Source organism: Protopterus annectens, chromosome 10.part0 (genome assembly GCF_019279795.1).
Source record: "Protopterus annectens isolate FY-2018-M chromosome 10.part0, PAN1.0, whole genome shotgun sequence".
Lineage (NCBI taxonomy): Eukaryota > Metazoa > Chordata > Ceratodontiformes > Protopteridae > Protopterus > Protopterus annectens.
Window position 1 is genome coordinate 290,691,111 of NC_056744.1, and position 72,089 is coordinate 290,763,199.

Genomic DNA, 72,089 nt, shown 5'->3' on the forward strand with positions numbered 1-72,089 from the left:
TGTGCATGCAGTCTATAGCATCCACTACCCCACGGTATTCAGCTATTTGGTAGAAGAGACGCATATTGCTGGTCAACACCTCACATGTGTTGAGGGAAATATATGTGCTCACTGGCATGTGCTGACATGGCATCCAGGAACTGGTGGAATACTCGGGATGCTGATGCCTGTGAGATCCCCATGATATCTCCAGTTGTACTTTGGGAGGTACCTGTGGCTAGTATACCTAGGCCTACACAAACCTTGGTATCTACTGGGATGGGTTCCCCTCAGTCAGTTTGGTGCATCAGGTGTGGCTGGCATAGCTCAACAATCTGCTGTAGGAGGTCTCTGTCCACCCTATAGTGCTCCATTATCTACTGCTCATGTAGCCCCTGGTAGGTTACCCTGGGTCTGTACACTCTTCTCCATCTCCTCATTGTGGGTTGTTTGGCCGTATTGACATCCTCACCACCCTCAGCCTTTTGCACATGTTGTTCTATGTTGCCTGCTGCAGTCCTTCTCATTTTGTAGGTTTGTTTGTTAAAATTTCCCCAGTTGTATACACCGGTGGTGTAGAGTGTGAGAAAAAACAGAGGGGAAGGTGTTTGCTTAGTTTATAGTAGCGTTCTGGGCTGGGCTGGTCTACTGCCTGTGTAATTGGCTGATTCTAATACATTTCACCTGCCAACTATGCTAGTTCTCCTTGATTACCTTCCCACTGCTGTTTTCCCTTCCCATTGCCTTCCTGTTTAAGGCCAGTGGCACGCTGCACAAACAGAGTGCTTAAATTTGCAATGAGCTGCTATTTCCTGGTTTACTTTTTTTTTCTTTACAACCTGGTGCGTGGCACGCACACCCGCTTCGCTTTGTGAAGAGTGCTAGGCAGGTTTAGACACACACCCTGGCTTAGCTATGCTAAGCTAAGAGCAATCCCAAGCCACAGGGCTCCAATCCGCTTACAATATGTCTGACACACACACCCATGATGTTACCTATATTTCAGTCTTGCACCCAGCTATTCATACTCTTACACTGTTGGGATTTGATTCACATGCTGGGGAAAACTGGGATTCACTATCCTTCCCCTCATTTGCATAGGATTGCCTGCTAATGTATAGTTACATGTCTCACACTGAGCCACCCCTCTTGGCAACCATTACTCACTGGCCAGGTTGTCTTCTGCCTGCCATCGACTTGCATGGCAGAATACTGATTTTAGTTAGAATGTTTATTTTAGGTTTATTTTATTATTTTCCCCTGATCTCATTTGCTCGCCGCTGCCCTATGCTTAAACAGCCGAGATTGGCGAAAAAAAATAAAAGTTTTTTTTTTTATTTATTTTATTGTTTGCGATGCCAATGGCCATATACTTGGCCATTGGCATGCTTCCTCAATGATATGCAGCCTTTATTTCTAGCTGTCATAGCTCCGTTTTGGATCTTGCACAGACTATTGTAAGCTTCCTGGATTGCAAAATCACCTCATTTGCATGAATTTCTACTGCAAATGAGGTGATTTGCATACCAGGGCTTAGTCCATGCATGATTAGTGCAGGGGCTCAAGTGCACGCCCCTGCAGGCTGTTCCTGAATCGCACATATTGCCTGCTAGGGGCTCCTGCACTAATCAAGCACACCGTGCAGGGCATTGAGAATCTGGGGGTGTATATTTCTTTTTTAAATAATTTATTTTTTTAAGTGTTATGTCACATTAATTAAGAGGTACCAAATGATGTTGAAAACTTGGAGCAAAAGATATTGCATGGAAATGTAGCAATTTAATCCCTTTCCTTAGAAATGGGATATATTATATGGGTACAGGGGTATATGATAAGGGTGTATAAAGTAATGTACAAGCAGTCTAAGTGAGTAAACCCAAAGAAAAAGAACAGAGGCAGGAAGGAGGGTTCAACCATATTAAAGGCACCTTATTAATGTGGTACTTTACATATGAAAGTAGTATGCCCATGGGTCAGATAGAATGGTAGATTATCAATTTTATATTGTAACTTTAACTTTCTTTGTTATTATTCTTAGCCAAAAGTACGTATATACCCTTTTCTTACCAATGAGAATCCTTTACTGGTGACATTTAGATAAAGGCATCATAGTCCTTTGGTAAATGTATTAAGGAACCTGATATAATTGACATATAAATACTGCATACAGTCTGTTGGTAAATTAATTTTAAATGTACAGAATAGATCTAGTACCTCATATAGTGTTATCTTATTTTGAATAATTGGGGCAAAAAAGGTAAGAGCTTTTTTCTAAGATGTACACACATACACACACACACACACACACACACACACACACACACACACACACACACAATTAAAGGAAGTACCATGCTCTGAGCCCTTCTACTGTGATATTCAGCACTGTAGTGCATAGTGTGAGCATCTAGCTTTACACATATGGTTAGGTCAGTTCCACATACAACAACAGATAATACCTTGCTATTTGACTGTGTAAATAATCAATCAAACAATTATGTCTTTGCATATAATTCTGCTAGTGTGTGTATGTGATGTGTGTGTGTGTGTGTGTGTGTGTGTGTGTGTGTGTGTGTGTGTGTGTGTGTGTGTGTGTGTGTGTGTGTGTGTGCGTGTGTGCGTGTGCGTGTGTGTGCGTGTGTGTGTATGTGTGTTTACTTGCACCTCACATCAAAAGAAGCGTGTGCTTGAATGAACAAACTCCATACACATCACTGCTTCAAACAATGAACTCCACAAATCCATAAGCATTAGAAGTCCTATGAACTCCTAAATCATTGTTACTAAGGATTACATTGAGTCATGCATGCCAGTCAATAGAATTTTGTAATTCTTAATATTCAGGAAATGTACATTGTCATCTATATATTAACTAGCCAGTTTACTTATGTTTTTTAAACATACTTTTCTTGAGCAAACCAGGAGCATCATCTGCTTAAGTGACACGCTCAGAGTCACATAGTAGGCCAATGGAGATAAAGCAGGATTACTTTCTGATTAAATGACTTGCTTAGAGTTACACAGTTGACAAATGAAGGTAGAAAAAGTCAAACACTGTACCCTTGACTACTGTTAACAATTCATAGGTTCATAGGTTGGTACTAGGCTATCATCCCTAGGGCCTATACAAGCCTAGCCACAACAATTCTTTGACTATTTCTTCCCACACTATTTACTTCCTGGACCCCTGTCTAGCAGGGTGACTGACGTGATCCCCGGGGTGAATTTCCTTTCTACCATCCAGTCATCAAGATTCCTTTTGAAGAGGGCCAAAGATATGCTCTGCTTGACATGTATGGGCAGTCTATTCCAGAGTCTGGGGAGTCTCTGGGTCAAGAACCTATATCCCTCCAGCATGTTTTGTTTACTGTGATGACAAGGTTTAGATCCCTGGAGCATGTGCTTTTGAGGGATTTGGATTTATTTAAGTGTAGCATGTCCAACAGCTCTGGGTTTGACATGACCTTGTATGTTAAGCAGAGATCGCCTCTGAGTAGACAATATGTGACAGAGTATAGCTGGAGTTTTTTAAGGTGGTCAGCATACGGCATCTGCTTTAGGCCTGTGATTCTTTTAGTGAGGTATTTCTGCGGCCTTTCCAGTTGTTGAAGGTGTCTTGAGAGGTACATATCAAATGGGGCACTGTATTCTATAATGAGTCTAATGAGGGATGAGTTTAGTGGGACAATGACCTCCTTTTTTCCTAGATGAAAAGCCCTTAGTGATGAGGTGTGCCACATAGAAGGATTTCCTGACTGTTGTGGCAATGTGGTTATTGAAGGTGAGACCACTGTCCACCTGTGTCCCTATGTCTCTTATCACACTTTCGGTGTTTAGTATACTGCCACCTATGTGGTAATTTACGAGTACATGTTTTTTCCCAAATGGGATAAGTATCCATTTCTTGGCATTGAGCTTGAGCCCATGGCCCTGGTACCAAGCATTTGTTTCTGTAAGGTCCTTTTGTAGAGTATACACATCATTTGGAGAATCAATAATGGCTCCCAGTTTGCAGTTATCTGTGAACTTTGTTAGCCAGAGTCCCTTAGTAATGGCCTGTACTTCAGAGAAGTAGATGTCAAACTAGAGTGGTCCCAGGACTGAACCCTGAGGTACTCCACTTGTCACTTGTCTGGAGCTGGATTTGGAGTCAGCTACTTTTACAGTGTGGATTCCATCAGTAAGCAATTTGGCAACCCATTGAGTGACGTAGGGATTAATGCCCAGCTTAGTAAGTTTATCTATGATTCCAGAGTGGGGGATAGTGTCAAAGACCGTGGCGAGGTCCAGATAGGCTTTGTGCATTGCCATACCCTCGTCCATGGCTCTGGATTCGAAGAAGTCAGTCAGGTTCAGGAGACAAGATCGGCCCTTCACAAACCCAAACTGGGTGGGGTCCAGTATTTGAAGGTTGCCAATGTCTTTGTTTATAAGTTCTATGATAATATGTTCCATGGCCTTGCAGATCAGGCTCGTCAGACTGATGGGGCGATAGTTCCTGGGATCCAAGGTGGATCCCCCCTTGTGGAGTGGGATAACTGTAGCTGTGCACAACTCAGTGGGCATGATGTCTGGGGTGAGGGTATGATTAAACATGGCACATATGTGAGGTGCCAGTTCATTTTGTAGTTCATGTAATACACAGCCCGGGATGTCATCTGGTCCCATGGAAGCTGTATTCTTAGCTTTGGAGAGTGCGTTTTTTACCTGTGTTGCCGTTATTACCGGAATTTGGCAATCTTCCGGTATTGAGATGGGCCATTTAGGGGGTAGGAGGAGGGGGTGAAGTTGGCACTGAATCGATCTGCCAGGATATTGGCAATATCCTTGGGATCAGTATAGTTAATGTCATTCTGTTGTAGCTCGAGCAAATCTGAGCATTGCCATTTAGATTCTTAACATAGTTATAGAATGCCTTGTGGGTGTCTTTGGAATCTTTGGCAATTTTATTTTCGTAACTAGCTTTGGAGGATTTTATGAAGGATCTCAGCTTCTTACTGAGGCTGGTAAGGGAGTTTTTTTGCATCCTGGGATTTTCTTCTTTTCTGCAACAGTTTGTTCCTTTTGTTTTAAAGTTTGTTTATGGCAGGGGACTACTAGATTGGCTTCATTTTTTGGGAGGAGAGCATCTTGTTTCTTTTTGGGATGGCACAATTCATGCATGAGTGGATGTGCTCATACAGTACCTTAGTGTAGACCTCAGCAGTTGAAATGTCAGTTCCCATCTGCATGGGTGTCATGAAGTTTGTCACTTCTGACTTGAGTAGCATGGAGTTGGCTTTGGAGAAGTTTTTTATGGAGGTATCCTTACTGGGGGGGGGGGGCTGGGATGTGGATGTTAAGGGTGATTAGCTTATGATCTGACCTAACCAATGAGGGGGTGACCATAGGTGTGGAGCATCGATTTCCCATGTTGGTAATGACCAGGTCTAGGATATTGGAACCCCTGGTGGGACAATGGATTAGTTGATCCAGGGCATTGGAATTTATGAATTCCAAGAACCGGTTGGCAAAGGTGTTGGTACATGATTAGTTTTCCCAGTTAATGGCAGGGTAGTTGAAATCTAGGGTGTTTGGTTATATCTTAATATTTTCCAGTATGTTTAGAAAGGTGTAGTGAGAAGCTTGGGCATGGTGGGGCATCTGTAGCAAGCTACAATTTGGAGTGCAGTCTTATCTAGTGTTAGTTGCACCTGGAGAATTTCAGATGCATTGTGTTGGGCAACTTTCCTGGTGGTATGAATATCCTTGGTGAATATGGACACTCCTCCATCTTTAGTGTTTCGATCCTGTTTGGTTGCCGAAAAGTGTGGTAAGAGTTGTAGCCTGGTATTGCAGGTGTGCTCTGTGGAGCTTTGAACCAGGTCTCAGTTACTGCACAGATATCAATGTTCTCCATTTTTAGGAGTGCCTGAAGAGATGCATTTTGAGGTTTATTCTTCTAGCATTGAGTAGCATTACCTTCAGATTTTGCATGCTTGTACCTGTTATGGTGGTAGTTTTGTCCTTTGAACTTTGCCTAAAAAAGGCACTATAGGGGTGGCAAGAGCCTTAGCCAGTAACCTGAATCCCAGGGGTGAGAGGTGCAGACCATCTCTGGCAAAGCATCATGATCTGTCGATCATGTCGTCCCAGGCAGACAGATACTGGATCCCCTTTGAATGACACCAGAAGCTTAGCCAATTGTTGAAGTCAATCATTTTGTCCTTATACTGTGTTATAATTCTGGGTGAAGGCAGGATGTTACTCAGGGCTAGGGTTATACCTGCCTGGGCCACATGATCCGAGAGCTCTTTCATGTCTCTTTTCATGTAGTCCAGGGAGGTACGTCTCAAGTCATTCACTCCAACATGGACAATGACAGAGTCATATTTGTACTTGTTGTTGAGTGACTTGAGTGCATGTGTTATGTGGTGAATCCTGGCACCCGACAGGCAGCTGACTGTAATTTTCTCCTTGTTCAGCCTGGTGAGTGGGACATCAGTGTGCCTGACTATAGAGTCACCTATGACTAAAGTGTTTGGTGCATTGTCTTGCCTTAGGGGTGGTTGCTGGGTGGCACACTGGTGTTGTGAGCTATGTGACACTTTGGTTGTGATTTGTATTTGTTTGCATTTCAGCTTTGGAGGTCCTTGTTGCTTGGGCAGGTTACAGTTAAGGGCCTCTGCATATGTGGATTTAGTGTTGCTATGTGTGGGTGTTGGTGGTGTGGGTTTAGAAGGGCTATGTGTTGCTTGAGGTGTGGTGCAGGTGTTAACCTTCTCCTCTTGACTGTCTAGCACAATCTTGGGTGGAAAGAGCTTTGCTTCCACTTTGGCTATGTAAGTGCATCTCTCACAGGTTGTATTGCTGGGTGGTAGGAGGAGAGGATTGTCTGTGTACATGAGACAATTGCTGCATTGCCCCAGTATGCCCAGATTCACCAGGTGGACAGGAGAAATCAGCGGAAACTGACCTTTGGACATGCCTGGTTTGGTGCTTTTTTTGTAAAGTACAGGAGCTGTTTTCCCTTACCTTAACAAGCTACTTTGCAATTGTAGGCTGTTTAGTGCCTATAATTAATTTCTCCTTATTAACAATGAGAGTTGAGTGCTTGTATCAGTTTAAGGCTTCCTAGTGCTTTCCAGCAGGTATTAGAGCAAGTGCTAGTCACAAGGATGCTTAAAGGTAAGATGAAAAAAATCTTTATCCTAAGCACTGCAGTGTGCACTAGAGAAGTTAGATGTAAAAGTGAGTAACTTAAGTTTTACCTGTCTAAAAAGTTAAGTTTTAGTGGGGAGTCACTATTTTTACAACAACAAGATAGACTGAAAGGGGGTAGTCACTTTTGTATTCTGGTACTATGGAATACAGCAGGATGGCCAATAAATGTAAATAGTTGAAGGGGAGTGATTTCACAAAATAATAATTTTGTGCTTACTCTCACAAGCCAGTGAAAGCAGAGAGGAAATGAGATATATGGTCAAATTAACATAAGAGGCAGTCAACTAGAAACACAGTGGTATTTAAGAACAGAATAGTAACAGGCTGGGTGGGTGGGAATTTCTGCCTGACTCACAAGAGACAGAGCTGTGGTCTCTTTTGAAGTTTTAATATGCAGTTAAAAGCAGACTACAAGTAGAACACAAGGTAAAGAAAACAAATCACAGTATTCAAAATATAAAAAGGCAATAAAGTAATACAAAATACAACAAATAAAAAGCAAACAAACCTTTCCTTCACAGAAAAGTGTAGCAGAGTCTGGGTGAGCCTTTCCTAGTAAAGCTTTGAAATGTTTTATTTTACCCCTTAAATAGAAGGTTTATTACTAGCTCCACCCCCTGAGTTCACAAATTATTAACCTTAAGTGACCTCTTCTATCTTATGCGTGAGTCTTTAATTGATCAGTTCTAATTTTCTACCTGATTCACAAGAAGTAAAGCTGTAGTCTCTTTTGAAGTTTTAATATGCAGTTAAAAGCAAATTACAAGTAGAACACAAGGTAAAGAAAACAAATCACAGTATTCAAGATATAAAAAGGCAATAAAGTAATGCAAAATACATCAAATAAAAAGCAAACAAACCTTTCCTTCACAGCAAAGTGTAGCAGAGTCTGGGTGAGCCTTTCCTAGTCAGTAAGAGCTTGGGGCCTTAATCCTCTCCACCAGCTGCTAGACCATCATTAGCAGATACCTTTTATAAGTCACTGAAGATTATAGTCAGAAAATGATTGTTGCTAGAATGTTGCACAGTTGTGTTTACTTTTTATGTGAATTAGAATAGACTACATTTTACCTTTCTCTTATCTTTATATTTCTCTGACTTTAGAAAACATCTCTGATAATGTTTCATGTTTCTAAATCATCCCTCATTAACTTCTTTTTCTCTGTTAAATAGCTAAAGGGTTCAGTGAGTAAATAATGTAGTCATTAGTGATTCATGGATTTTACTGTTCAAAAAATGCATGCCCATGCAAAGCATATTATTCTGGTATCTATTTAAATTAATTAATGTTGTCTGGCAGATAGAGCTCTGAGATGTTAACAAATTGTTTCTTGTAACCAAAAGTACAGGGTATGAATCTTTCACCTCCACTTGCCTAATGTGTGACTTTGAGCAAGTCATCTATCCAGGCAGTGCTTCCAAGTCACCCTTGAAAAAAAAGAATTTAGCCAAGTTAGTTTACCTGGTTAACAGATAGATAAAATAAAAAAAGTGTTTAAATTGTGTCGTGTTTTAGACCATTACCCCCCTCCCCCGACCATCACTATTTTTGGCTTTGTCCATAATTCTTGAGCAAAGAAGCTGAGAATTATTTTTGTTCCTTCCTGGCAAAATTTGTGGTTTTCTAATTGCTGAATAACAGGCGTGTGATTTTAAGACTTTGTATCCTTAAGAAACAAACTTGGTCAAATATACTTCAGAAAATGCTTGGTGAAGAAACAAAAATACGCGCACACACACACACACACACACACACACACACACACACACACACACACACACACACACGCAAGTCAAACAAGCCCTCTGCTCAAGCTTTGCTAGTATCACTGAAGTGAAAGTAAAATATTAGCTCTCATTTGAGATTCAAATCCAAGATTTCCAGCCATGTGGGTGATGGCATCCCAGCTGAATGGAAAAAGCTTTTACGAAAAAACTCAATATTCTTGGACTAAAGGCTCTGTTGGTACAGCAGCAGTGATCGTCTCTGGTTGAGTCACAAATAAGAGCTAATATTTTCCTTTTACTTTTGTGATTTCAGAAAATGCTTACTAATGCAAAGTTTGCTACCTGTGCAGCAGTATACTTATAGAAGAGAAATGTTTACAATATATTCCTGATTTTGTATCTTTGTTTCTTATTCTTCAAATAGATGAGAAGGAAGTTAGAAAATATTACAATTATAATTTCAGCTCAGAGCTGTGATATACTTCTTGTTCATTATTTATGAATGTAGTTATTCACTTGATCTCAAGCAGATATCTGAGGTGCACTGTCAAACATCTGGCTGTAACTGATGTATGCGTGTGTGTGTGTGTGTGTGTGTGTGTGTGTGTGTGTGTGTGTGTGTGTGTGTGTGTGTGGGTGTGTATTGCTCTCAACCATCCCTGTTTTTTCAGATTTGTTATATAGTCCTTATCACATCTATGACTTTCTGGTAAATTGTTGGGGACTGCAGTCACTAAATAATGACAAATGTAAGTTTCAGACTTTGTATTCTTCAGAAAATACAGGCTAACATAAAACCTGCTATGCTAACAACAGTATAAGCATGTAAAAGCAATACCTAACATTTGTTCCTGATGTTGGGTCTCAGTTCTCATTTCTTGAGCTAAGAGGCTATGAAGGCATAGGAGGTGTAATGGATTACACTATAGGATTCTTACAGCAGCAAGCTAAAACACACTTCCATGTCATTACTTATGAGCAATGACTTATGATTAATGACTTATGAGTATTGACCTCTCCAAAGCTTTCAATACCATTTCCCACACTATCCTCCTCTCTAAACTATCTAACCCCACATTTCCCCACCTACCTTACAATGGTTCAATAGCTCTCTCTTCAATAGGCAGCAGTCCACCAAATGGCAACAGTCTTACTCTCCCTTCCTCAATACTTCCACAGCGGTACCCAAAGTCTCAATACTTGGTCCTGTCTTATTTAGCAACTTTATTAACAATTTTCACACCACTCACCCACAATGTTCAGTAATCCAGTATGCTGATAACTCTACAGTAATATGCACTACAAATTCCAGCTCTGAACTCCAGCAGATTACCCAGAATGCCCTCATCTCTATTGAATCTTGGATGCTTAACAATCATCTTGCCCTAAATCCAAAAAAAAAAAACTAAACTAACAATTTTTACCCATAAGAAAACCACTCCCCAAGATAAAAAACTCTTCAGTATACAAGCCCAAGACAATACCACTATAGAAGTTGTCCCACACACTAAATTACTAGGCATTATTATAGATGACAACCTAAACTTTGACCTACACATAAACAGTAACATCAAAAAACACAGCAAAAGCTTGGTATACTGTACAGGCACCAACACTTTTTAGCCCCTCTACTAGACAAACCCTTGCAACTATATTTTTATTACCCTCTCTCCTTTATAGTGACCCTCTCCTCATTAATATCCAAAATTCTACAATATTTAAACTTAATATCTGTTACAACAGAATAGCCAAATTTGCCACCAAGGCCAAATTCTCATCCCACCACTTTAACTCACTGAAACAATTAGGCTGGTTGGAACTCCCTCATCATCTCTCATTCATCCAGTTAACTACAGCACACAAAATAATCTACAGACCCACAGACTGGCCTGCTCTCTCAACTCTACTTGCCAAATACCAACCCAGCAGGCAACTAAGATCTGAAAATCATCTACTTCTAAAAGTAGAAAAGCCCACCTGGGGGCGGAGCCTAGATGGCCAACTGGTAACACCTTTTTTCTTGAGCTCCACATCAGTTATTAAGAAACAGGAAAATTATTATTTAAAATTCTATTACTTACTCTTTAAAAGTTGTACAAATTGTTTGAGAACTTTTAATCTACTAGATATCCAACTTTGGAGCATTTTCTTTAAAAAATCCTGTCAAAATTGATGATTATTTAGCTGAACAGAGATGAGCAATTCGAAATCTTCACATTCTGACTCCTCACTAAAAAAAGAGATCCAGTCTATAGCTACCACTCTCCAGGAATTATCCTTAAAGATGGATAGATTCACTGACAACCTGGAAAATTTAAAGTTAAACTGTCAACAATAAACTAATGTTTTGAAGGAGATCCTCCAGCAACAACAATCTAAAATCCTGCATATTGAAACTTCACTGAGTGATATAGATGGAAGACTTAAGGAAGATGAATCTCACTGTGAACTCATTCTGCAACAAAATAACTGGCTGATAAACAAAGTGGATGATGATGAAAATAGAGAAAGAAGAACAAATATTAGAATTTTTGGTCTCCCTGAAAGAAGAGAAGGAGAAGATATTACCTCTTTCTTAAATTCCTGGTAACCTGATTTTTTGGGCTTGAAGGAAGGTCTGTCCTATGGTATTTAAAGAGTGCATAGATCCATTGGGAAACCTATTCCTTCTTCTCCAAATGCTTCACCAAGATCCATAGTTGTGAAGTTCCTTTCCTTCCTCGATAAAGAACTTATACTAAAAACAGGTTGGAAAAAATGTCCCTTATCATTCAAAGGAAATCAAATAAGGTTTGACAATGACTACTCCACGCGAGTCCTGGATTTGAGAAAAACCTCTTGGCCACTGGTAAAACTGTTAAAACAAAATAAAATTAAGGCGCAGCTTGTCTACCCAGCCAAAATCAAAAATTTCCATCAGAATGAAATGAGACTTTTCAATACTATTGGAGAAGCTGTCTCTTTCATCCAAAATAAAAACATTATTTCAATCCCAGAATGTATGGACTGGTCACCATCTACAATCCTTAAAAGATCATCTGAGAAAAATAATTGGATGGAAGTGAATAAGAAGAAGTTAAGACTGGTTTTAAAAGTGTTGGACTTTCTAGTTCTCTCAAAGATCATACTAAATGATAAAATATTCATGGGCAACTAAAAAAGTATGCATCACTATTTATTAGTCTATGAATTCTCTCTCAGTCATTTTACAAATGAAAAATATAGCTTAAACTCATTTGTATTTCTTTCTAATTAGAACATAATTATTAGGAATGCTTAATATATGTAGTTATTTAGTTCCTGCACACATATGCTTATTTTCCCTTCATAGAACTTAATATCTTTTAACATGATAAAATAGTTATTATTCTGTGAATTTATAATATCTAGTAACAGATCTTGGTTCTGTGTATATCTAACAGAACATATATTTGTCTGAGTATTCCAAAATGCTTTAGTGAAATACAGTAGTTAAACACAGCACAGATGCCACTCTCTAACAATTTTTTTTGTTTTGTTTTGTTTCATAGTTCTTAATATCTTTAAACAAAGGCAAAATGGTTATCTTTTTTTTGTGAAATTATAATATCTATTAACAGATTAACATGAGTTAAACAAAGCACAGATTCCTTTTCTCTAGCAAACTTTTTTTTTTTTTACTTTGTTTCAGCCTAGCGTTTAAGCATTCCAAGCTGACAGTTTACTGTTTCACTACATGAAACAGCAGTCTCGAGCATTACCTAGATGCGAGAAGAAATTTCTCTTCCCTTAAATACACTTGCAGTTCCTTTATACATAAAGTTAAATCCAATACAAGTGAGGCTTGCTTTAATCGCAAACCGAGAGATAAAGTGGGTTACGTGTATTTTTTTTTTTTTTGCTTCCACGCTTGGTGAGGAAGTTGAGCAATATCAGTCCTTGGAAACAGCAATAAGGCAGAACACTCCACGTCAAGTCAATAAAACATTTATTTGATAAATGTACAGTTAAAATAAGCGCTTTCAGGCATATGCCCTTCATCAGATAATAAAACAGACTAAAAAGACCATTTTTAAATTACCAAACATCCTATCACATTTCAGTATTTTACCCTCCTTTTCTTGAGGATGGGTTTTAAAGGTACAAAGGCATTAATACCTGGCGGTTTATCCGCTCCTAGCCTCACTATCCACCTGGTCTCTGCACATTCTGTCTCATTGAATATGTTACCCCCCCCCCCCCGGTGTTGGGCGTAATAACCTGAATTACATTGAACCTAAATGAGTGACTTTCATTCATTTTTATATGTTGTGCCAGTGCATTATGTTCATTACTATTCCTGACTTCCTCAAGAAAAGGAGGATAAAATACTGAAATGTGATAGGATGTTTGGTAATTTAAAAATGGTCTTTTTAGTCTGTTTTATTATCTGATGAAGGGCATATGGCCTGAAAGCACTTATTTTAACTGTACATTTTACCGAATAAATGTTTTATTGACTTGACGTGGAGTGTTCTGCCTTATTGCTGTTTCCAAGGACTGATATTGTTTTTGGCAAGAACACCTTAGTGCAAAGAGATTTTTCTTCTTTTTTACAAAGTTGAGCAATGTGCATGGTTTGCCTGTGTTTCTGCATAAACATTCAATGACTGCCTTCTTGGATAGAAGAGAAGAGAAACTATATATAATTTATCTGAAAGATGCGTATTTGGGTTTGTAGCAGATAAGAGGTGAAAGGAGACGGCACTAAATTAAACTTTTCCTTGACAGCTGAAACCATAGAAAACGAGGATGGGGTTATGCAAAGTAATGACCTCATTGTATGGTCTTCGTAACTGTAGGCTATTGACAGAAGAGACAAAATAAGCAAACAGATAATTTGGCTTCACAAATTATTATAACAAGTAATCACTCATGTTACTACCTTCTATGAAATGGATATCTGACAAAACACGTACTGTTTAAGTTGCTTTTGAAATATTGGTATTTAAATACATGGCTTAAAGAAAAAATGCTTCAGCATTTTAAAATGACAGTTTAATGATTCTTTTCATGGAGCATTAGGCTCGAGCGTTGATTTGAAAAGGAAAATGTTTTCATTCCACTTATATGCACTTATAGTTACTTATTTGAAAGGTTACATTTGAATAAGTGAGACTTGTTATGGCTGCAAACTGAAAGTTGAAATGAGTTTATATATAGTTCCCTTTTTTGCAGGGCAGTTGAACAGAATATATTGTTATGTTTGTCTAATTGACTTAATGCACAAAAGTTGTTGGCACTTTGCAAAACTTTAATTGACATTAGGTTTCCATAAAACCTAAAGCAGAGCACCATTAATCAATAATGACCGCACTGCATCACCATTGAAGCTTTGCAGACATCTGAAAGAATAGTTAAAATAGATATATAAATAGTTGGGTTCCCCATATCCTTATTATAATTAATCACACATACTAATACCATGTTTCTTTGCCTATGATAGATACATTGCTCAGTTAATGAAAATTTCTGAGTTCATGAAGTGGATTCAATTAATAAATAGCTGATTTTACAATCATCTTCAACTGCAAACATTTGATTATTAGAAGCAAACAAATCCTCAGAATAATAACATAATCCAAATAATATAGATGAATGACATATTGTCATAATAAAATTTAGCAGGAAGTTGCTTTAAAGGCGTTTTCTCTCTCTCTCTCTTTCTCTCTCTTTTTCTCTCACATAAACAAATGTCTTGTATCATAAAGTAACAACCACTCTACACATGATATCTCCATTTTTATATCAGGAAAGTGAAGTCAGAGTGCTTCATTAGAGGTCTGGCCCTAAATATTAGATTATTATGCCTTTAATGATCTAAATCAAATTCTTGTTACTATAGCATGGGAAATAGCTTTGGGTTGCAGCTGTGTAAGGACCATATTGTCACCGAATGCTTCTTTATTACCCTCCACTGTAGACTTAAGACATAACTACAACTTAGGTCTACAAAACGGCAAAAAGCCTCTAAACTATTACACATTTTTTATGACATACCTTAAAGTATATAATAGTAAAATCGCACAACAATTAAATGTTGAACTACAGCCACAGGAAGGAAAACTATATGAATTTTACTTTTGCTTGCAGTTTCTCCTTATGATAAGAGAGGTATAATGTTTTTGTTATATTTAATCTTAGCATTATAACTCTAAGGTTGGTAATGAAGACGCATCTTCATTTCTGTTACCATGGATGTACTTAATGAAATAGTAATTATTAGAAAATGCAATGAATTGCTGTCAAAACTGTGTTACTTCATAAAAAATGAATGTGGAATAATGAGTCAACAACTGAGTTTAAAAGAGTTTAAAAGAAGAAGTTTAAAAGAAGAGTTTAAAAATTATGCTTAAGGTGTTTGAAGTGTTATAACAATTGCCTAAAGACAAATGTTAAAGTTGTTCCACATCACTAAAAGAGATCTGAAGAAGAGTAAGGAACAGGGGGGAAAAAAGGACGAGAAAGAAGATAAGAGGAAAAAGGGGAAAGAGAAATTAAGAAGAGGAAAGTGAAATACAAGGTTTTATATAAGTAATCATAATTCGACTTACAACACTTCCAGATTAGAATTGGCTTGATACAGTTTTCCTTATTCATTGTAAATCATGTAACTAATATTAGTTTAGTGACGAGTGAAATATATTTAAGTAATTCTTAATTCATCAGCATGTTTAAACTTACTGTTATTACTATAAACTGTTTTAAATGTTGACCTATTAATTTTAATGATTATCCTAACTAATGCAAAAATAGTTTATTTCTCTATCTAGTCAAATAAAAATGCTTAAACCGATAGTTATTGTTTGAATACTTCTTTTTTTGATAAATATTCTCATACATATTCACTGTCAAGTTATACAATTCTTGACTTGGTAAGAATACTTAAGGTAATGAGAATTTTTTTTTTCTCAATCAAACAATGTTTTACCAATAAGACTTAAAATACACTTATTAAAATTAAAATCTTCTGTTACATCAATATATTGCTGTTCTCTCATACAAATACAATTACAGAATTTTCCATAGAATACATATTCTGGAGCCTCAAGTTGGCCAAATTTGTTCAAGTCTTTGGAAAGATGATTAATTGACTGGATATTCTTATTTTGTCAGATTAGGAATGGATTTCATTCCATGTCAGTTAAAGGATTTACTGAAATTTAATTACGTTTTTAAAAACATTTTTTTTCCTTTTACAGTCCTCAATCTAAATTCAAAACATATCACTCAATGGGAATTAGTAATTTGTCAACAAAATATAACTTCTCCAAAAAGGGTTTACAAGACTTAAATACTATAAACACTTGCTATTATATCCTTTTATCACTCTTAACCTTTGAGTAAATAAGATGGATTTGACCTTTCTTTCTTTGAATGTTAATGGTTTAAACAACCCAAGGAAAAGGTTTAATTTGCTAAAATATTTGAAATTAAATAAAGCACAAGTAGTTTTTTACAAGAAACTCATTTTAAAGCAAATGATAACTTTATTTGGAATCCAAATGAATACTTAAAATTACCCAATTCTTCATACACTAAAAAAGCTAGAGGAGTCTTAACATTATGGAAAAAAATACTATTTTCCCCCAAATCATTTACAATTATGAAGATAAAGAGGGTCTTCTATCAATTATAATAATAAAATTCAGTAACAGAATTTGGACATTAGTGAATGCCTATTGGTTTCCTGGAATTGGAATTAAAACAATAAAAAAGCATTTAGAACTTATCATTAAAAAACATTAAGGGTAGTTTGATTCTAGGAGCAGACTTTAACTGTTTACTAAGTGATTCAGAAACCTCTAATAAAATACCTTTACATATTACCTCTATAGGAAAATATCTTTAAAAATGGATAGATAATTTACAGTTGTATGATTTATTTTATCTCAAAAATGATAATTCACTAGAATTTCTCGCTGTGACTTTAGGTATAAGACCCAGACTATTTGATAAAATTTTTATATCTCAAGAGCTAAAAACAAAAATATCATACTTTATAATAACCCTGTGTCCTATATCTGATCACAATACACTCATTTTTAATCTTCAAATGGATTTTAAGAAATTGTCCTTCACTAAAAGAATTCCAGCTTATATTACTAAATTAAAGCAGTTTAAACCTTGGCTAGACTCAGAAATATTTTTTTTCTAGACACCAACCTAACTAGTAAGGTAAATGTAGTAATCCTATGGGATTCCTTAAAAGCCTATCTATACGGCAAAATTATTATATGGTTTAATAATAAAACAAAAGAGTGGGAGTCTGAACTATCTAACATACAAAAACAAATTGTATTAATAAACAATGATAATACAAACATTTTAGCTAATAAGAAAAAAGAAATTGAATCTTTAAATAAAAAAATATAATGACATTTTTAACTCACAAAACTGATTTAGCCCTAGAAAAATTAAAATTAAACTCGTATTCTGTTTCTCCATAGTATATGCCCAATCTAGCATTGACAGTAAAAAGACGCTCCATTGAACATAATATTATAAGTGTAGCTCATGAAGGTAACAATAATAAAAATGTTTCTGACATAAGTGATATTCTAGATGCCTTCAAATATCACTTCAAAGAACAATACAAAAATAAAGATCTTCAACAGAGTATTTCAGATCATGATCTAGACTTTCTAAATTAAAAAAAACTTACCAGAGAACTTAATTAATGTAATTCAAAAACAAATGACCCTAAAGGAAATTAATGAAAAGATTAAAGAAAACAAAAATAACAAATCACAAGGTATAGACAGTATTACCAATGAAATATATAAGCTTTTACCATCCTCAGCTTATATCAGTTTTACATGAGGTTTTAAATGAAGTGTACTTACAAGGCACAATTCCACCTTCATGGAGGTATTCATTAATTACTCCTATACTAAAAGAAAATAAAGATTCTCACTTATGTAATTCATATAGACCAATCTCTTTGATTAATAATGATTATAAATGTTTAATGTCCATTTTAGTTAATGGATTCAAGAAATCACTAACACACCTCATCACTGAAGATCAAACAGAGTTTATTTATAATAGGCATACTCAAGATAACATTCAAAGAATTCTGACAATCATAGACATATTAAATAGGGATAATCAAGAAGCTTTTATAATTACCCTTGACATTGAGAAGGCCTGTGACTCCCTGAACTGTAATTTTCTTTTTAAAATTCTTGAATCATACAAATTCCCTACCCAATTTATTAATTTTATAAAAAATATTTATAACGATAATTTAGCCTATGTAAAATTAGGACCATCTACATCTGAATCTATTGTCTCCAGTCTTATTTGCATTAGCAATAGAACCTTTTTCCTTGGAAATTCATTCTAACCCCAAAATTAAAGCCTTTAATATATATATAATCAATTTGAATCTAAAATAATGCTATTTGCAGATGATATCTTACTTACTTTAATGAACTCAGAAGAATCTGTACAAGAATTAGAATTACTAGTTAAAAATTCTATGATATCTCAGGGCTTAAAATCATTAGTTCAAAATCCAATCACATATTGTTAAAATAAAAAAAACTTAATGATAACATTAAATCTACTAAGAGTGGAATAGCTGGGAAACAGGTATCTTCTTTAAAATATTTAGGGATTGTACTATGTGATAATATAGAATTTACTTTAATTATGAATTATAACAACATAGTGAACATAGTAAAAACTCCTACAGAGAAATGGAACAAATTACATTTAAATTTTGAAGATGGGTTACAGCTAATTAAAATGATTTTGTTACCCAAAATAAATTATATTTCTTTATCTATTCCTATATTACCAAGTAAAAATATTTTAAGAGAAATAAATAGAATTCTTTTAAAATTCTTATGGTACCCAAAGAAAAATAGAATAGCTTTATCAAACCATATTAAACCATGTGAACTGGCAGGAATACATTTTCTTGGCTAAGAATCCTGCATTAAAGCTTCAAATCTCAGAACAATATTAAATTGGATTAATCCTAAATTTTCTTCAGCATGGAAATCCCTACCTGCAACCCTTATCCTAAATAGGTTCATAGGTAGGTACTAGGCTATCTGCCCGAAGGCATTTATAAGCCTAGCCAGAATGTGTTGGCTTTAGCTGCCTCCTTAGATTAGTTCCCTGTGCCTCTGTCCAGCAGAGCCACTGAAGTGATCCCTGGGGTAAACTTTCTGTTTCCCATCCACTCGTCAAGGTTTCTCTTGAAGAGTGTTAGTGAGGAGCTCTGCCTAATGTAAACTGGAATCTTGTTCCAAAGCATGGGAAGTCTCTGTGACATGAATCTATCCCTGCAGCATGTCCTATTTATTGTTGCAGTGAGGTTTAGATCCCTAGACCGTGTGGCTCAAGGGGATAAGCTTTTCTTTAGGTGGAGCATGCTCATCAGTTCTGGGTTGGACATGGCCTTGTATGTCAGACAGAGATCACCTCTGAGTAGGCGGTATGCAACTGAGTACAGCTGGAGTTTCTTCAGTCGAGCTGCATAGGGCATCTGTTTGAGGCCAGTGATCCTCTTGGTGAGGTACTTCTGTGGTCTTTCAAGCTGTTGCAGGTGTCTTGTAATATACCTCCAAAATGGGGCATTGTACTCTATGATGGGTCTGATGAGAGATGAGTAGAGGGACACAATGACCTCTTTGGATTTGGATGCGAACTCTTTTGTGATAAGGTGTGCCACGTAGAAGGATTTTCTAACCACTTTGGCAATGTGATTATCAAAGGAGAGTTTACTATCTACTTGGGTACCCAGATCCCTTATTATGTCTTCCATATTTAGGGGACTACCACCTATGTGGTAGTTTGTGGGTACTTTTTTTTTCCCAAAGGGGATGACTATGCTCTTTTTGGCATTTAGCTTGAGGCCATGATTTTGACACCAGGTGTCTGTCTCAGTGAGACCCTTTTGGAGGATGTCTGTGTCAGCCGGAGAGTCAATTATAGCCCCTAGTTTGCAGTTGTCTGCGAACATGGTCAGCCAGAGTCCTCCTGTGCTTGCCTGTACCTCTGAGAATTATATGCTGAATGGGAGGGGTCCAAGGACTGAGCCCTAGGGAATGCCACTTGTAACCGGTTTAGAGTCAGACCTAGCTCCCACAACTCTTACCATGTGGGTTCTGTCCATGAGCCAGTTGGCAACCCATCTTGTCATGTAGGGGTTTATGTTCAGGCTGGTGAGCTTGTCTATAATACCTGAATGGGGAATGATGTCAAAGGCCTTTGAGAGGTCTAGGTAGGCTGTGTGTACCACCTTTCCCTCTTCTATAGTCTTGGTAACTGTCTCAAAGAAGTCCACCAGGTTTAGGAGGCATGATCTGCCCTTTACAAAGCTGAACTGGGTAGGGTCCAGAGTTTGGAGGTTCCCAATGGCTCTGTTAATGAGTTCTATGATGATGATGCGCTCCATAGCCTTTCAGACTAAGCTAGTCAGGCTTATATGGCGATAGTTCCCAGGGTCTGTTGCGGCTCCACCTTTGAAGAGCAGATTAACCATTGCTGTGCGCCACTCTATGAGTACGTAACCTGTGGAGAGGCTGAGTTTGAACAGTGTGTTTAGGTGAGGGGTTAGTTCGTCTTTGAGCTCATGTAAGACGCAGCCTGGGAAACCATCCGGTCCCATTGATGCTGTGTTTTTGGCTTTGGAGAGGGCTGTTTTAACCTGAGTGTCTGTGATTTCAGGAGCTCTACATTCTTCTGGTATGGTTATGGGCCCTTTTGAGGGTGAGGGGGGGGTGAAGTTTGCTCTGAACCTGTCTGCCAGGATGTTGGCAATATCAGTCGGTTCAGTGTACTTTGTACCATTCTGGACTAACTCCGAGCAGATCTGAGCATTGCCACTTAGATTCTTGACATAGCTAAAGAAAGCCTTGCGGTTATCTTTGGAGTCCTTGGCAATTTTTTTTTCGAAACTCGCCTTGGATGATTTTATGAGGGATCATAGTTTCTTGCTGATACTGATCAGGGATGTCTTCCCTTCTTGGAATTTTACTCTTTTTCTGTACTAGTTTCTTCCTTCTATTGTATAGCTTGTTTATGGCAAGAGTCCACCAGACTGGTTTCCTTTTCTTGGAGGAGTGAGTCTTGGTTTTGCTTGGGAAAGCACAATCCATGCATTCCTGTAAATGCCCATGGAATGCATTAGCAAAGGATTTTGCAGCTTGGACAATGTTATCCTTTAGCATGGGGAATTTGAAACTTTCCACCTCGGTCTTAAGTAATGTGAAGTTTGCTTTTGAAAAGTTTTTCATGGTGGTTTCCTTGTCCGGGGGTGGGAGCGGAATGTGGATATCCAAAGTGATTTGTTTATGGTCAGATCTAACCAGTGAGGGGTTGACCTCTGGTGTGGAGCACCAGTCGCCAATGTTGGTGATGACCAGGTCCAATATGTTGTCACCTCTGTTGGGAGTGTTGACCAGTTGATCCAGGGCATTTGAGTTTATAAATTCTAGGGAATGTTGGGCAAGGGAGTTAATACTTGAGTAGTTCTCCCAATTAATGTTTGGGTAATTGAAATCACCCAATATTAGGGTGTTTGGTAGGACCTTTATATTTCCCAGTGTTTCCAGAAATGTGGAATGGGGGTCCTGGGACATGGTGGGTGATCTGTAGCAAGCTACAATTTGAATTGCCATTTTGCCCATTGTTAGTTGCACGTGGATGATCTCTGAAGCATCGTGGTGTGCCACTAACCTGGAGGTGTAGGTATCCTTGATGAATATGGATACGCCCCCGCCTTTTGTATTTCGGTCCGGATTCTGTGGCTGAAATGTATGGTATGAATTGTAGCCTGGTAGTGCTGGGGTGCTCTCTGGAACCATAAACCAGGTTTCTGTTACTGCACATATATCGATTTTCTCCATACTGCGGAGTGCCTCAAGTGCATGCATTTTGAGGTTTAGACTTCTGGCATTGAGTAGCATTACCCCCAGTTTTTTCTTACTTGTGCTATTTATGGCATTGGGTTTGTCTTTTGAGCCTTGCCTAAAAAAGGCACTATGGGGGTGGCAAGAGCCTTGGCCAGTATTCGAAAGCCTAAGGGTGACAGGTGCAAGCTGTCTCTAGAGAAAGCAGTGTGGCTTGTCAAGCATGTCATCCCAGGCAGACAGACACTGGATCCCCTTTGAATGACACCAGAAACTTAGCCAATTGTTGAAATTGATAATTTTTTCTTTATACTGTGGTATCATTCTTGGTGAGGGCAGGATGCTACTCAGGGTCAGGGTCATACCGGCCTGGGCTACAAGATCAGAGAGCTCTTCCATGTCTCTTTTCATGTAGTCCTTGGAGGTATGGCTCAGGCCATTCACACCAACATTGACAATGACAGAGCCTTATTTGTTCTTGTTCTGGAGTGACCTGAGTGCTTGTGTTATGTGGCGGATCCTGGCACTCGACAGGCTGCTAACAGTAACATTCTCCTTATTCAGCCTAGTGAGTGGGATGTCAGTGTGCCTGACTATAGAGTCACCTATTACTAGTATGTTGGGTATGTTATTTTGCCTTAAGGGCTGTGATTGCATGGCGCACTGGTTTTGTGAAGTATGTGTTTCATGATTGATGTTGGGGGGTGGAGGTTGCTTGGATGCCTGCTTTGGAGGTTTCTGGTGTTTTTGCAGATTTTATTTAGAGCCTCTGAGTATGTTTTCGTGCATTTATGTGTGTTTTTTGCCAGTGTTGGTTTAATGGGTCTATGTGAGACTGATGGTGTGATGCAAGTATTTCCCTTCTCCTCTTGACTGTCTGATCCAGCCTTGGGTTGACAGATCTTAGCCTCCAGTTTGGCTGTATAATTGCATCTCTCACATGTATTAGTGTTTGGTGATAGGAGGAGAGGGTTGTCTGTGTACATGAGGCAATTATAACATTGCCACAAAATGCCCAGATTCACCAGTTGGACTGGAGAGTATGCCTGAAACTGCCCTTTGGACATGCCTGGATAGGTACAGTGAACTGTTTTACTGAATGGCTGGTAAGATTTAATAGAGAGCCTTGTCCATCTGTACAGTATAGAAGGGTCTAGTCCTAGGGTTTATAAGTGCTTGCTATGAGTTTTGAGCAAGTGCCGTGCTGAGAAATGAATGGCTTGAATCCTTAAGTTGAAATTGTGTCTAGTTGCAAGGGAAAAATTGAAGAAGAGACTTTTTGGAGCTGGGAAAAGTTATACCCTAGCTAACCGGCACTGCCTGGTGTGCAAAACCAGGCAAATGCGGTATTTATAGCAGGGAAATAAAAGAAATAGAAATTAGCCCAAAATGGCCAGTAAACTACTAATTTCTAGACTGAAACCACTCCTACAGGGACAGATAGGCTGCTCAAAGCTCCCCTCTCTCACAGGTAAACAGAGAAACTTCCTTCTATCCAAATAAGGTATGGGCAAACACAGAGATTTGTAACACAGCCCTGAATTCAGCACTAACCTGAAAACTGGACTATACTAGCTTAGAAAGGCGGGAACCAAGTATTTTATTTTTGTTTTTTTTTCAGAAAATAAAGCAGACACAATCAAAAAACTCTTTAAATGCACAAAAAAGTATACTTATTGTTATATATCTCAGATAAGAGTTGTAGTCGATGCCACTAGTAATAAAGTAGGAAGAAACACAAATACAGTAAAAGCAGATGAATAGAATGCACATTTATATATATATATATATATATATATATATATATATATATATATATATATTTATAAAACAATAGAAAATGAACAACTGATTTAAACAAGTTACCCAATTAACCAGAAAAAAGCCCAAAACTGAGCCCTGCTCCAGCAGTCTTCAATCATACTAGTTCTAACTGCCCACTCCTGCTGCTAGGGTGCAGGGGAACCTTCTCCAAAAAAAGATGGCCTGGGTCAGAGCTCAAGTTATGCAAACAAAGCTAGATTCAGCAGGCCTGAATCTGGTCTATGCTGCAGTGACAAGGCACACCAATTTCAGAAAGAAACAGTTCAAATAAACAGGCACAATAAGCATGTGACCAGAAATTCCTAGCTCAGAAGGTCAGAATCCAGCCTCCCATGAGAGTGCAGACAACAGCTTCTTAATGTAAAAAAACTGGCCAAAAGCCCAAGTGCTTAAACCAGAACTAATGCACTTTTAGAATAACAGACAATGAGCCTTCAATCAGCAGTTCCCAACTTAGAAGGATGTAAGCTTCCTGTCCTGCCACAACAGTGCAGACCACAAACATTCCTAATGTGAAACAACTGGTCTAAAGCCCAAGTGCATAATCCAAAGGCTTAGAATAACATTTACAATTTAATCGGCTACTAACAAGCAGTAATAAATGCAGCAGAATGAATGCTATTAAGTATTTTTAAGAACAGGCAGCAAGAGCAAAATAAGTAAAAAAGTAGGAAGAAAGACAAACACAGTAAGCAGATTTATAAAGTGCAAAAAACATTTTTTTTCTCTCTGTATTAGGTAGAATGAGCTAAAGACACTAGGCTGGGAGGAGTGTCACAGATCAACTATACAGTAGGGGCGGGCAATTCCAAAGCCACCAAGTATAAAAAGAAAACACCAATAGGGAGGGCAGGGTGGCGGAAAATCAACTCAGAAAAATCAACACAGTTCAGAAGCCAGCAAATATGATCTAAATCAGTCAAGCAAAAGCAATTAGAATACTGTAGAACTTTGGAAAGAAGTGTCAAAAAATATACTTAGCAATTTCTATTTTGAGTTGTTTCAGTAGCACTCTCAGTGAGAACTCAATTAGATTCAAGCAATGAATGCAGAGGTAACAAACAGGGAATCTTAATTATACTAGCAAGCATTGAGACAATCAGATAAAACACACAAGTTGTTTGGTCAGTATTTAACAGAGCAGGATTAAGGGTGGGGGGAATATAGCACTTTCCACTCAGAAAAATAACACTTTCAACACAGATCAGAAGCCAGCAAATATGATCTAAATCAATCAAGCAAAAGCAATTAGAATACTGTATTACTTTGTAAAGAAGTGCCAAAAAATATACTTATCAATTTATATTTTGAGTTGTTTCAGTAGCACTCTCAGTCAGAACTCAATTAGATTCAAGCAATGAATGCAGAGGTAACAAACAGGGAATCTTAATTATACTAGCAAGCCTTGAGACAATCAGATGAAACACACAAGTTGTTTGGCCAGTATTTAACAGAGCAATATTAACGGTGGGGGAAAAATTGCACTTTCTACTGAGAAAAATAACCCTTTCAACACAGATCAGAAGCCAGCAAATATGATCTAAATCAATCAAGCAAAAGCAATTAGAATACCAGAGAACTTCGGAAAAAAGTGCCAAAAACCATGCTTATCAATTTATATTTTGAGTTGTTTCAGTAGCACTCTCAATCAGAACTCAATTTGATTCAAGAAATAAATGCAGAGGTAACAAATAGGGAATTTTAATTATACTAGCAAGCCTTGAGACAATCAGGTAAAACACACAAGTTTTTGGCCAGTATTTAACAGATCAGGATTAAGGGTAAGAAAAAATAGCACTTTCCACTCAGAAAAATAACCCTTTAAACACAGATCAGAAGCCAGCAAATATGATCTAAATCAATCAAGCAAAAGCAATTAGAATACAGTAGAACTTAGGAAAGAAGTGCCAAAAAATATACTTATCCATTTATATTTTGAGTTGTTTCAGTAGCACTCTCAGTCAGAACTCAATTAGATTCAAGCAATGAATGCAGAGGTAACAAACAGGGAATCTTAATTATACTAGCAAGCCTTGAGACAAGCAGATGAAACACACAAGTTGTTTGGCCAGTATTTAACAGAGCAAGATTAACGGTGGGGGAAAAATAGCACTTTCTACACAGAAAAGTAACACTTTCAAGACAGATCAGAAGCCAGCAAATAAGATCTAAATCAATCAAGCAAAAGTAATTAGAATACTCTAGAACTTCAGAAAGAAGTGCCAAAAATATATTTATTAATTTACATTTTGAGTTGTTTCAGTAGCACTCTCAGCTAGAACTCAATTAGATTCAAGCAATGAATGCAGAGGTAAAAAACAAGGAATCTTAATTATACTGGCAAGCCTTGAGACCATCAGATAAAACACACAAGTTGTTTGGCCAGTATTTAACAGAGCAGGATTAAGGGTGGGGGAAAAAGCACTTTCCACACAGAAAAATAACACTTTCAACAAAGATCAGAAGCCAGCAAATATGATGTAAATCAATCAAGCAAAAGCAATTAGAATACAGTAGAACTTTGGAAAGAAGTGCCAAAAATATACTTATCAACTAATGTTTTGAGTTGTTTCAGTAGCACTCTCAGTCAGAACACAATTAAATTCAAGCAATGAATGCAGAGGTAACAAATAGGGAATATTAATTATACTAGCAAGCCTTGACACAATCAGATAAAACACACAAGTTGTTTGGCCAGTATTTAACAGAGCAGGATTAAGGGTGGGGAAAAATAGCACTTTCCACTCGGAAAAATAACACTTTCAACACAGATCAGAAGCCAGCAAATATGATCTAAATCAAGCAAGCAAAATCAATTAGAATACTGTAGAATTTCGGAAAGAAGTGCCAAAAAACATACTTATCAATTTATATTTTGAGTTGTTTCAGTAGCACTCTCAATCAGAACTCAATTAGATTCAAGCAATGAATGCAGAGGTAACAAACAGGTAATCTTAATTATACTAGCAAGCCTTGAGACAATCAGATAAAACACACAAATTGTTTGGCCAGTATTTAACATAGCAGGATTAAGGGTGGGGGAAAATAGCACTTTCTACTCAGAAAAATAACACTTTCAACACAGATCAGAAGCCAGCAAATATGATGTAAATCAATCAAGAAAAATCAATTAGAATACCTTAGAACTTTGGAAAGAAGTGCCAAAAATATACTTATCAATTTATATTTTGAGTTCTTTCAGTAGCACTCTCAGACATAACTCAATTAGATTCAAGCAATGAATGCAGAGGTAACAAAGAAGGAATCTTAATTATACTAGCAAGCCTTGAGACAATCAGACAAAACACACAAGATGTTTGGCCACTATTTAACAGAGTAGGATTAAGTGTGGGGGAAAAATAGCACTTCCACTCAGAAAAATAACACTTTCAGCACAGATCAGAAGCCAAAAATATCATCCAAATCAATCAAGCAAAAGCAATTAAAATACTGTACAACTTTGGAAAGAAGTGTCAAAAAATAGACTTATCAATTTATATTTTGAGTTGTTACAGTAGCACTCTCAGTCAGAACTCAATTAGATTCAAGCAATGAATGCAGAGGTAACAAACCGGGAATCATAATTATACTAGCAAGCCTTGACACAATCAGATAAAACACAAGTTGTATGGCCAGTATTTAAAAGAGCAGGATTAAGGGTGGGGGGGAGCACTTTCCTCTCAGAAAAATAACACTTTCAACACAGATCAGAAGCCACCAAATATTATCTAAATCAATCAAGCAAAAGATATTAGAATACTGTAGAACTTTGGAAAGAAGTGCCAAAAAATATACTTAATTTATGTTTCAAGTTGTTTCAGTAGCACTCTCAGTCATAACTCAATTAGATTCAAGCAATGAATGCAGAGGAAACAAACAGGGAATCTTAATTATACTAGCAAGCCTTGAGACAATCAGATAAATCACACAAGTTGTTTGGCCAGTATTTAACAGAGCAGGATTAAGGGTGGGAAAATAGCACTTTCCACTCAGAAAAAAAAAACGCTTTCAACACAGATCAGTAGCCAGCATATATGATCCAAATCAATCAATCAAAAGCAATTAGAATACTGTAGAACTTTGGAAAGAATGGCCAAAAAATATACTTATCAGATTTATATTTTAAGTTGTTTCAGTCAAAACTCAATTAGATTCAAGCAATGAATGCAGAGGTAACAAACAGGGAATCTTAATTATACTAGCAAGCCTTGAGACAATCAGATAAAACACACAAGTTGATTGGCCAGTATTTAACAGAGCAGGAATAAGGGTGGGAGAAAAATAGCACTTTTTACTCAGAAAAATAACACTTTCAACACAGATCAGAAGCCAGCAAATATGATCTAAATCAATCAAGCAAAAGCAAATAGAATACTCTAGAACTTTAGAATGAAGTGCCAAAAAATATACGTATCAATTTATATTTTGAGTTGTTTCAGTAGCACTCTCAGTCAGGACTCAATTAGCTTCAATCAATGAATGCAGAGGTAACAAACAGGGAATCTTAATTATACTAGCAAGCCTTGACACAATCAGATAAAACACACAAGTTGTTTGGCCAGTATTTAACAGAGCAGGATTAAGGGTGGGGAAAAATAGCACTTTCCACTCAGAAAAATAACACTTTCAACACAGATCAGAAGCCAGCAAATATGATCTAAATCAATCAAGCAAAAGGAATTAGAATACTGTAGAACTTCGGAAAGAAGTGCCAAAAAACATACTTATCAAATTATATTTTGAGTTGTTTCAGTAGCACTCTCAATCAGAACTCAACTTGATTCAAGAAATGAATGCAGAGGTAACAAACAGGGAATCTTAATTATACTAGCAAGCCTTGAGACAATCACATAAAACACACAAGTTGTTTGGCCAGTATTTAACATAGCAGGATTAAGGGTGGTGAAAAAATAGCACTTTCTACTCAGAAAACTAACACTTTCAACACAGATCAGAAGCCAGCAAATATGATCTAAATCAATCAAGAAACATCAATTAGAATACTGTAGAGCTTTGGAAAGAAGTGCCAAAAATATACTTATCAATTTATATTTTGAGTTCTTTCAGTAGCACTCTTAGCCATAACTCAATTAGATTCAAGCAATGAATGCAGAGGTAACAAACAAGGAATCTTAATTATACTAGCAAGCCTTGAGACAATCAAATAAAACACACAAGTTGTTTGGCCACTATTTAACAGAGTAGGATTAAGGGTAGGGGAAAAATAGAACTTCCACTCAGAAAAATAACACTTTCAGCACAGATCAGAAGCCAAAAATATGATCCAAATCAATCAAGCAAAAGCAATTAAAATACTGTAGAACTTTGGAAAGAAGTGCCAAAAAATAGACTTATCAATTTATATTTTGAGTTGTTACAGTAGCACTCTCAGTCAGAGCTCAATTAGATTCAAGCAATGAATGCAGAGGTAACAAACCGGAAATCATAATTATACTAGCAAGCCTTGACACAATCAGATAAAACACAAGTTGTTTGGCCAGTATTTAACAGAGCAGGATTAAGGGTGGGGGGAGCACTTTCCACTCAGAAAAATAACACTTTCAATGCAGATCAGAAGCCAGCAAATATGATCTAAATCAATCAAGCAAAAGCAATTAGAATACTGTAGAACTTTGGAAAGAAGTGCCAAAAAATATACTTATCAATTTATGTTTCAAGTTGTTTCAGTAGCACTCTCAGTCAGAACTCAATTAGATTCAAGCAATGAATGCAGAGGAAACAAACAGGGAATCTTAATTATGCTAGCAAGCCTTGAGACAATCAGATAAATCACACAAGTTGTTTGGCCAGTATTTAACAGAGCAGGATTAAGGGTGGGGGAAAATAGCACTTTCCACTCAGAAAAAAAAAAAAAAAAACACTTTCAACACAGATCAGTAGCCAGCAAATATGATCCAAATCAATCAAGCAAAAGCAATTAGAATACTGTAGAACTTTGGAAAGAAGTGCCAAAAAATATCCTTATCAGATTTATATTTTGAGTTGTTTCAGTAGCACTCTCAGTCAAAACTCAATTAGATTCAAGCAATGAATGCAGAGGTAACAAACAGGGAATCTTAATTATACTAGCAAGCCTTGAGACAATCAGATAAAACACACAAGTTGTTTGGCCAGTATTTAACAGAGCAGGAATAAGGGTTGGAGAAAAATAGCACTTTTTACTCAGAAAAATAACACTTTCAACACAGATCAGAAGCCAGCAAATATGATCTAAGTCAATCAAGCAAAAGGAATTAGAATACTGTATAACTTCGGAAAAAAGTGCCAAAAAACATACTTATCAAATTATATTTTGAGTTGTTTCAGTAGCACTCTCAATCAGAACTCAATTTGATTCAAGAAATGAATGCAGAGGTAACAAACAGGGAATCTTAATTATACTAGCAAGCCTTGAGACAATCAGATAAAACACACAAGTTGTTTGGCCAGTATTTAACATAGCAGGATTAATGGTGGTGGAAAAATAGCTTTTTCTACTCAGAAAAATAACACTTTCAACACAGATCAGAAGCCAGCAAATATGATCTAAATCAATCAAGAAAAATCAATTAGAATACTGTAGAGCTTTGGAAAGAAGTGCCAAAAATATACTTATCAATTTATATTTTGAGTTCTTTCAGTAGCACTCTTAGCCATAATTCAATTAGATTCAAGCAATGAATGCAGAGGTAACAAACAAGGAATCTTAATTATACTAGCAAGCCTTGAGACAATCAGATAAAACACACAAGTTGTTTGGCCGCTATTTAACAGAGCAGGATTAAGGGTGGGGGAAAAATAGCACTTCCACTCAGAAAAATAACACTTTCAACACAGATCAGAAGCCAGCAAATACGATCTAAATCAATCAAGCAAAAGCAATTAGAATACTGTAGAACTTCAGAAAGAAGTGCCAAAAAACATACTTATCAATTTATATTTTGAGTTGTTTCAGTGGCACTCTCAGTCAGAACTCAATTAGCTTCAAGCAATGAATGCAGAGGTAACAAACAGGGAATCATAATTATACTAGCAAGCCTTGAGACAATCGGATAAAACACACGAATTGTTTTGCCAGTATTTATTAGAGCAGGATTAAGGGTAGGGGGATGCACTTTCCACTAAGAAAAATAACACTTTCAACACAGATCAGAAGCCAGCAAATATGATCTAAATCAATCAAGCAAAAGCAATTAGAATACTGTAGAACTTTGGAATGAAGTCCCAAAATATATACTTATCAATTTATATTTTGAGTTGTTTCAGTTGCACTCTCAGTCAGAACTCAATTAGATTCAAAGGTAACAAACACGGAATCTTAATTATACTAGCAAGCCTTGAGACAATCAGATAAAACACACAAGTTGTTTGGCCAGTATTTAGCAGAGCAGGATTAAGGGTGGGGGGAGGACAGCAATTTCCACTCAGAAAAATAACAATTTCAACACAGATCAGAAGCCAGCAAATATGATCTAAATCAATCAAGCAAAAGCAATTAGAATACTGTAGAACTTCAGAATGAAGTGCCAAAAATATACTTTTCAATTTATATTTTTTGTTCTTACAGTAGCACTCTCAGTCAGAACTCATTTAGATTCAAGCAATGAATGCAGAGGTAACAAACAGGGAATCTTAATTATACTAGCAAGCCTGGAGACAATCAGATAAAACACACAAGTTGTTTGGCCAGTATTTGACAGAGCAGGATTAAGGTTGGGGGGAAAAAGCACTTTCCATTCAGAAAAATAACACTTTAAACACAGATCTGAAGTCAGCAAATATGATCTAAATCAATCAAGCAAAAGCAATTAGAATACAGCAGAAATTTGGAAAGAAGTGCCAAAAAATATACTTATCAATTTATTTTATGAGTTGTTACAGTAGCACTCTCAACCAGAACTCAATTAAATTCAAGCAATGAATGCAGAGGTAACAAATAGGGAATCTTAATTATACTAGCAAGCCTTGACACAATCAGGTAAAACATACAAGTTGTTTGGCCAGTATTTACCAGAGCAGGATTAAGGGTGGGGGGAAAAAAAATCTTTCCACTCAGAAAAATAACACTTTCAACACAGGTCAGAAGCCAGCAGATATGATCTAAATCGATCAAGGAAATGCAGTTAGAATACTGTAGAACTTTGGAAAGAAATGCAAAAAATATACTTATCAATTTATATTTTATGCGTTTTCAGTAGCATTCTCAGCCATAACTCAATTAGATTCAAGCAATGAATGCAGAGGTAACAAACAAGGAATCTTAATTATAATAGCAAACCTTGAGACAATCAGATAAAACACACAAGTTGTTTGGCCAGTATTTAACAGAGCAGGGTTAAGGGTGGGGGGAAAATAGCACTTCCTCTCAGAAAAATAACACTTTCAGCACAGATCAGAATCCAAAAATATGATCCAAATCAATCAAACAAAAGCAATTAAAATACTGTAGAACTTTGGAAAGAAGTGCCAAAAATATACTTATCAATTTATATTTTGAGTTGTTTCAGTAGCACTCTCAGTCAGAACTCAATTAGATTCAAGCAATGAATGCAGAGGTAACAAACAGGGAATCTTAATTATACTAGCAAGCCTTGAGACAATCAGATAAAACACACAAGTTGTTTGGCCAGTATTTAACAAAGCAGGATTAAGTGTTGGGGGGGGGACTTTCCACTCAGAAAAATAACACTTTCAACACAGATCAGAAGCCACCAAATATTATCTAAATCAATCAAGCAAAAGCAATTAGAATACTGTAGAGCTTTGGAAAAAAGTGCCAAAAATATACTTATCAATTTATATTTTGAGTTCTTTCAGTAGCACTCTTAGCCATAACTCAATTAGACTCAAGCAATGAATGCAGAGGTAACAAACAAGGAATCTTAATTATACTAGCAAGCCTTGAGACAATCAGATAAAACACACAAGTTGTTTGGCCGCTATTTAACCGAGCAGGATTAAGGGTGGGGGAAAAATAGCACTTCCCCTCAGAAAAATAACACTTTCAACACAGATCAGAAGCCAGCAAATATGATCTAAATCAATCAAGCAAAAGCAATTAGAATACTGTAGAACATTGGAAAGAAGTGCCAAAAAACATACTTATCAATTTATATTTTGAGTTGTTTCAGCAGCACTCTCAGACAGAACTCAATTAGATTCAAGCAATGAATGAAGAGGTAACAAAAAGGGAATCATAATTATACTAGCAAGCCTTGAGACAATCAGATAAAACACACAAGTTGTTTGGCCAGTATTTAACTGAGCAGGATTAAGGGTAGGGGGGAGCACTTTCCACTTAGAAAAATAACACTTTCAACACAGATCAGAAGCCAGCAAATATGATCCAAATCAATGAAGCAAAAGCAAATAGAATACTGTAGAACTTCGGAAAGAAGTGTCAAAAAATATACTTATCAGATTTATATTTTGAGTTGTTTCAGTAGCACTCTCAGTCAAAACTCAATTAGATTCAAGCAATAAATGCAGAGGTAACAAACAGGGAATCTTAATTATACTAGAAAGCCTTGAGACAATCATATAAAGCACACAAGTTGTTTGGCCAGTATTTAACAGAGCAGGAATAAGGGTGGGAGAAAAATATCACTTTCTACTCAAAAAAATAACACTTTCAACACAGATCAGAAGCCAGCAAATATGATCTAAATCAATCAAGCAAAAGCAATTAGAATACTGTAGAACGTTGGAATGAAGTGCCAAAAAATATACTTATCAATTTATATTTTGAGTTGTTTCAGTAGCACTCTCAGTCAGAACTCAATTAGATTCAATCAATGAATGCAAAGGTAACAAACACGGAATCTTAATTATACTAGCAAGCCTTGAGACAATCAGATAAAACACACAAGTCGTTTGGCCAGTATTTAGTAGAGCAGGATTAAGGGTGGGGGGGGTCAGCAATTTCCACTCAGAAAAATAACAATTTCAACACAGATCAGAAGCCAGCAAATATGATCTAAATCAATCAAGCAAAGCAATTAGAATACTATAGAACTTCGGAATGAAGTGCCAAAAATATACTTATCAATTTATATTTTTTGTTCTTACAGTAGCACTCTCAGTCAGAACTCATTTAGATTCAAGCAATGAATGCAGAGGTAACAAACAGGGAATCTTAATTATACTAGCAAGCCTGGAGACAATCAGATAAAACACACAAGTTGTTTGGCCAGTATTTGACAGAGCAGGATTAAGGTTGGGGGTAAAAGCACTTTCCACTCAGAAAAATAACACTTTCAACACAGATCAGAAGTCATCAAATATGATCTAAATCAATCAAGCAAAAGCAATTAGAATACAGTAGAACTTTGGAAAGAAGTGCCAAAAAATATACTTATCAATTTATATTATGAGTTGTTTCAGTAGCACTCTCAACCAGAACTCAATTAAATTCAAGCAATGAATGCAGAGGTAACAAATAGGGAATCTTAATTATACTAGCAAGCCTTGACACAATCAGTAAAACATACAAGTTGTTTGGCCAGTATTTAACAGAGCAGGATTAAGGGTGGGGGAAAAATAACATTTTCCACTCAGAAAAATAACACTTTCAACACAGGTCAGAAGCCAGCAAATATGATCTAAATCAGTCAAGGAAATGCAGTTAGAATACTGTAGAACTTTGGAAAGAAGTGCAAAAAATATACTTATCAATTTATATTTTATGTTCTTTCAGTAGCATTCTCAGCCATAACTCAATTAGATTCAAGCAATGAATGCAGAGGTAACAAACAAAGAATCTTAATTATACTAGCAAGCCTTGAGACAATCAGATAAAACACACAAGTTGTTTGGCCAGTATTTAACAGAGCAGGATTAAGGGTGGGGGGAAAATAGCACTTCCACTCAGAAAAATAACACTTTCAGCACAGATCAGAATCCAAAAATATGATTCAAATCAATCAAACAAAAGCAATTAAAATACTGTAGAACTTTGGAAAGAAGTGCCAAAAATATACTTATCAATTTATATTTTGAGTTGTTTCAGTAGCACTCTCCGTCAGAACTCAATTAGATTCAAGCAATGAATGCAGAGGTAACAAACAGGGAATCTTAATTATACTAGCAAGCCTTGAGACAATCAGATAAAACAACACAAGTTGTTTGGAAAGTATTTAACAGAGCAGGATTAAGGGTTGGGGGGGGGGACTTCCCACTCAGAAAAATAACACTTTCAACACAGATCAGAAGCCAACAAATATTATCTAAATCAATCAAGCAAAAGCAATTAGAATACTGGAGAACTTTGGAAAGAAGTGCCAAAAAATATACTTATCAGATTTATATTTTCAGTTGTTTCAGTTGCACTCTCAGTCAGATCTCAATTAGATTCAAACAATGAATGCAGAGGTAACAAACAGGGAATCTTAATTATACTAGCAAGCCTTGAGACAATCAGATAAAACAGTCAAGTTGTTTGGCCAGTATTTAACATAGCAGGATTAAGGGTGGGGGAAAAATAGCACTTTCTACTCAGAAAAATAACACTTTCAACACAGATCAGAAGCCAGCAAATATGATCTAATTCAATCAAGAAAAATCAATTAGAATACTGTAGAGCTTTGGAAAGAAGTGCCAAAAATATACTTATCAATTTATATTTTGAGTTCTTTCAGTAGCACTCTTAGCCATAACTCCATTAGATTCAAGCAATAAATGCCGAGGTAACAAACAAGGAATCTTAATTATACTAGCAAGCCTTGAGACAATCAGATAAAACACACAAGTTGTTTGGCCGCTATTTAACAGAGCAGGATTAAGGGTGGGGGGAAAATAGCACTTTCACTCAGAAAAATAACACTTTCAACAAAGATCAGAAGCCAGCAAATATGATCTAAGTCAATCAAGCAAAAGCAATTAGAATACTGTAGAACTTCGGAAAGAAGTGCCAAAAAACATACTTATCAATTTATATTTTGAGTTGTTTCAGTAGCACTCTCAGTCAGAACTCAATTAGATTCAAGCAATGAATGCAGAGGTAACAAACAGGGAATCATAATTATACTAGCAAGCCTTGAGACAATCAGATAAAACACACAAGTAAGGTTTGGCCAGTATTTAACAGAGCAGGATTAAGGGTAGGGGGGAGCACTTTCCACTTAGAAAAATAACACTTTCAACACAGATCAGAAGCCAGCAAATATGATCCAAATCAATCAAGCAAAAGCAATTAGAATACTGTAGAACTTCGGAAAGAAGTGTCAAAAATATACTTATCAGATTTATATTTTGAGTTGTTTTGGTAACACTCTCAGTCAAAACTCAATTAGATTCAAGCAATAAATGCAGAGGTAACAAACAGGGAATCTTAATTATACTAGAAAGCCTTGAGACAATCAGATAAAGCACACAAGTTGTTTGGCCAGTTTTTGACAGAGCAGGATTAAGGTTGGGGAAAAGCACTTTCCACTCAGAAAAATAACACTTTCAACACAGATCAGAAGTCAGCAAATATTACCTAAATCAATCAAGCAAAAGCAATTAGAATACTGTACAACTTTGGAAAGAAGTTCCAAAAAATATACTTATCAATTTATATTTTGAGTTGTTTCAGTAGCACTCTCAGTCAGAACTTAATTAGATTCAAGCAATGAATGCAGAGGTAACAAACAGGGAATCTTAATTATACTAGCAAACCTTGTGAAAATAAATTATTAAAAAATGTACAACTAAATGATCTGAGCAATTAATTTTGGTATGCACTTTGTGTCAGTCTACAATATAATGTTATTAAACTCACAAATCTAAATTATATAAATTATACTTACAATACTTTTAGATGTTTTGTTAACAACAATATTGATATTAAACTATCGATACAACTATTATACCCCTTTCAAATTTCAAAAAATGTTTTCAAAAATATCAATGCAGATATTCTTAGTAACTCTGAAGCGAAGAAAATTACATCTTGGTATCATTGTATAATGAACTTAGTTACTCTTGATGCAAAAAATGAAATTGAAACTTTTAATTTATCAGAATCAGATTGGTTAGCTCTTAACAGTATACTTCCATTTATTCAAGATCTATGCAGAACAATAAAGAAATCTTCCTTTACATCTGCACCTAAATTTATAATTCTTATATATGAAATGCTACATGGAGAACTTAGGTGGAAAAATGTAATCTCAAGCCTCTATAAAGTCATAATTATCTACAAAACTCTTCCTAATCAGACATTTTTGGGCTTTATTACCCAGAGATTATACATTATCCTTAACCTCTGAAAATAAAACTAATCTCCTACACTCCATTAAATTAACTTTTAATTTACAAGTATGGAGAATTTTTTCCTGGAAAATTTTGCATATAGCATTCTACACTCCTAATAGAATTGCTAAATTTAATCTTTCTATGGATGTAACATGCTGGAGATGCTCTCTAAAATATAAGGCTGATTGGTCTCATATCTTTTATAAATGTTCTCTCATTAAAAAATTTTGGGAAGACATTGAAAATTTCCTTCAAGCTATCTTTAATGATTCATTTATATTATCAGAATCTTTATTTTTTTTGAATACAAATGATTCTATTACAATGAATAACAAAAAATAAATATCTTCTTTGGACAATTTTGGCAGTAGCCAAAAAATGCATCACAAGAAGATGGATGTCACCCTGCATTTCAACTGTTGAAGACTTCATGGCTCTACTGAATGAAGTAGCATCAACGGAAATAAAAGTAAAAGAACTAAGAATTTTTCCTAGAAAATGGACTAATAATCCTTGGAAGAAGTTTTTCTCCCTTATTAAGACAATGAATCCAGATACGACTCCATCTAATTAATCAATCTAGAAACAAGAAATATTGAATATTGTATAACCTTTTTTATTTGTTTATATTATTTGCTATTCCCATATTTTCTGTTTGAGGCCTCTGTAAATTTTGTACATAGTTTATGATTATTTGTCATTTAAATTGTAAATTATTCTGTTTTCTAAATTGTTATTGGAAAATCAAATGAAAAATTTGAGTAAAAAAAAAAAAGCCCACCTTACTGGATGGTCAACTGCTCTACTCCTTCACCATCACCAAACTATGGAACTCGCTTCCTCCTTCTATAAGAAACACGGGCACCACCACCACCTTCAAACAAATACTGAAAAATCATCTCAACTCCTCTTGGCTATGTACCTGCTCTATAACCTAACCTCTTCTTTCTTCTTATATTATAACTAAATTCCTATGTTTTTTTACTACTAGTGACTGATGATACTTTCTCCATATTTATTATTTTTTTTCTTTCATCACCTGTTGATACTGGTACAATAATGCTGATTCATTTATCTCTGCTTTTACCACTTTGAATTCATCTGACAACCAAGTAAATTCCTGCTTTTATGTATATATTCTATATATGTTACTGTAGTCAAACCAACTAAATTCCTGACTTATGTATATATTCTGTATATATTACTGTAACCAATATGTGTAACACTGTTTCTGCTTCTGTACTAATTAATATTTAAATTTTTTTTCTGCATCTATGTCCTTGTTGGAGCTTTTCTCCCTGGGCCTCCACCGAAAATGGGATCTTTTAGACCCAGTGGACTTTCCTGGTAAACAAATGCAATAAATAAATATAAAATATAAGTTTTCTCATTCATTTGATCATTCACAAACATCTGATGCGACTGCAGTTTTGTAAAGGTCTGTAACTGATAGTCACGCATGTGTGCATGCAGTCAGTTCCTGCATCCCAGTGTAGTTATGATGTAAAGGAAAGAAGTGATTGTAGTAAATTGAAGCAATATCATATGAACCATGTTCTTTGGGAATTACCCTAGATTTATTTGTTTTCTTGACTGTTGACAGTGTGTTTATTATTTGGTTATGAATAAACTAGACAATAGGAAGTTTATGAGTTTAAGTTAATGTTTTAACTATGGTACACTTTTTAATTTAGCTTGTTTTTTTCCATGGAATCAAGTATGGAATGTGCTGTGTTTGGGCTACAATAATTTATCTGGCACTTAGTATAGATGAGTAAGGCTGTGAGCTGGTAATGAGCTACTTTCTGTAGTGTAATGTTTGAGTCCCTCAGCCTTCATTTGTCTTGTGTATGACTCAAGTCACTTCACTTGACAGTACACCTGAAAAGGGACATTTGTATCAAGGTAGCTGTCCCAGCTGTCCCAGACTATTAGAAAATGTGCTATACATTTGTCTTTTGAATTGTTGCATCTTTCATATAACCAGTAATTACTGATTTGCTCTATGCTATTTGACTATGGATCCCATTACATCTCTTGTTGTTTAACTGATTGTCAAATGCATTTTCAATAAATATGAGTGTGAAGGGAAGAGAAATACACCGTTGCTCATGCTAAGCTTGTTTTCAGTGTGAGAATTTTTGTTCTCTTTAGCAAATGGCAAATTAGCAATATTTTTGCTGTAAAATTGAAATAAAAGTTTTACATTAAATCTAAATGTTTGTGATCATTGTAGACGTAAAGAATAAAACATTATTGTACTCTGATAGATTTGAGCAGTGTTTTATGGTAACTGAGTGGTCTTTTATGGTGATTATGGAGAGCCTGCAAAGTAATTATTTATTGGTATGACTGGGGTACTTGTCTATTACCCTGCATTGGGCCCCATTTGAACATGATACAGCTCTATATACTATTGTAAGTAAAGTAACTTTCTGGTATCTTATTAATTAGCAACCTCATTGTCATTGTCACTTCCTGTGATTACACGGCATATTTAAATATCATCACATGCAACTGGATATGATATGTTTAGTATCAGTCCTAATATAACTATCAATGTTACTAGGCTATGGTGATCATTTTGGTAGTAATAACATGTATGTTGGAAGTAAGGTATCTATTTGTAATTATAGCAGACTCATGTATGGCAGTTTAGCTGAAATATTGCATCAGCTGCTGTTAAGACTATTCTTTATATTACTATACTGCACTTTATATAAAAGGTCTTACTATCAAAAGGTGAAGCTTCTTACTAGTGTCAGTTTGACCCTCTGCAAGGTGTAACAACATTGTCTATTAATTCATTTAAGTGGCCAGGAGAGTTTGGAATCATAGGTTCATAGGTAGGTACTAGGCTATCGGCCCAAGGGCCTATGTAAGCCTAGCCAACAAGGTTCCCTGGCTTACTCCACCCAAGAAAGTTATTTTCCTATGCCAGTGTCGAGCAGAGACACAGAAGTGATCCCCGGGGTGTATTTCCTACTTCCCATCCACTCATCAAGATTTTTCTTTAAGAGTGCTAATGAAGAACTTTGCCTGACATAGATGGGTAGCCCATTCCAGAGTATGGGAAGTTTCTGGGATAGGAATCTATCCCTCCAGCATGTCCTGTTTATTGTGGTGACAAGATTTAGGTCCCTAGAGCTTGTAGCTCAGAAGGATTGGGATTTCTTTAGGTGTAGCATGTCCAACAGCTCTGGGTTTGACATAGCTTTATATGCTAGGCAGAGATCACCTCAGAGTAGGCGATATTCTGCTGAGTAAAGCTGGAGTTTTTTGAGACAGTCAGTGTAGGGCATTTGTTTGAGGCCAGTAATCCTCTTTGTGAGGTACTTCTGGGGCCTTTCCAACTGCTGCAGATGTCTTGTGAGGTACATTCCAAAAGGGGCGTTGTACTCTATAATGGGTCTAATGAGTGTCGAGTAGAGGGGACCAATGACCTCTTTTTTCCTGGATGAGAACCCTTTTATGATGAGGTGTGCCACATAGAAGGACTTCCTGACTACTGTGATGATGTGACTATCAAAGGAGAGACTACTGTCCATCTGGGTCCCAAGGTCTCTTATTTCACATTCGGTGTTAAGTAGATTGCTGCCTATGTGGTAGTTCACGGGTACAGAGTTTTTACCAAGGGGGATGGCACTGCACTTTTTGGCATTGAGCTTGAGGCCATGGCTCTGACTCCAGGCATCTGTCTCAGCGAGGCCCTTCTGTAGGATGTCCACATCATTTGGAGACTTGACTATAGCTCCTAGTTTGCAGGCATCTGCGAACTTCATTAGCCAGAGGCCTTCTGTGTTAGCCTGTACTTCAGAGAAGTAGATACCAAACAGGAGAGGTCCCAGGACAGAACCCTGTGGTACTCCACTTGTCACTGCTTTGAGGTCAGATTTGGAGTCTGCAACTTTTACAGTGTGGGTTCTGTCAGTGAGCCAGTTAGCAACCCATCTTGTGACATAGGGATTTATACCTAGTTTAGTGAGTTTAGCTATAATTCCAGTGTTGAAAGCCTTGGCGAGGTCAAGACAGACTGTGTGAACCACCTTACCCTCATCTACGGCTTTGGTGACTGCCTCAAAAAAGTCGATCAGGTTCAGGAGGCATGATCTGCCTTTCACAAACCCAAACTGGGTGGGATCCAGAGTTTGGAGGTTAACAATGTCTTTGTTTATGAGTTCAATGATGATACATTCCATGGCCTTGCAGACCAGGCTCGTCAGGCTAATAGGTTGATAATTCCCGGGATCAGTGGTGGCTCCCCCTTTGTGGAGTGGGATAACTGTTGCTGTGCACCATTCAGTGGGCACAAAGCTTGATGTGAGTTTATTATTGAACATGGTGCTTAAGTGGGGAGCCAGTTCGTTCTGAAGTTCGTGTAAAATGCAGCCTGGGATGTTGTCAGGTCCCATGGATGCTGTGTTTTTGGCTTTAGAGAGTGCAGCTTTTAACTGTATAGTTGTGATTACAGGGACTCTGCATTCTTCCTGTATAGATATGGGCCCTTTAGGGAGTGGGGGGGGGGGTAAAGTTAGCACTGAACCTATCTGCCAGGATGTTGGCATTATCAGTTGGTTCTGTAATTTTCATGCCATTGTGCTGTAACTCAGAGCAGATCTGGGTGTTGCCATTGAGATTCTTGACATAACTATAGAATGCTTTGTGGCTGTCCTTAGAATTAGTGGTGATTTTGTTTTCATAGCTAGCTTTGGAGGATCTTATAAGGGATCTCAGTTTCTTACTGAGGCTGACCAGGGAGCTCTTCCACTCATGGGATTTACTCTCTTTTGCAACAGTTTCTTCCTTCTGTTGTACAGTTTGTTTATGGCAGGGGACCACCAGATTGGCTTCCTTTTTTTGGAGGATAGCATCTTGGTTCTGTTTGAGATAGCATGATTCATGCACTTGTGTAAGTGCTTATAGAGTGCATTTGTGTAGGATTCAGCAGCTGTAACTGTATTGTCCATCTGCATGGGTGTCATGAAGTTCACCACTTCTGTCTTAAGAAGCACGAAGTTGGCTTTGGAGACATTTTTTACCATGGTTTCCTTAATGAGTGGTGGGGGTAGGATGTAGATATCAAGGGTGATTAGCTTATGGTCCAATTGGACCAATGAGGAGTTGACTTCAGGTGTGGAACACAGGTCACTCATGTTGGTAATGACTAGGTCTAGGATATTGTTGCCCCTGGTGGCGGTGTGGATAAGTTGATCCAGGGCATTGGAATTTATGAATTCCAGAAAGCGTTGAGCTAAGGAGTTGGTACACAAGTAGTTTTCCTCAGTTAATGGTGGGGTAGTTTAAGTCGCCCATTATTAGGGTGTTTGGTTGAACCTTAATATTTTCCAGTACATCAAGAAAAGAGGAGTGGGAATCCTGAGGCATGGTGGTGAATCTGTAGCAAGCTACAATTTGGATTGCAGTTTTGCTTAGAGTTAGTTGCACTTGGATAACCTCGGATGCATTATGCTGAGCAACTAGCCTGGAGGTGTGGATATCCTTAATGAATATGAACACACCTCCGCCTTTGGTGTTTCGGTCCAGGTTACATGGCCGAAAAGTGTGGTATGAGTTATAGCCTGGTAGTGCAGGTGTGCTCTCTGGAACCTTGAACTAGGTCTCAGTCACTGCACAGATATCAATGTTCTCCATTTTAAGAAGTGCCTCAAGTGAGTGCATTTTGAGATTTAGACTTCTAGCATTGAGTAGCATTAGCCTCAGTTTTTGCTTGCCTGTTCCTGTTATGGTGGTGAATTTGTCATTTGAACCTTGCCTAAAAAAGGCACTATAGGGGCAGCAAGAGCCTTAACCAGTATCCAAAATCCCAGGGGTGACAGGTGCAGGCCATCTGTGGCAAAGCATCGTGGTCTGTCTACCATGTCATCCCAAGCAGACAGATACTGGATCCCCTTAGAATGACACCAGAAGCTTAGCCGATTGTTGAAGTCAATCATTTTGTTCTTGTACTGTGGTATCATTCTGGGCGATGGCAGAATGCTACTCAGGGCTAGGGTCATACCTGCATGGGCTACAAGATGTATAAAGTAGCCAACTGATGGATATTATGTCGTACTGCCTGCTAGTTTTGTCTAGGCACATTAACCCACAATTCTACTCTGTGATGTTTTTATAGGCTTGCTGTTGGATAACGGATTTATGGAGTTTACAGACTTCTGGATCCTCGTATATATTCATGCCAAGTACAGAACATTATCAGCGTTACAAGGGCACAAGATTTTGACTAATCCCAAAATGGCACCTTCCTCTTACCCACTTTGAAGAGTGCCGATGAAAGCTAGATTATATCCCAGTCACTGTTTAGATAAAGTATAGAACACTTTTTCATCACTAAAACCTTTTATTGTTTCACATAAGAGATACAAGCAAGTTACAACTAAGTTCAGAAAATACTAGCTATAATCCGCACATAAATTTGTGAAAAGAGAAAACAAAAAAGACAAAACAATCCCTGTGATTAAGACCAGTTGTCACTATATCATACCATGTTTAAACAAATTAGCCTTCATCCTTTTAAATCTGATAAGAACAAACCATTGAGCCAGTACTGGTTCCATGGAGGTATATCCAAATGCATACCAAACCATTTCATTAGTTTATAGCTCCAGATATTAAACTGTGTTACCAGATTGTGGGATACTGATTTCCAACACTGAAACAGCAACACCACAGCTGTGAGTGAAGCTTTCCACATCCATTAGTAAACAGTAGATTGACTTTTAACATTTAGGGGTAGAATTCCCAATAATCAGAAGCATAAATCACCAAAAGAGTGGAAAGAGAGTTGCACAGAACCCTTTGTGGCTTTTGTAACTTGTGACCAAATAATTTGAGCCACAAGACAACTCCATGGAAGATGGTCATAATCGGCCCCTGTGGAATTACAAATACCAACATGCTGGGCTTATCTGAGACTTTCTTTTGTGAAGCTGGAGTGGTGTTATATGTCAATGATGGACCATCTTAAGAATCATAAACCTGGATAGAGGGGAAAGTATACCTTCTGTCCTAATTGCATGAAAGACTCCCAAATATTCTTGAGGATAACCTTGTGGGTGATTGCTTCCCATTTCTTTTATTGCTCAAGGAAGAGTGCTTACTGAACATGGGTTACTGAGCCCTAAATTTAATTCAACTTTACTTTATAGTAGGGGTGCCATCCACCATCCTCAGCTTTGGAAAGGAACTGATTTCCTCTAAATAATAGAATTGTTGCTGAGGATAATGTCTTTGTTAATGTGCTTCATCTGAAATTACTGCCACCAGTTAAACTCTAGATTAGGGAATCTGGCACCCAATGCATCAAATAATAATAGGTGGTTTATACTTAAATAAAATAAATACCTGTTTGTTAACCAAGTGGACCCACTGGATACACAGTTTCTTTTCGGGGGTGACCCGGGAGCAGTGTCTGGTTAAGTGACTTGCTCAAAGGCACACAGTAGGCAAGCCAGGGCAGAGGCAATTGAACCCTCTGCCACAGGAACTACAACTCACAACCCTAACCCATGCCATATGTACCTAATAAAGTAGATACCCTGATTAATCCAGTTCTCAAAGGCTATGGTAATTTAGTCTATACAGAGAAGTGTGTTATTCCCAAGTCTCAGGTATATAGTAAGCTTTGAAGAATCTAGACTTTGTTTCAGTAACACTCTTTCTAGCCATTGTTCCATACTTCTTTATTTCAGTAACACTCTTTCTAGCCATTGTTCCATACCTCTTGGAACCAAACTTTGAAAGAGGATGAACCCAGAATAGATTTGTGTTTATTGTTGTCTAATTCAGTCTCAATAAGGACCCATAATTTATTTATTTATTTAATTGTGTATTTGACACTTGTTAACTGGGTATGTCTGACTGAGCATGAGCCCATTTTCAGCAGAGGCCGGGGAGAAAAGCACCACACAGAATACAAAGCAATGTGTTGTAAAATAATAAATCCAGAGAAAATGTTCAATTACAATTTAATACTCATGAACAGAGGTAGCATTGGATGCCAAAATAAAATCACAAGTCCTATATATAAATTAAATGATGCAGTAGGCAGTGAGATACATGGTACAAGAAGCCAGTGAAGTTGCTGAAGTCTTTTTTAATTTCTCCAAGTCTTTTGGGTTTAAAAAAAATAAAAAGGCATATATATATATATATATATATATATGTGTGTGTGTGTGTGTGTGTGTGTGTGTGTGTGTGTGTGTGTGTGTGTGTGTGTGTGTGTGTGTGTGTGTTGAAGTCATATATAGATTTCCAGATGTACAAGATAGAACAGGGCACAGAGCTCTGTAATAGAAAAGTAGAATATACAAAAAAATAAAAATACATCCAAGTAGAGAAGATGAGTTCAGCACAGATGCAATGTAGAAGGGGCATCAGAATAGTAGATAGCAGTATGCTAAAAATTCATGGGATAGTATAGCATGGATGGCTGTGCAAATTAAAAAGACCAAGAGTTGTAGAGTTATGTTTGGGTTAGGTAGGAGCAGGTTCATGTGTTTAGCAGAGTTTCTTTTAAAGCTTTTTTTTTCATGTACCTCGACTGATCTGGTGAGATCTACCCTCCCAAATAATGTCACTAATTGCTTTCTCACATTTTTTGACAAAAGGGGAAAAGAACGCATGCAGGAGGTGTCTCGGGATGTACAAAACCTTGGGGAGAATAAATGTTTTTACAGCTTGAATCCTGCTCATAAACCTTAGCTTCAAAGCTTGGAATTGAACCCATTTCCATGTAATGCTCTCTCATGCAGGCTGGATGGTTACACTCACCATTCTGCTCATGGGATGGGTCACAGTATAGAACATATTTTTGGTTTTAGCAGTTAACTCTGGCTAGCCTATACTGTTTGATCAGGTAGTTATTTTGCACAGTGCAAGGGGCTCTGATTAAATCTGAGAAAAGAGATACCTTGTTAAGATTAGTGGTGCTTTACTTAAGATGAACCATTGCCACAGGATAGACAGAAATGTAGTTTGCCCATTTAAATTCTGAGCCAACTTTCTTTGTTGCTATCCTTAGGCCCAGATGCTTAGTGTGCCATCTAATTGCAATATTTAAATAAAAAAGACATGGGAGCCAATCTGAAAACATATTAACAAATCCAATACACTTCTATCTTTCCCAGGTATAATAAACAGGCATTACATACTCTGACAGGAAGTCTGAGCATTTCTGGCTTGTTTGTCATTTGCTATTCATAATAGTCGAAAAGGATGGTGATACTATCTTATGGTTATGTAAGATTCACCACACATGGTTTACTGGCACTGATTTCATATTACACTTGTGTAAACTCGTCCAAGAATGTTTCATCACATGATCCAGTTATCGGCATTCCTAGGACAGCAAACTCTAAGCCACATACTAAACAAACTGTGTAAAACTCTGTAACATAAGATATGTTTATGCTTAACTGCTTAACAAATATGAAGTCTAAAGCCATATTTTTTTTGTAAATGATTTTCTTGTTTGAACATAACATAATAATGTCAACATAATAATGTCAAAAATATAGTTTTAAAGTTACTATCGAAGCAGCGAATTAGATATTTTTGCAAAATATTACTGATCCAGACAGTCTGGGTAACATTGCACATTTAAGAATCATCAAAGCTATAACTGTGCAGGTATCAACATCAGTGCTTATTAAAGCACACTGCATGGTTATAAAATACATGGTGTTTCCATTACATACTCATGTAGAACTACTCAGAATACAGTTATTCTGCTAACATGGCTTTGTAGAAGCCAAGCTTTTTTTTTTCTTTTTCTGATACCTGTCTTGTTATAGAATGCTCATATGTGTTAACACAGAGCCCTGACATTTGATACATTAAACAATATTTCAGCATGAAGTTTCCACTCAGACCTCAGAACACTGTCTCTGCACTAGATACCCAGGCAGAGCACAGGAATCCACAACAGTTTCTCAAGGCCAGCTGCCAATTTCTACTAGTGGAAACTTCATGACATAGTAAGAATATAGCCATAATGCTGATGGCATTTGCAAGACGTTTAAAGATACCAGACAGTAATTCCTAATATGTATTTTACAACTCTTTCACCCATAGTTCTCCTCCTCTTCCTTTATGGAAGCTATTTACCCTAGAAGAAGTAAGACCAGCCCTAAGGAAAATGATGTCAGGGAAAGCAGCAGGCTCAGATGAGTTCAGAGCAGATATGATCAAGATGCTGCGAGAGCTAGGGAAGAAATTGCTCTAGAGGATACTCATAGCAGTAAGGAGACAAAGGTGCTTCCCAGATGACTGGAGAATAAACATTCTAGCACCGTTGCACAGAACAAAAGGGGCATTCACAGCTGTGGGCAGTATAGAGGTATCACACTCTTGTTCTGCATCAAAGTGCTGCAGATGTTGATTGATAAACAAACACACACAGTAATAGAAAGTAAGATGGGATGTTGGCTGTTGGGATTCATATCAGGACGTAGCACAAGTAATCTAATGTTTATAGTGAGACAGATAGTTAACAAAATGCTAGTGATGAGGAAAGAGTCCAAATGGACATTCTTAGACATGGAGAAAGCATATCCTAAGGACTCAAAAAAGCTGATTTAGACAGCTGTGCGATGGTTTGAAGTCTCTGAAACATTGGTAGAATTAGTGCAAGTTATGTTAAAGGACCAAATGAAACAAGTATAAACAGTGTTCAGACTAATATTATAGTTTCCAGTTGAAATGGGTGTGTATCAGGGTTCGGCTCTTATCCCTCTTCTGTTCATACTGGTGATGGTCTTCGTTAGCAAGCAGGTTGGAGGGCAGCAAAGCTGCTGTATGGAGACGATGTGGCATTAGAAGTTGACACTAAAGAACTTCAACAAATGATGGTAAAATGGAATGGAATGGAATGTAAAACTGAAGGCTCTGGTGATGAAACTGAGAATAAACAAGACAGTTTTTATTGCAGCAAAAGGTGTAAATCAGAAAAAGCTAAAAACTGAGATAGATAATAAAATAGTGGAACAAGATAACATTTCAAATATCTGGGAGGGGTGATTGAGAAGAAGGAAAGCCTGAATGAAGTCAAAACTAGAATTAGAGGGTGTGCAATCAACTGGCACAGAGTGCCAGAGGTAGTATATGACTGAAGAATGCCAAAGAAGCTGAAAAGTAAGGTGTACAATACATACTATAACTGGTATTGCTATATAGTACAGAATCTAGGCAGTTAATGGAGAGCTATTGAGGAAGCTAGATGTGATGGAGATGAAGTACCTGAGATGAGTGGTAGGATGCACACTATGGGTTAGACAAAGAAATAAGGACATCAGAGCAGAAACCAAAGTAGTCTGAATTGCAGAGAAGGTGAAAGAGCACAGATAATGTTAGTTATATAGTGAATCACATAAACAGTCCATACTCCCAGCCACCAAGGTACATCAGTCTTCTTCTTTCGGCTTTTTCCCGGTTAGGGGTCGCTACAGCGGATCATCTGTCCGCTCATGATTGGCAGTGGAGTTTTACGGTGTCAAGTTGCCAGCCCGGCGCCCAACCTTCCACAGAAGGCACATGTATACACTCACACCTAGGGCAAATTTAGAGTGTCCAATCCACCTACAGCATGTCTTTGGGATGTGGGAGGAAACCAGAGCACCCGGAGAAAACTCATGTCACCACAGGGAGGACATGCAGACTCCGCACAGAAGGCACCCCAGCCGAGGATTGAACTAGAGAACCTCTTGCTGTGAGGTGGCAACGCTAATCACTGCACCACCATGGCCGCCCCACCAAGGTACATCGATATTAGATCAAAAATCAAAGTTAAGTTTTAATCTGCAATGAGTATAAGCTATTTATTTTTTGATTTAATGGTGATTCTGTCACTTGTGCAGAAAAGAAGAAGACAATCTGGTTACAATTTGGGAGAGGCATGAAGAAGACAAGAGGAAATCAGGGAATCTAGCAGAAGATTGACTGTGTGAGAAAAGATCAAGCATTGAAGAAGGAAGAAGAGTTGCACTGAATCAAAAAAGATAGCAACATTTCATGCAACACCCTGATCGGATATAGAAAATGGGAAAAGGGGGAGGGGATTGCTGCTGCCGCTGCTGCTGCTGCTGATAACCTCTATCACCTGTAGACCTTCATAAAGATTTTTATAGATTACACAAAATTTGAAATTCTCAGCTTTCCATACAAATCAAGCAGCTTTGCTCATTTTTGCTCTCTACCAGTGTCTGTATGTCAATATGTATGAGAGGAAGAGGAAGAGGAATATAAGAGGAGTATTATGTCTGCTAACAGAAGGTATAGGGTATCAACAAACAGCCAGAGTCACTTAAGGGTAAAATTTTATTAATGAATCATGTTATACTTTTAAAATGGGTCCCTATGATTTATTGCTAAGCACTGCAAAGGATAAATTCCATGTGTTCATCATATTTACTGTTATACAGTTTAGAAATATGTATAGCTATTCTTGGAGGGTCTTGTGTTTTAAATATTTTAGTAACTGTACAGAATTTATACATATTCAATTTCTTAGTGGATATTTTACTTTGAACGCTGTACTCAAGCAGTTTGTTTACCCACTTACAATATATATATATATATATATATATATATATATATATATATATATATATATATATATATATATACATACACGTATATATTTCATTTGGTGATTATAATGACTTAGCATGCACATATCCTGCAACATTATGAAAAAAACAACCATTATAGAATTCTGAGGGTTATATTCTTATAACCTGCCAACTGTGCACTTAAATAAATATGCTAGCTATAGGATTAATGCCACTTAATATCTAGAACCCACAAAACCCTAAGTGAGGCAGTTAGTGCAGAGAACTAAAGCTCTGAGCTGTTAAAGAGCTGCTTCCTGTGCCCAGGGCACTGGGTTTGATTCATCCCCTTCATTTGCCTACTATGTGACTCTGAGGAAAGTCACTTAACCAGATATTGCTCCTGGGTCGCCCTTTAAAAGGGACAAGTTTATACAGTTAAAAATAATCAAAGGTCATGTATTCTCATTCCAAAAAAAAACACCTTTTTACTGCAAAAAAAGGAAGACAAACAGCCAGAAATATTTCTTCCTCAATGAGTGCAAAATTAAAAAAAAAATACTCTACAGATTGGTAAAGGCAAATTTACAGATTATGCTTGAGACATTCTTAATGTCTGCACTAAGTATACAATAAGTGTATATGTTCTGAGTAACAGACAACACATGCATGACTCATACCTTCTTCTGCCTAATTTTACTTTTCCTAATGATTTTCTTGTAGCCTTAAATGTTGAAGGGGATTCATAAAAGTTACCACAAAGTGTAGACTATATGTGAACTTAGGGTAATTTTTCTGAGTGACTAGTAAGCACAAAAAATGTGATAGGGATGGTAATGAATCTGGCCCAAATGTTACAGACTCAACATATATAATTAACTGCCACTTTGTCAGGAAAAGCAGCATGTTCTTTTCCTTATTAAGTAGAATCTACAAATAAATCATAAATAAGGCTTCTAAATAACAAGATTCAGTACTACTACTGTTTGCATAAAACATTGGGCCTTTCTGTAAATGTGACAGTTATAGATACCTCATGAAGGGAAAAAACCTGCAACTTGTAAATCCACAAATCAAAATAATCTGAATTTTTTTTGCAATAGCTTTATTAAATACAAACATATTTCACCTAACACTACCTCCTTCCAAACTCACCCTCCCTTCTTCCCTACCCTTATCCCTAAACTTTCCTTTACTGCTACAATCTCCTCACCAGTACAATGCTCAACTACTGCTGCACTTTTATCTCTCCTTCACTGCTACCCAGAAACTTCCTTACTCACTTGCTTTCTCTTAACTGTAAATACTATTTGTCCTGGTCTACCTACTTCAATATACACATCTAGCCAACTTGTATATAATCTGTAATCACTTTTATTATTGTATACTCACTTTACGTTTATGTATTTTTTGTGTACTTGCATGTGGGTTTTTTTGTTAATTTTTATGTTTTGTTACAATGGAGCTTTTCTCCCTGGGTCTCCACTGAAAAAGGGCCTTGTCCCAGATGGACAAAACCTGGTCAACAAATGTCAAATAACTAATAAAAATAAATAAAATAATAATGAGGCCATACATTTTAATCAATACAAATATTTGGAAAATTCTGTGAAGAATCCTTTGGTTCCTGGAAGTCTTTTTTTTTTCCTTACATTTATTTGTATCCATCATCTTGCCCTTTGTAGAAGTAGAAGAAACATCTTTTTATTTCTGTTTTATGTTCACCCACTCTTCTTTTTAAAGTAACTGTGATGAACACTGGTAAAATGCCTATGTGATTAAGTGGGTGTGACTGCAGCAAAGAGAACAAGTCTATCATAGAATTCAGTTTGATATAAAAGCTCTGTTGTCAAGAGTAGACACCTGTCATGTCTCATGTCAAAGTGAATGTGCAAAGATCACATCTTTGAATGATTAGTGCGAATGAGAGGATGGGGCTGAAAGGGATAGCCTGTGACTAACAATTACATCTAGAATAATTATTCACCAACAGTTATTACATGTAATTTTTAGAGTATTCTGTTTTAGATGATTTATTAGCTCTTAGAGTATGCAGATTAAAATTAAGGTATTTTGTAATAAATGATGCCTATTCCATCTGATTTTTAAACAGTGATACCATATCCATTTATGATTTAATGAATATTCACTCCTGTCTTTTAATTATTGCATGCTACATTACTAAACTCTCTGTGATTTTGGTATTTTATGTGAAGTATAACTGTTTTATGAATTTAGTTTAAATTTTTTAATATTTGTATTAAGGGGCAGATTTTTGCAACACGTTTATGTAGCAACTCTGTAGTAAATAATCATTTTTTTACTGTGTAGTTACATTATATACAAAAAGTAGTTGCAATAATTTTGCATCTGTGTCCATAATTGTGTTCAAACCTTTTGGGCCAATATTTGATTTTCTTTTTTGTCACTGTTTGATTTTTAACAAGTAAATACTACATTTTCCATTCATTTTCATTTGCATGATTTCTTCCAATACCATATGTAAACTGAATGAAGCATAGTTGAGAATTTCCACTATGGGTGAGATTCTGGTGTTGTGCTTTCCAAACTAGTATTTCTTTTTTTTTTTTTAAATAGATAAACTACTACTTTAATTTAGTAGCTCATTTTGAGATATTCCCCCAGATTTACAAAGCCCTTTATTGCGTGCAGGATTAGTCTAAGAGCTATTTTCAGCAATATGGCCGACGTGTGATCCAGGAATAAGCTCCTGGGACGTGCATGTGAGCTCTTAGACTAATCCTGCATAGATAGAGCTCCTGTATGCAAATTACCCTCATTTGCAGGTGAAAACCATGCAAATGAGGGTAATTTGCGATCCAGGAAGCCGCAGCTGTCCGTGCAGGACGAGCGTAGTCTGCAGAAATGTACTCAGTTAGTAACTGAGTAGATTTCTGCAAACTACAAAACAAAGCTATGACAGCTCCAAATAAAGGCTGCATATCATTAAAGAAGCATGCCAATGGCCAAGTAGAAGGCCATTGGCATTGCAAAATGTGTAAAAAATAAAAAAAAAAACTTTTATTTTTTTTTTCACCGATCTCGCCTGTTTAAGCGTAGGACAGCGGCGCTCAAACGGGATTGGGGGGGAAATAATAAAATAAACCTAAAATAAGCATTCTAACTAAAAGCTGTACTCTGCCATGCAAGTCAATGGCACGCAGAAGACAACCTGGCCATTGAGTAATGGTTGCTAAGGGGGGAGGCTCAGTGTGGGACATGTGACTATGCATTAGCAGGAAATCCTATGCAAATGAGGGGAAGGATAGAGAATCACAGATTCCCTGTCAGTGCAAGCCTGCACCCAAGAGTGTAGGACTAGGAAAACCATGAGTGTAAGCCCTAGACTTAGTTGACATCAGAAGGGGGTGTGTCAGGCATGCTATAAGCTAATTGGAGCACTGTGGCTCATGTATGGAATTAGCTAAGCTAAGCTAACGCAGGGGGCGTGTCTAGGGCTGTCTTATCTTACACCAAGAAAATCATGGTGTACACGTAGAACAAGCCAAAATCCTGTAAAATGTACTTATGCATGTTTGCGCAGCGTGCACCAGGTATATAAAAAAAAAATAATGGAGATAGCAGATCCGTTCACATCTGAGCACTGTGTTTGTACGGCGTGCCCCTGAGTTCAAACAGGAAGGCAATAGGAAGGGAAACTAGCAGTAGGAAGGTAATCAAGGAGAACTAGCTTAGCTGGTAGATAAAATGTATCAGAATCAGCCAATTACACAAGCAGCAGACCTGCCCAGACCAGAACACTACTATAAACTAAGCAAACACCTTCCCCTCTGGTTTTTCCACACTCTACACCACCGGTGTATATAAGCGGGGAAATTTTAACAGACAAACCTACAAAATGAGAACGGCTGCAGCAGGCAACATAGAACAACATGTGCAAGAGGCTGTGGGTGGTGAGGATATGAATGCTGCCGAACAACTCACTGTGAGGAGACAGAGAAGAGTGTACAGACCTAGGGTAACCTACCAGGGGATACATGAGCTGGAGATAGTGCAGCACTATAGGGTGGATAGAGACCACCTACAGCAAATTGCTGAGCTGTGCCGGCCACACTTGACACACTGAACTGGCCGAGGGGAACCCATCCCAGTGGATGCCAAGGTATGGGTAGGCCTAGGTATACCAGCCACAGGTACCTCCCAAAGCACAACTGGGGATATCATGGAGATCTCACAGGCATCAGCATCCAGAGTATTCCACCAGTTCCTGGATGCCATGTCAGCACATGCCAGTGAGCACGTATATTTCCTCAACACATGTGAGGTGTTAACCAGCAATATGTGTCTCTTCCACCAAATAGCAGAATACCTTTGGGTAGTGGGTGCTATAGACTGCACATGCATACACATCAAAGCACCACCCGGTGAGCAGGTTAGGGCCTACATCAATCACAGGGGCATCCCTCCATCAACTGCCAGGTCGTATGTGATGTCCAGGGCATTATAATGAATGTGTGTGCTGGCTGCCCTGGAAACTATGATGATTCACACATATGGCATCTGATGCAGCTGTACCAAAGATTTGCCAGTGTGGACATCCCCTATGGTCACCTAGTGGGGGATGCTGGGTACACAGTGGAGCTGTGGCTGATGACACCCATCAGAAATGCACACACACCTGAACAACTATGCCATAATGAGACACACGCACAGGCCAGACATATAATAGAGCATGTGTTTGGGATGCTCAGGTCACGGTTCTGGTGTCTGGACACATCTGGTGGAGCCTAGCAGTATTCACCTGCTACATGTACTCAAATTGTTATGGTATGTGCCATGCTACACAATATGATCCTGTGGAAATAGCTGCAGCAGGAACAGCATGGGGCAGGGTCACACAGCCCCCCACCAATGTCAAGGCCTGTACAGGTGCAGAGTGACTCGGAGGAGGAACAACCTGAGCCTGCCCCAGTAGGCAGAAGGATGCATGCCCAGTATTCCCTGCCCTTGGCAAAGAGGCAACGTGTAGCACATGCACTGACACAGTAGGGTCCCAGGGAATGCCACCTCTCTCTGATTCAAACAGACAGTAAAAGGGATGCCAAACATGACACTACCTGTGCTCAACCATGTATAGGGAGTGTACTATGTGCATCCAACATTGGCAGCCCTCCAGCACCATCCGCAAGTCTGGCACACCCTCAAGGTAAGTCAATCAACCTACCAATTTCCAAATGGAGTAGAATATGTTGTCACCTGTAGCTATGGTATGGATGTGAGCATGCAAGGAAATTGGGTGGCTGAATGTTATGGCAGCAGACAGTAGACACCCATAGTGGCACCATGACATCTGTAACACATACTGGAGTCACTATAGTAGCCAGTACTACACAGCGTGACAAAACCCACTGCAGGAAATGGGCAGAATGACGTGTGGGTCTTATGGACACAGTCAGGAAGGTTTGCATACCGAACAACAGTCTCAGCCAGCAGGACAGATGTAGACAAACACAAACAAATGCTGTATTATGGCTTCTGAATGAGTCCTATGGGTAACCCCTCCCCCAGGCCTACACAGACAGACTACAACAGGCCAGGCAGTTGGATGTAAGTTCTGAAGGCTAGGAAGTCAGAAACTAATATGTAGGTAATTAAAGCTAAGATCTGTAGTACACTGGTATGCCTCTAGCCAGCATGAGAGGTAAGACTACAGACTGAAATGGTGTACCTGACATACCATTACAGTCCTAGCAAATGTGTACAAGTGTCAGGTGTGCCCCTCCATCCTAAGTACACTTATAGTAAGTCAGGTGTGCACCCCCCCCACTCCTGTGTAGAAATGTAGAAACAGTCAGGTGTCCCCCCCACTATTCAGAAATGTAGCAATAGTCAATACCAAATGACCGGTGGATACCCTGTAGACACAGCATGCTACCTGTCGGTGTACAACACAAAGGGTGGCATCGCAGTACAAACTACCTGGACTTGATCCACACATGCAATACAGATGGCCATACTGGATATGCTCACACACTTAGAGGAATGAAGGCAATGTCAGTCAGCAACATACTGAAAGGTCATACTGGGCATGGTCACACACTTAAACACATGAAGGCCATGTCTGCAAACACCAGTAGACCAGACATACTGGCAGTCGCAGTTCTTAATGCAGACACATGTCAGTACGCATCACTCCTGCCTTGCACACACAATGGATAGGAATACAGACATATATGCAAGGACAACACACTATAATAAGCCAAAGTAGACGGACATAGATGTGTGGAAGAGGGTGACCGTGACAAGGAGCCATCTGGCCCTGTCCCACCCAGCACATAGCCAAAGGGCGCCAAACACACAAGGTGCAAATGTCGCTCACTGCAGATACTAGCCACCAGTATCTGTCTGCATGACAGATGTGGTGCATGTGCCAGTTGTGCAACATGACTGTACAAGGAAGTAGTCATCTAGTAGCTGTATACATGTACCTGTGACATATGACCTCGTGTGTGCCCACATGTGGCATGTTAACCCCTACATGAATGGGTTATGGCCCTTGCACACACCACCCTCCCCATAGCAGTATTATGACAAGCCTGCTGAGGTCATCCAATGTGAAATGCACCTTCGGGAGAGCTGTAGCTCAGTAATCTCCATGGCACGTCCCATAACTGCATACTGCTGTAGTGATAAACTAATTAGGTAGTAGTTCTAACCCCAGACTTGGCAATTGCATGAGTGTATGTTTGTGTGCGTGTCTGTCAGTCTCTGACTGTGTAGAGAGAAATGCTTTTAGGCTACTCACACTCCGTACAATTCATATACTCAACTTTGGCAAGGCTGTCAATGTCAGTCACCTAGAAATACACCTCTGGGAAAGTCACAGCCCAATAATCTCTGTAGTGCATCCTGTAACTGCATACTGCTGTAGTGTTACAAAGTAATTATGGAGGTGTTTTAACCCCATACCTGGCAATTGTGTGTTTGTGGGTGAATCTGTGTGTGTGTCTGACTGAGTAGTGCGCAATGCTTTTTAGGCTACTCACACTCTGTACAAACCGTATACTCAACTTTGGCAAGGTTGCTGATGTCACTCAGCAAGAAATACATCTCTGGGAAAGTCACACCCCAGTAATCTCTGTAGCACATCCTGCAACTGTGTACTGCTATAGTGTGAGAAAATAGTTAGGTAGGTGTTCTAATCCCAGATTTGGCAACTGTATTTGTGTGTGTGTGTCTGACTGAGTACAGAGCAATGCTTTTTAGGCTACTCACACTCTGTACAATTCATATACTCAACTTTAGCAAGGCTGCTGATGTCACTCACCTTGGAATACACCTCTGGAAAAGTCATAACCCAGTAATTAGGTCAACTGGTGCCCTAGGCAAAAGGGCTCCGTGGGGCCTCCCACACACCACCTGGTGCCCCCATCCTGGTCTACCTACACCAAATAAATGCTGGAAAAGCACCCCTGCCAGATCGGCGCCCTAGGCGGCCGCCTAGTTGGCCTATGCCTAAGGTCGGCTATGATCTCCATAGCGCGTCCTGTAACTGCGTACTGCTGTAGTGTGATAAAGTAATTAGTTAGGTGTTTGTGTGCCTTACTGAGTAGAGAACAATGCTTTTTAGGCTACTCACACTCCATACAATTCATATACTCAACTTGGGCAAGGCTGCTGATGTCACTCACCTACACATACACCTCTGGGAAGGGTGCAGCTAGTAATCTCCATAGCGTGTTCTGTAACTGCGTACTGCTTTAGTGTGATAATGTAGTTAAGTAGATATTCCATCCCCAGACATGGCAACTGTGTCACTGTCTGTCCCTAACTGAGTAGGGAACAATGCTTTTTAGGGAACTCACACTCCTTAGAATTCATATACACAACTTTGGCAAGGCTGCTGATGTCACCCACCTAGAAATACACCTCTGGGAAGGTTGCAGCTCAGTAATCTCTGAAGCACGTCCTGTACCTGCGTACTGCTGTAGTGTGATTTAGAACTGTGGTAGGGTTCCATATCCACCCATGGCAGTTCTAGATGTTTTCTGTGTGTTTCAATGTCTGGGTATGTAGCAATGCAATATAGGCTACTCACTCGCAGTACATTTCAAATGCCCTACTTTGGCAATCCTGCTTATGTTATTCATTGTAAAATACAAAATTGGGGAAAAGCTCTTTAGCAATTCCTGTGGTGTGACTTATAACTGCTCTATGCTGTAGTATGATATAGGCTTTGATCAGGGGTTCTATACCCACACATGTTGGTTGTGGATGTTTTGTGTGTGTCTGTGTAGGGAGCAATGCATTTTAGGCTAGTCACTTGCAGTACAGTTGAAATGCCCTTATTTGGTAATCCTGCTGATGTCATTCATTGTGAAATACCCCTTTGCGGAAGAGTTTCACTCATAATCCCTGTGGTGCGTCCTATAACAGCTCCATGCTCTAGTGTGATATAGACCTCTGTCAGGGGTTTTATACCCACACATGTCAGTTGTGGATGTTTTGTGTGTGTCTCACTGTCTGTGTAGGGAGCAATGCATTTTAGGCTAGTCACTCACAGTACAGTTGAAATGCCCTAGTTTGGTAATCCTGCTGATGTCATTCATTGTGAGATACATCTTTGGGGAAAAAGTACCCCAGTCATGTCCGTGGTGTGTACTATAACTGCGTAGTGCTTTAGTGTAATAAACTAGCTAGGTAGGGGTTCTACTCCCAGACCGGACAAGTGTGTGTGTGTGTGTGTGTGTGTGTGTGTGTGTGTGTGTGTGTGTGTGGGTGCTTGTAACTCGTATCCTGTGTAGAGGTGGGTGTGAGTGTAAGACACTTGTGGGTGATGTGGAGGGGGCTTTGCTTATTTATTTTATGGTGGCCCTACTATATATCACAATGTCAACCATACAGGGATAACAGATGTAAATCAGCTGAGAGGCTGGGGTTCAAAGCTATACCCATACATGTGACATCAAGGCCAGCCAATCACAGTTAGCAACCCCACTATTACCCAGAGCACACACTCAACCCATGTGTCATTTGCACACACATGCCTAGGCAACAGCCAATATGTGGGTAGTACACTGGCATATCAGCCACTGATTGTAACTATGCAGTGATAGCAGTGGGCTACAGGGCATGTCACCCTGCCCAACTGTCCAATATGCACATACATGCAGACAGTGCACCTCCACCATGTTCCCCAATGGACACCTGCACCACCTGTGGTGCCTTCACATGAGACTCACAACCATACTATGCTTGACAACATGCCCTGTATGGACAGATGACACTAACATCAAGGAATGTGGTTAGCATGCTATCAATGTAGGTGCAGGGTAAACCTGCTGCCCATTACCAGTTCCTGCCACAGGCAGGCAAGACTGGCACATCTGATGATAATCTATATTCACAACATGGGCCAGACACCCCAGGTACAGTTCCACATGTCACTGCGCATACTTGGTTACACGTGGCTACACAAGGTTAGACATGCATGTTCCTCCTGCTCAGCCCACAGCCCAGGCACCTTTATGACCATATAGATGCTGTCGTGACTGTCAATGGGTGGGCACCATGTTCCCTTTGTTCCCATATGGGGGCTCAAAGACCTCCACATTCCAAATGGAACTACCCATCCACAGTGTTTAACCACCACATGTGTCATATACCAGCCATGTATGCTGTCTTGTTTGTCACTCAACCAAACCTACATACCAATATGTACCTAATACCCTTCACCAACATATATATCCCACCTTCTCAAACAATTGCGATGTGTTCCCAACATGGGTTACACACCACACTCCACACTTCCACACTCCATTTTGCAGCCATGTACTGGTGTGTAGATATGTTGTGTATTGATGTGTGATGTTCTCTCACACATGTCATGGCAGGGGACATGTATTGACATATATATATATATATATATATATATATATATATATATATATATATATATATATAAAATGTCAGTATTATGTATATGTGTGTATGTGTCTGTTTGTGTATATATATATATATATATATATATATATATATATATATATATATATATATATATATATATATATATATATATATATATATATATATATATATATATATATTTATATATGTATATACACACATACATATATACATATAAATATATATATATATATATATATATATATATATATCTATATATAGATATGTAGACATACACACACACACACACACATATGTATATATATATATATATATATATATATATATATATATATATATATATATATATATATATATATATATATATATATATGTACATATGTGCATATATGTGTAGATATCATTATGTGTTGTTTATATACCTATATATATATATATATATATATATATATATATATATATATATATATATGTATAACTGTCTGAGGTTCTGTAGACATACACAGCTGTGAATATGTATCACACATATATGTATCTGTATGTGGGGTACATACAAACATCTGGTCCAGACTCTTGTAACTCACAGCTGAACTGTTCTGCCTTGCTGCAACTCAGACAGGTGTCTCATGTGAACACAGATTAACATTAGGCTGGTATATATGGTGACAGATTTTAGATAAGCATATTATACTGCTATTGCAGTTGGGCATGCTATGCTACACTTTAATATGACTGTTCTGCAGGTGGTGTGGTCTCACACCCATGTGTCTATTATGGCCGTATTAATACCACCACCAGTCGTTAGCCACAATAATGTACAGAACACAGATATCATGGGTCACATCTTTGCCATTCACTACTGATCTGCACAATTGACAGGTATGTCCCACTGCCAACAGGAACTGACACTATTGTCCAGAGCAGTTGTTGAGCAGAACATCATTACAGGAACAAGTACTGATGGCACATATATATCATTTCACATTATACATCCTATTATTCTATTCCATATACTACATGCAAATAAATACATATCTGTTTCACATACCTTTTGTTTTTTCCACTGTAACAAAACCCTGAGCTTTGTTACTTTTATTAAAGTTGTAATATTTTTTTTGTCTTTCTCTCTCTCTCTCTCTCTCTCTCTCTCTCTCTCTCTCAGTCCCTCCAGTAGAGTGACTGAGCTGGTTTGAATAGATTGCAGCATGCTTTTATAGGTATTGCACATGATCAGGTGATGGCCTCTGCACCAGTCAGTGTCCATCAGTTGCTAATTGCATGCAGCCTGCTGTGTAGTACTTCAGATAACTACTGTCATGGCAATCCTGTACTTTAAAATGCTGACTTCTGTGGGTGTTATCCATTCACCTTTCCAGTATGGATGGCATCCTTCCTGTTTGTGGACATCAGTGTTACAGACAGCAGGTAGCAATACCTCTTACAGCAGAACCTGCAGACATATTCCATATACACATTTGGGTAAGGTTCCAGACCTACAGACAGCATGAGTAGTGTTGTTGTGTGCATTGTATCTTGCTGGTCTTACATGGTTTCTGTGTACATGGTACTTTTTCATGGAATGTTGTCTGTCTGCATAGCTTTCAACTGTGGGCCTATCCATATGATACCATGAGGATTGGCTGTTAGGTTTTGTCGGTGCACCACACAGGTATTGCCCCAGATATATCACTGGCATTCTGTCTGTTGAGTGCTATCAGTACATGGCTACATCCATTTGTATTTCCATGTCATATTCCTGCATAAGGGCATGCTGCAACAAATCCTGTAACACCAGCAATTTCCAGGGTGTGTAACAGCAATGATGCAAATATGGCCATATGTTCCTGTTTCTGTCCTCCACATATATGCGAGTCTTTGTCCTGCTGTGATACATAAAGGGGTTGTTAGGTAATGGCCTATCATTATTTACTGCTAGCATTACTGCTATCATCCCCAGTCATGTCATGGACTCCCACATCAACTGTTGGGCCAAGTCCATATATATGGGGGCAACAGCTGGAGAACACATATGTGCTCTTGTACATTCCAGAGGTAAGTGTGTGGTACACAGTGTTCCTTGCCCTTGTACAGCCTTTTATGGGGGGCGGGGGGGTTCTATGCCATTAACCTAGTCTATGACACCTTTTCAGGGATATAACAGTTAAGACAAGGGTCATTCAGTGTGATAGTGAGATGTTAGGTTAAGCAATGTTATGTACAAGATACTGTGACATTAACACAAGTGCTACTTTTCCCCCTAGGGCTTGAATACAGGGTGTAATTGGAGGCTGCTGAACTACATCTGTAATTGTTGATTGTTACGTATCTTGAAGGCAAATCCTGTGTCTACTGTTGTACTAAATGAAGGCCTTGGTCTGGACAGCATAGTATGGAAAATATATTCACATTGCTTGCATCTACTGTTTTGTGTGGGCTTTGCATTCATCACTGATTACATATTTCAGACTTTATGTGGTGTAAGTACTGGCATACATTATTGTATAGTACACAAATAAAGGTTATCTGTGTATGCATACCTGTATGTTGCGTCATGTCCTTTGAATTGTGGGTGGGTATAATGTCAGTATTCTCATTTGTGAGAATGGTTGCCACACTACATATTTCACAGGTGGCAGTTAAAAAGCTTGTGGCTGAGGGATACACTTTGCACCCAGTATTTCCACACTACTTCTACATATGTATGGCTACTAATACCTTTTGTCTGTGTATAATTGTATGTACCTATATACATATATATATATATATATATATATATATATATATATATATATATATATATATATATATATATATATATATATATATATATATATATACATATATATATATATATATATATATATATATATATATACATATATATATATATATATATATATATATATATATATATATATATATATATATATATATATATATATATATATAAATATACACACACACACACACACACACATATATATATATATATATATATATATATATATATACATATGAACATATTTATGTATCTATATACAATTGATATTATATGATTATTTGTGAGTCATATATATATATATATATATATATATTTATATCTACATATAACTGTCTATCTGTCTACATTTACAGATATATATCTGTCCATATGTCCATGCGTGTTCTGCTCATAGTTTGGCCTGTATCTCCTTCTCTTGGCAATTGACTTGGATGATCACAGCATTGAAGTCAGTAACTAGGGCCAACACTTTTGTGTTTCAGACTTCATCTCCTTCTACATATGTTTTCTAATACATATAACTGTGTAACTAGCAACATTTCAAGTGTATTAGAACATTAGTTGACATATATCCCTATTTGTACCCACATTATGGCATACGTTGTCCAGACTTATTGCATTAACAGGTTGTGTGGTATGATATTAATACATTTCCTGTACTGTTGACTCATTGTGCTGGATGATATGTTTGTGAAACCATCAGGTTATGTATATCTGCCATGGTTTAGTGGTAAATCACTTTGTGTATGGAGTGCAGGGTCCTGGGTGCGAGCCTTGCAGAGGCAGTTTATTTTGTTGCTGGGTAGAACAAGGGCCATTGGATACGGAGTGATTATGGCACTTTTAAGCAAGCGGGTTTGCGCAGGTTTGCGGGACAGCAAGCACTGCTAACCTCCATTTATGTTTTCTTACACTCAGCTTCAGAATCGCTCGACCTGTGTAGGCATAGCTTACCCCCGCGCAAACCCACGCAAACTCACTTACTGTTGCTTAAAATGCTTACTGCCACTTACCCAGGCACTAATTTCTTTAAAAGAAAAGAAAAAGGGGGTTGATAGGAAAGTGGTGAAAAAGGGTCACAAAAAGGGAAAGACAGTAGGGAAAATAGCTAGGCATGTGCAGAAAGGATATACGAAAGGTCCATAGCTGCCCATTTCTTCTACAGCAACAGCTGTGCATATACACCGAATCTGGAGGTAGATTTGGACCCTCAGACTCCTGGGAGAAGGATGAGGACAAAATATATTCATTGTGATGCCAATTAGACCAGATTACATGCGTCCAGTGGACATGTGTGCAAAATGGACAGCTATGTATGGGGCCAGATTTTTTTGTGGGAACAGATTGCCCTTTTTTCAGGTAAGAGTGGGATGTTGGGGAAGGGTAGTACATATATTTGGGGAGGTAGGTTGGGTAGGTTAACAGACAAGACAAACAAGATGCATACAAGGGTGGTATATGACACATGTGGGGGGTAAACACCTTGGATGGGGAGGGGTGTTTGGAAGTCGTAAGCCCATGAGCCCCCAACTGAAAACAGTGGGACTGAGGTCCCCACCCATGGGCAGTCACCACTGCACCTTCCTGGCCCCAAAGGTGGCTGTGCTAGGGGCTGTGTAGGAGGGGCAGGCTCACCCTCTAATTGTGCCACTCGGCCCTCAAGCTGGAGTAGCCAGTCTCAATATTTCCAATCGAGCTCCCTACACACCACGGCCTGGACCTGTCAACGGGTGACAGGTTCCCCTCCGCGCCCGCTCTGAGGGCGGGGGCGAGCCCCACCCCCTGCAGCAGTTCCACCCAAAGGTGGTGCAGGGCCCAAGGAGGAGGTCCCAGGATGGGGCCCAGATGTGCTGGTGCCTGGTGCCATGGCCAGCTGAGGTAGGACAGGTGGGGCCTCTGGGACCAACCTTCCCATACGAGCTATGTTGTAGTAGGTTTATGACAGATATGGGTTAGTAACAGATAACAACATTCAGGATTAGTTATAACAGCATGCATAGGTATTCCCATTAAACCAAAATGCCAGATTTAACACAGTTGCAGAGCAAGCAGACCACATGCATATATGAAAGAACAGTGGCCATTATAACAGCATGCAGGTTTCATTGATGACAACAGGCCACCAATATGGGTGTATTTTAACATGCATAGAAACCAGTGTTAATGTTTATAAACCATTAGGACATATGTCCCAACAAATGTTTTGAGTGTACACATTCCAGTTAAAGATTGTCATTGGGTTATTTTGCACATATGGTAGGGGCGAGAGAGAGAGAGAGAGTTCAGTTCAACTAATATAGCCTTGTAGTTTTCACAACATTTTTAGTCAGTGCAGTGATCTTTCCCTTACATGTATTATTACACTACCCAATAGCCTTATATTGTACACTGGTATGTTTATAGATTATTATATACATGACTTGTATCTTACATACAGGCGTGACAAGATGCAGGTGTTAATGCAACATATGTTGAGAATTGCTGTCATACACTTTGGGCGAGGTGCTAGAATGACAGGTTTGTTTTCAAATACATTCTATGACTATGTACATGTTTGACTATCAGTTATATGTCATTAATGGCTGCCTACATTTCTTGAATCATCACACTGATTTTTCAGGGGGACGGGGTACCAGGCTGGTGATATGGGCCATTTATCTGGACATGCTGGACAGATTGGAAGAGTTGTGGGGTATGAATATACATACAAATTTCAATTTGAACATTCTAGAAAATTATGTACAGTTGGGTGTAATTATGCATACAGCTTTCTATCTGAACATTGTTACAAAATCTGTATAGTTGTGGGGTATGATTATGCATACATTTTAGTAGCACTCCCAGGATACAACCCCCTGCTGTCTGTGACAAAAAATATAGCTAATATCACAGTACACTGTGCTATCAGGGAAGTGATGTAAAGCTTTCTTCTGTTTTCTAAGTCTCCCTCATTTGTACAATATGACTGACTTCTTGGCACTTCCAACATTGTTATGCAGGACTTCATACACATTTTATCTGCATACCACAGTGTGGGTGACACTGCTTAAAATACAACATTACTATTTATAGTATGCAATAGTTTGCCAGCATATGATAGAAGAGCAAAAAGAAGCACTGCCAGGGTTATACCTTTATTCACAGACTATTACACATTTATTTCTACTGGTACAACACTTTCTAAGGCTCTTATATTTATTTGTTATGACAGTACATGTAGACTAATTACTAACCTGCATCGTGACACAGCCTTTGCGACCTAGCATCATGGGCTTGCTGATTTACAGCCCACTCATCTGCAGCTGTCAGAGGAATACAGTGATATTTAGCCATACCTATCCACAGTATACACAAGCTAGGCAATTCTTAACTACTTAGTAGAATGAGTACTTACTCAGTACTGGGGCATTAGCCATCTGCTGAGACTCCTGGATCCACTGTTCCAGTACATCCCCCCTCCACCGCTTCAGGTCAGCATGGTGGTGCCTGACCTGCTCACTAGTCCGGGGGATACCTGTGGCACTGGTGAGGTCATGGGTGAGACTGTCCCATGGCTCCATTTTATACTGTGAGCCCTGGTACTGGCCCTGCAGTAGTCTCTCCTCATGGTGTTTTACCAGGAGCCATACCATGATTTTTGACTTCTGGATGCCCCAGCGCTGCACTCTAAAATGAGTGCCTTTACCTACACCAGCCATTCAGCCTGCTGTAGGAAGCTACAACCAGTTATGGAATGTATTCCCACCTGTGGGGTTTAAATATGGCCAATTACCCACACTTTTCTGTGATTGGCTGGGTTTGAATAGGGCACACCTGCTTACCTAAGGTTGGCAGTGCTTAAAGAGGTATACCACTAGGCAGATTGGATAGGCTCCCCTACACATTGTTTATTCTTACTAAGTTGAGCTGTGCTGCGGTTAGCATTGCTTAGTAGTTAATTAACACTATATTTGCCTTTTGGCAGTGATTTATTATTCATTACAAGTTCTATATGTGTCTGGTATTCATGATTCTACACTTCTACTACTTCTACACTGTATTACAATAACACCTCAGATCTATGCTTACTGCAGTACTCAGGTTCACATATTTATGTTATGTAGCAGGTTATACCACGTCACACTGTACATAGATTCAGTTCACGTTTGGTTTGATTTTCCTGGGCTGAGGATTAATTTGCTGATACCTTATTCATATGTATTGCTAAGATGGCTTAGTAGTTAACTACTGTGACTGTAGTGTACAGGGTCCTGAGTTTGAGCCTTGCAGAGACAGTTTATTTTGTTGCTGGGCAGAACATGGGCCATTGGGTACAGAGTGATTAAGGCACTTTAAAGCAGTTGTAAGCAGGTTTGCATGGGTTTGCGCGATGGTAAGCACTGCTAACCTCCGGTTATAGTTTCTTACACTCAGTTAGCTTCTACTTTGCATAATCTGTGTAGGCAATGCTTTGCCCCAAGCAAACACCCTTAAACACACCTACTAGTGCTTATATATGCTTACTACTGCTTATTTGTGGTTAAACCTGTTTACTAGTGCCTTATTCATTATGACACTGACACTTCACATGTGCATTTAATGCAGTACTCCAGTTCACATTTAAATGTTATTTAGTAGGTTATACAGCAAAAAGATGTAAAAATATGTTCATATACAGATTTCACATGGAAAATGATATGTGCTGTAGTGGGACTCAAACTGGGAATGTCTCTTTGTTAGGCAGGTGCTCTGACCACTACAATATTGATGTGCTGCTTTATTTGCATATATATTCCTTGTTATCCTCTTCAGCCTTTTCAGCTGCTTTAACCATAGCTAAGTGATGGGCACACCCGTGCACTTACAGTTAGCTGTACGCAGGGTTTTAAAAAAAATGTAAAGGGGTTTCCTCTTTTTATTTTTATGTCCTGTTACTGTTGTACACATAGGGGACTGTTCGTGGGGATATGCGGACACCTATGAGTGGTCTTGCTCATTTATTTACAGTTTCTGCTGTTCTACTTTGCAAGGGCATGTTCATGCTGAGAGCTCTGCTCTCAGACATGCCCCCTGCACTCGTCCACACTCCACGTGCCTTCATTAATATGTATGGCATGCTGCCGTCCTCCTCATAAACTGCCACTTCCGTGCAGGACTAGATTAGTCCTGCACAAAAGATTAGTAAATCTGGGGGATTCTCTTTAGTTTCCTATTTTTGTCAAATCATAGTACATTTTGATAAAATCTACTTAGTTGACCTTTTTGAAAGATGGGGTCTGAAAACAATTTTTTACTTACAATATGTTATTAGATGATCATTGACAAAAATAACTGTTGAAAAAAATTCTCCTATCGCATTAGGTGGTATGAGATCACTAGAAAATGACTTGTTGGAAAGGACAAGTTTGCACAAATTGAAACAATCATCCATCCCCCAGCTATCCATTGAAATTCCAAGAACTGAATGCTAAGAGTTTCAGGATGGACAAGAACTACATCATTATGCAATGAGGGAGAAGATTGTTCTTCAATTTTAAGAATGGGATGCAAAAAAGATTAACCTCAAATATAATGAACATTCAAATAGTCTCTTTCTCTCTCATGATGAGGTATTAATTACAAAAAAAAATAAATAAATAACACCAAGAAGAGAACTATAACACTAGTTGGAGATTCTTTAGTGAGAACATTAAGCCAAACTGCAATAAATGATAGTAATGCTAATCATTCTCTTTTTTTTCTCATATTTTTTATTGATTTTCAAGAGTATAATTACAATTTTTAACAAGAAAAAACAACGTAATATCAAATTTTTACAAAAGCTATATGCAAAGTCCAAAATAGATACCAAATCTTCAATAACATTACATTTTGTCTAATAGTTTTTTAAGCTTTATCCAGGCAATTTGTTTATGAGTCATGTTTGAGAAGTGTAATATAGCTGTTTGTAATTCCCTACTACAAATAATCTTAGTAAAATATATAAATTGGGGGTATAAATAAAATAGATACCAAATCTTCAATAACATTACATTTTGTCTAATAGTTTTTTAAGCTTTATCCAGGCAATTTGTTTATGAGTCATGTTTGAGAAGTGTAATATAGCTGTTTGTAATTCCCTACTACAAATAATCTTAGTAAAATATATAAATTCCTTAAATGAGAGGTTATTTTTACATTTCCAATTTCTAGTGATAGTTTTACTTGCTATAGCAAGTAGAGTCCAAAGGAGGTTCATTTGATTCAGTGGAACATCCCTTGGCATTGGTGCATTAAAAAGTATCATAGAATCAGAGATCTCACATCTGTCCGACCACAAAGCTTTAATAAAATTTTTAAACTCCATCTAAAATGTGGTTATTGTTCTGCATTCTAAAAATATATGTGCCCAGTCGGCATCTATTAGCTCCTCACATCTCCAACATCTATTAAAAATCTTTCTTGCTTATTCTAGAGGCTTTTTTTTGGTGTAATAAAACTTCTATGAATGAATCTCCATGCAAAAATGTTCCAATATGTGGAAGAAGAGGTATGGTAAACAGATCTGAAAATTAAAGTTTTATCATTTATATGTATTTGGGAGTTGTTGAAATTGTTGATATATTTCCATAAATTGTCGTCTAATATTATTAGATCTGATCTAAGAATGTTGTAAAATCTTGACAATGCGATACCATTATTATAGCCTATATTGGTGAAGTCAAAGAGGATGGATAATTTTTTGGGGAGATCTGTTATAGCAGGAAAATGATGTTTTTTAAATTCCATTAAAATAAATTCTCTGAAGATTTGAATATTTAACCAGTTATTTTGGTAGATATTATACCTGGCTAAAAGGTAGGTAGTATCATGAATATTATTAGTTCCTAAAAACTGATGCCAGAATAATAACCCATTTTCTTCCATAGTTTTTATTTTCATCATGTTAAAGGAATCAAAGCATCCCTTGGTTAAGATTATTGGAAACATTAGAATGGACAAATTGTTGTTCAAAAGGTTCTTATTCATTACTTTTTTTAATTTTGCAAGATATATTTAATTATAGGAATAAGATGTGATTTTTCCTGCTCATTGTTGAAGAAGAATTCTTTAATAACTATAAATAGCTTAATATTTTCAGAACAATATATGTTTTTGAAAAACTTGTCAAAATTACTTAATAGTATTGTTTTGTGTAAATTTTTCCAATTTGAATGGTATTTTGGACTTAACCACAGACTTGTTATATTAAGAATAATGTCATCAGCATAAAGCTCAAAATTTGGAAAAGCAATCCCTCCTTCAATCCAGTTTTTATAGTGCCAATCATATTTAATCCTTGTTTTTTGAGGATACCATAGAAATTTAATTAATATAGTGTTTATGTGTTTAAGTTGTTTTCTAGAAGGAGGAGCCAATAATGTTTGAAGATAAAAAGAATTTTTGGTAATAGAATCATTTTTATCAGAGATAATCTTTCTTCTATAGTAAAGAACATTTTCTTCCATCTATTAACGTATTCTGTGATTTTATTTAATAAAATTTTATAATTTATATTTATAGTGTCCTTCCATTTAGACAGAATATGAACCCCTAGATATTTCAATTTATCATTGGTCCAGTTAAAGTTATTGTAATTAGATAGAGTGTTATTCAATTTTTTATTGATGAGAATAGTTTATGTTTTGTTTTGGTTAAATTTAAGGTTTGAGATTTCCTGAAAGAGTTTTAATGATCTGATAATGTGATTAATAGATGAATCAATATTTCCAATAGTTAATAAGATATCATCTGCAAAGAGTAAAATTTTAGAAGAATAGTTCTCATTAACATCAAAACTTTTTATGTTTATATTGTTTCTTATAAAATTAGCAAATGGTTCTATTGCTAATGCAAATAGTAGTGGGGATAAAGGGCAACCTTGTCTAGTCCCTTTTAGAATTTGAAGTGGGCCAGATAAAAAGTGCCAATTTTAATATACGCTATAGAACCTTCATATAATTTTTTTAACAAGTTTAAGATTTCTGAGGAGAAATTATATTCTTTTAATACCATAAATAAGTATGTCCAGTTAATAGAATCAAATGCTTTATCTAGATCTAGACTGATGAGTGATAATTCTTTTTTTTTATTTGCAAAATCTATTAAAGTTAAAAGTCTAATAGTATTATCCTGAACTTTTCTGTTCAGTATAAAACCTGTTTGATCGTTGTTTATTAAAGTTGGCATCATTTGATTTAATCTGTTTGCTAAAATAGATGTAAATATTTTATAATCTATATTTAATAGGGAAATAGGACGATATGATGAAACAAATTTGGAGTCCTTACCTTGCTTTAGAATGGGAGAAATTAGCGAATATTTCCAAGAAGGACAAAGTTTGTCACTTATTCGAACTTCCTCAAGTGCTTTCATTAATATCTTCAAAGCGGAATCAGGGAAAATTTTATATAATTCACCTATTATGCCATCAGGACCAGGGGCTTTATTATTTTTAAGATTTTGTATTCTTTCTTTAACTTCTATTAATGATATCGATTTAAGTAATCTATTATTTTGTTCTTTAGAAAGTTTATTATGTATATTGTTTTTTTAGAAATTCTATTTTTGAACTATTATTAGTAAAGTTTAAGTTTGTTTTATTCATTGTTTCATGATATGAATGAAAAATCTCTAAAATATCTTTTAGATCTGAAGAAGGTTTTGAATTATGTTTAGATGTGTCTAATATTTCAATTATGTGTTTACTCTTGTGAAAACTTTTCGTTTTGGCTGCTAATCTATGCATATGTTTTGGATTAGATGAATAAGATTGTAATTTTAACCTCTCTAAATTAATTGCTACTTTATGACTAAGAATTTTTAAATATTCGAGATTTAGTTGTTTTAATTCCAGATTCGAGCCCATTTCTTTGGGGTGTAAGTTCTTTTTTAAAGTGTCAATTTTCAATTGTAGATTTAATAATTATTTTCCCATTCTTTCCTTTTATGTAAATACCAGGTTTTTATTTTCCCATATATATAAGATTTTAAAGAGTCCCAAATAAACACTTTATTTGTGTTATTATTAAGGTCAATATAATAGTTTACTACCTTTATAAACCATTCTTTGAATCCTTGTATCTTATTAATATAGGCTGGTAGTCTCTGCCAATGAATAAAATCTTTTGGTTTAATTTTAATTTTAAATAGTATGGCATTGTGGTCTGACAGAGGGCATGATGTAATCACTACATCTTGAGTCTTAGATAATAGGCTGTCAGATATAAACACTTTATCAATAGTCGTCTGTGTACCATATCTATAAGAAAAGTGAGTAAAATTGAGAGACCTCTGCTCTTTGATCATGTATATGTCTTTTAGGTTATATAATGAGACAAAATCTATCAATTTTTTGGCTGATGCAGGTATCTTAATATTGCTGACAGTGGTAACTTTAGATGATAGAATACAATTAAAATCATCTGCCAAAGTGATATCTCCTTTAGAATTTGCTGTTATTATTTCCAAATATTTGTTTGCAGATTTAGCACCAATACCAGGTAGCCAGTACATATTTGCTAAAGTAAAATATTTCTTATTCAATTCCAATACTACTAGACACAACATATCATTTTTATCAGAGAAACTGTTAATTATTTTAGGTATTGGTAATGTATTTTTCTGCAAAATCATGGTTCCTCTTCTCTTTGTTTGGAAATGAGATTCAGCTAGAATACTATAACCTTTAAAAGCCATTTTTTCTAGATCTTTCTGAATAATGTGCGTTTCTTGCAAAAATATAATGTCAGCTTTATTAGATGCTAGGTATTTGAGTAACCTTCCTCTTTTAGTAGGGTTATTAAGACCATGTGCATTCAGAGACAGACATTTAAACCCAGACATTGATTACTTTAAGCTTTTGATGGATAAATACGATTCTGGACTTAATTAACAAGTAATGTTCAGAGAAGATGAAAATATAACTATATATAAAACTAACCATGGAACATCTAGTTCCTGGATTGATGAAGAAGT